A 72089-nucleotide genomic window follows, 5' to 3' on the forward strand; every position below is an offset into this window, starting at 1 on the left:
GTTCTCCAGTCCTCTGGTACATCCCCTGTGGCCAGAGAGGTTCTGAAAATTTGTGTCAGAGCCCCTGCAATCTCCTCCTTTGCCTCACACAACAGCCTGGGATACATCTCGTTCGGGCCTGGGGATTTATCCACTTTTTGGCCTGCTAAAACCACTAGTACCTCCTCCCTCTCGATGCTAATATGTTCAAGTACGTCACAGTCCCCTTGCCCGAATTCTATGTCTACATCGTCTTTCTCCATAATGAACACAGAGGCAAAAAATTCATTTGTCTGTGAGTGCTTTGAATGGCTGTGTAAACAGAAGCAGTTTCGAATCGATTGTCCTGCAGTTATTCTCAAGTGGGCTAATCTCTTAAGTAAATAAGCAACTTCAAGTGCTTCTGAAGGGAACCTCCCTTTGATTGGCAGGTCTAGGACTGCCACTGTATCCTCCCACTTTTTCACACAGACAACTCGAGCTGCTTTTTTTCAAGCCCCATTCTTCATGGCCAATGCTTTCTGTGACCATTTAAAAACCTTTTGTGATTGCCCAAACTCCAGGGAACAATTTTTATTGAGATGTACTGTCTCAATGTGTGCAAATATTTGCACGAATTCCTCAATTCCATTGTTGTCCACGCCATTTTCAGACCCCTCATAATTTGCACAGTTCAAAATCTTAAAGTCCTGATGTTGAGACAATTCAGGTCATGCAATTCTTTGTCCGCGATGTGGACCAATATTTTTGAATCTTCAGGGAAATAGGGGAAATTTTGCGACCCCTACACATAGGTACTGTTCCAGAGTCTATCGAATTTTGGAAGATGACCAGCAATGCATCTACTATTTCTAGGGCCACTTCCTTAAGTACCCTAGGATGTAGATTATCAGGCACTGGGGATTTATCGGCCTTCAATCCTGTCAATTTCCCTATCAGCATTTCCCTACAAATACTGATTTCTTTCAGTTCCTCCCTTTCATTAGACCCTATGTTCCCTGACTTCTCTGGGAGGTTTTTTGTGTCCTCTTTTCTTATGACAGAACCAAAGTTTGTATTTAATTGGTCTGCCATGTCTTTGTTCCCCATTATAAATTCCCCTGATTCTGACTGCAAGGGACCTACGCTTGACTTCACCAATCTTTTTCTCTTCACATATCTATAAAAGCTTTTACAGTCAGTTTTTATGTTCCCAGCAAGCTTACTCTCATAGTCTATTTTCCCCCTTTTAATTAATCCCTTGGTCCTCTTTTGTTGAATCCTAAACTTCTCCCAATCCTTAGGTTTACTGCTTTTTCTGGCCAATATATATGTCCTCTCCTTGGATCTTATGCTATCCCTAATTTCCCTTGTTAGCCATGGTTGAGTCACCTTTTTTGTTTTATTTTTATGCCAAACTGGGATGAACAAATTCTGTAGTTCATCCATGCGATCTTTGAATGTTTGCCATGCCTATCCACCGTCAACCCTTTGAGTGACATTCCCCAATCAATCCTACCCAACTCACGCCTCATACCATCATAGTTTCCTTTTTTTAAATTCAGGACCCTAGTCTCTGGTTGGTAGACAACAACGAGTATTAGTGCCTGGGCAGGTATCTGGTTGGCAGCCAGTTAGCAGTGGAGTGGTTCAGTGCCAGAGCCACTTTATTTATAATGTTTATAAATGATTTAGAGGAAGGAATTGTGTCCAAGCAATCCACATTTGCAGTTGATACTAAATTGGGAACAGTGGCAAACGATGAATATCAATGTGCACAAATTCAAAATTATCTTGACAAGCTCGAGCAGTGGGTAGAGAAATGGCAGGTGCAATTTAATGCAGGGAGATGTATGGTTATGAGATTTGACAGAGAGAAGGTTGATGTAGATTATTTGTTAAATGGGAATGTACTTGAGCTATTGGAGCAGGAAAGAGATTTAGATTTTTCTTGGGCTGGTCACTAAAACCTCCATTGGCCCAATGTTCCCAGGCTGTTAAAAAAACAAACAAAATGTTGTGATGTATAGCATGAGGTGTAGGATTCTCAAAAATTCCGACATTTCCAAAGTTATTAAATAAGGGACCCTGAAGGACAAGTTATTCAACAAGGGACCCTGAAGGACAAGTTATTAAATAAGGGAAGCCTGAAGGGCAATGGCTTTTGGACTTTATGGCAAAGACCTGCAAGGTTAGAAGCAGAGCCCTGCGCAGCATGTCAAGTTCAAAACTCAAAACTTGACATGCCCGGGTCTGTGGAAGACAGCTTTGATTTGTGATTTCAAACCAGACAGCTGAAGGAGACAGAACACGCATTCTTCCCTTTAAAACAAATCAACTCAGGAAGAGTCTTAAACTTGCACAAACTTAAACCCATCAAGAATATGCATATATAATCGCCTACAGTTCAAACTAGCTACCAAGCCAGGAAGACACCGATTTACATTATGCATAAACAAACATCAAGACATTAAAAACCATTTAACAACGGGACAACCGCCCAAAAACCAGTTAAGGTGAATGACTATAATCACCTTAACGAGCCCGCCAAAAATCAGACAAAGAACTAGCCCTGATTTGGCGCGCAGATAACGAACACAAAAACAGTATAATTGTAGGCCCACCGGTAACCAAGAACAAGCTTACGGACACACACAGAAACAGACGGAGAAACAGACGGACACTCGCAGAAGCCTTCAGGCCACAGGGGCATCCAACCGGAAGGCTCACGGAACATCACGGTGAGGAGGCACGGTGGGGCAGGCTCGACCGAAGACGACTAAACCACAACCGCAGCCTTACACAGAGACCGACCATAAGCACCGCAGTAACAAATGGCTGGGTAAGCCATACCTTCAGATCATTACCACTGCACAGGTAATGATCTAGGGCACCGCGACTGAGTCGACACCGAAGAATGCCAACCGAACCCCAACCGCAACAAAACTCGACGACCAGATCACCACCGGAGGAACAGAATCCGAAGTTTTCCACTCTACAAGCTAAAGTACCCAATAAAGACTTTACCCCCTATTTCTAACAAAGTAAAGAAGGTACTTACCCAGACAAATCCACAACCGCGCCCTTACCGCATCTGCGGACTCCATCCAACTGAAGAATCTTCACAGATCCCAAGACTGGGACCACGTGGTGACGGCAGGCCCCAAAGACACAAAGAGCGATCCCCAAAATGCAACTGGCTTAATTGACAGGATTCGAACTGTCAAGAAACCCCTATTGGTGAGCATAATCCCTGGCTCTTGTAGTGCAATTTAGTTAGATATTGGGGGTGGGACAAGGGTTGGGGGATTATTCATGTGATTTTCCCTCATTGTGCCGTGTGTTCCCCATTTGTAATTAAGTGTACTTTTGTATGCCTGTAATCACTCCAGTATTTAAGTGTGTAATTTTAAGTGTGTCTAAATAAAATACAGTTTTCTTGCACCAAACCAGTTGTCTACTCCAATTCTGTATCGCTGCCTCTACCTAAGTCCAGTGTCTAGAACCCAGGGGTGTGGGAGCGATTCGAACCACTCAAAAACAGTCAGGGGCAAAGCTGTCTGCACACACCACCCCCTACAGAGGTATAACATCACACCACCCCCTACAGAGGTATAACATATAAATTCAAAGAGGTCATTTTAAACCTGTATTTGGCCCTAGTGAAACCACATCTGGAGTGCTGCATCTAGTTTTTGATCTCCCAAAGCTGTGCATGCTCAGTCGTTGAGTATATTCAAGACAGAGATTGATTGGTTTTTGGATACTAAGGGTATCAAGGGATATGGGGATAGCGCGGGAAGGTGGAGTTGAGGTAGAAGATCAGCCATAGTCTTAATGAATGCTGGAGCAGGCTCAAAGGGCCGAATGGCCTACTCCTGCTCCTATTTGTTCTGTTCTTATGTTCTCCCTATTTCAAAAAGGATATTCAGTTATTGGAAAGGGTACAGAGAAGGACTACATGGTTGATACCAAAAATTAAGAAAATGATATATGAGGAACGATTGACTACCCTGAACCTTTTCTCTCTTGAAAAGGGAAGACCGAGAGGGAATATCACAGAAGTGTTTAAAGTTATGAAAGGTTTAGAAAATTGCATCCAAGTAACTTTTTTCTGCCGTGTGCAAAATTTAAGCACAAGGGGGTCAAGGTTTACAAATTCAGGATGACAAAAGAAAATTGGAAATGCAGGAGGATCTTTTAATAAAAGGGTGGTAAGTGTGCAGCACAGATTGCCAGCACAAGTGGTAGAATAAAAAACCTTAATGGGTTTCAAGAAGGAACTAGACAGAATCTTGTCAACAAATGAGATTCAGGGTTATTAGAAATACCCCAAGGGAATACAATGGATAGGTGGGCTAGGTGGACAATGCCTGAAACTGTTATTAAAGCACTATGTCGATAAGCTTCCCTGATTTATTTTTAAATATGAATGATTCCTCCCACAGGGCCACTCACCTTTTAATTTAAGATTGAAATTAATTTCAATTTAAGATTTAAGTTAATTGGCAAAAGAACCAGAGGTGAGATGAGGATTTTTTTTTTTCATGCAGTGATTTGTAATGATCTGAAATGGACTGCCTGAAGGGGTGGTGGAAGCAGATTCAAGCACGGTGGCATAGTGGTTAGCACTGTTGCCTCACAGCGCCAGGGACCCGGGTTCGAATCCGGCCTCGGGTGACTGTGTGGAGTTTGCACATTCTCCCCGTGTTTGCGTGGGTTTCCTCCGGGTGCTCCGGTTTCCTCCCACAGTCCAAAGATGTGCGGGTTAGGTTGATTGGCTATGATAAATTGACCCTTAGTGTTAGGGGGATTAAATACGTGGGGTTATGGGGATAGGGTGGGATATGTGTTGGTGTAGGGGTTACGGGGATCAGGTGGGATATGTGTCGGTGCAGGCTCGATGGGCCAAAATGGCCTCTATCTGCACTGTGGGGTTTCTGTGATTTCTGTGAATAACTTTCAGAAGGGAATTGGATAAATTCTTGAAAGGAAATGAATTGCAGGGCTTTGGGGAATGGGCAGGGGAGTGGGACTAATTCGAAAGCACTTTCAGAGAGCCAGCACAGGCACAATGGGCCGAATGGCCTCCTTCTGTGCTGTATCTGTTGTGTCTGTGTATAATAAGGCACAGACTGCGGAGAACGGTACAACAGGTGTTTAGTCAACGTGGCTCACACTGCAACTGCCTGTACAGATTACTACTCAGTGTTATATAGAGGTGTGGTCACTTCCGGTACTACAGTATGCATGAGCTGTAAAAAGTAGTTCCTCCCTTAAAGGTATATACATTACAATTCCTCCCCTTTTAGATTAACAGTACCATAACACTTAATAGTTAACGATTAAATATCAAACTAATTACAATTAACACTTTTAACATGCAACATTAGCTGAAAATAGTCTATTTATATATTCAGTCTTTGGGGAGGCTTCCTGATCCTTTCTGGTTAGCGCCTTTCCCGAGTGTCTTGCTCTTGGTGCGGAGGCAATTCTGGCCCCCTGTCGTTGGTTGGTTCATCAGCTTCCGATGCTACTGTTTCTGGTGTAGATGCGACCTGTACGTCGGGTTCATCACCAGGTACGTATGGGCGAGGCATGGGGTTGACTTGTTCCTGTGACTCTAGGATCTGGTCAGCATGGCGTCTCACGATGCTCTCCCCAACGTCCACTGTGTACATTAGTGGGCCCTGCCATGTGCATATCGTTCCTGGCTGCCATTTTTCTGTTCGGTAGTCGCGGGCCAAGACTGGTTGCCCTACATTGAAGCTCCTTGTTGGCTTCTCATGGATGTGCTGGAATTGCTTACTCTCAACATCTCTTCGTACGTTTGGTCTGAGCAAATCCAGGCTAGATCTTAACCTTCGCTTAAAGAACATTATGGCTGGGGCCTGGTTGGTGACTGCATGTGTCGCATTCCGGTAGGCGAACAGGAAATTGTCCATCTTGTGCTGCAGCGGAATGTTGTCATTGTACATAGCCTTTATTGCCTTCTTAAAGGTTTGTACGAACCTCTCAGCCAATCCACTTGTGGCTGGATGATACGGGGTGGATGTGTAATGCCTTACCCGACTCTTTTTCAAGAACCTCCGGAACTCTTCGGACACAAACTGTGGTCCGTTGTCGGAGCAAATCTGTTCTGGCAAGCCATTCCTGGTAAAAATGGTCCGCAGGACTGCAATCGTTTTCTCCGTGGCGGTGGAGGACATTTTGATGACCTCAGGCCATTTCGAGTGCACATCCACGGCTATTAAAAACATTAAGTCCATGAATGGACCAGCAAAATCAATATGCACCCGTTGCCATGGAGATGAGGGCCACTCCCATGAGTGTAGAGGGGCATGTGGTGGTGCATTTTGGACTCTCTGGCATCCTGAGCAGCTCTTGGTCAGGTCCTCGATTTGTTTATCGATTCCCGGCCACCACACATAAGCCCTGGCTAGGCTTTTCATTTTTACCCCTCCCAGATGACCTTCATGAAGCTCAATGAGCACTTTATCCCTTAACTTGGGTGGAATTACCACTTGGGATACACACATCAAGGTCCCCCGGCACACTGACAGCTGTTCTCTCCTTGTCGAGAATGCTGGTAACAGTGAGTCGCCATATGCTGGCCATCCCTTCACCGTCAAATCATATACCCGAGACAGTGTCGGGTCATTTCGGGTTTCCTTTTCGATATAAGCGTTAGTTACCGGTAGGTATTCAACTATAGTCGAATGGAATATTTCGACAGGATCCACTGCTGGTGCTTCCTCCGCAGCAGGCAGTGGCAGGCGTGATAGCCCATCAGCATTTCCATGCTGTTTCGTGCCCTTATATTCAATCTCATAGTGGTGCGCCCCTGGAAAAAGTGACCATCTTTGTGGTTGTTGCGCAGTCATCACCGGAACGCCCTTCTTTGGATTAAAAATGGAGACAAGAGGCTGGTGATCAGTCAGCAAGGTGAATTTCTGCCCGTGCAGATAGTGATTGAACTTTTTCACTCCCCACACTAGGCTGAGGGCCTCCCTGTCAATCTGGGCATAGTTACGCTCGGCTGAGGTTAGTGATCGTGACGCAAAGGCTATTGGCCTCTCTGAGCCGTCCGAGAATTTGTGCGACAGCACCGCTCCAATGCCGTAGGGTGACACATCACATGCCAACCGAATTGGTAATGCCGGGTTGTAATGGGCCAATACCTCTTTTGATGTGATTAATGTTTTGCTCTTCTGGAAAGCTCGTCTACATTCATCACTCCACTTCCATGGCACCCCAGTTTGCAGTAGGGTGTTCAGTGGGTGTAGTATTGTAGACAAATTTGGCAAGAACTTATGGTAGTAGTTTACCAGCCCGAGGAACGACCTCAGTTGTGTCACATTTCCCGGTGCTGGAGCCTTGACTACTGCCTCAATCTTCTCTGGGGACTTATGTAGCCCCTCTTTATCGATAACATAGCCACAATACATGATCTGTTTTCTAAAAAACTCGCATTTGGGGCGGTTAGCTCGGAGCCCATATTCCTGCAATCAAGTGAGCACCTGCTCCAGGTTGGCAAGGTGATCACTGTCATTTTCGCCCGTGACCAGGATGTCGTCCAAGTAACACTGGGTTCCTGGGATCCCTTGCAGGACTTGTTCCATTGCCCTCTGCCAAATAGCCAGAGCTGATGCTACCCCGAATACCAGCCGGTTGTATTGGTAGAGACCTTTATGGGTGTTGATTATGAGGTATTTTTTGATGCTTCTTCTACCTCCATTTGCAGATACGCCTGGGCCAGATCCATCTTAGTGAAGCGTTTCCCTCCAGATAGCGAGGCGAAAATATCTTCAATCCGCGGAAGTGGATATTGTACGGTGTGAAGGATCGGGTTCACTGTTACCTTAAAGTCCCCACAGATGCGAACCTTCCTTGGTTCCCCAGGCATGCTGCTCAATGACTTTTTCATCACAGGGACGATGGGTGTAGCCCACTCGCTCCAGTCTACCTTGGACAGTACACCTGAACGTTCCAGACTCTCCAGCTCTGCTTCGATGGCTGGGCGGATCGCATAAGGTACCGGTCTGGCCTTAAAAAATTTTGGGCTTGCATTTTCTTCAATTTTAATCGTCGCTGTCATGCCTTTTAGTGTTCTGAGTCCTTGCTGGAACACTTCTTTCGCGTCAGTTAGGATCTTTGACAGTCGCCCAGGCGTGACCTCGTCATCCTTTTTGTCAGCCACAGTCAGTGCCTGTATGGAATGCCAATCCAGTTGTATTTTCCGGATCCATTCACGTCCCAGTAATGGTGGTCCTCCATCTTGCAATACATACAGGTCTAGTTTTGGTGTTTCCTTACCATTATATATAACGGTCACCCTTATTTTTCCTTTGGGGTAGACTTTTTGCCCCGTGTACATCTTCAAAATAATTTTTGTGTCTCTCAAGGGTATGTGTGAGAATAGCCGCTCATAGTCCCGTCGGCTTATGACTGTTAGGGCTGATCCTGTGTCCACAGAATCACAGAAACCCCACAGTGCAGATATAGGCCATTTCGGCCCATCGAGCCTGCACCGACACATATCCCACCCAATCCCCGTAACCCCAACACATATCCCACCCTATCCCCGTAACCCCACGTATTTAATCCCCCTACCACTAAGGGTCAATTTATCATAGCCAATCAACCTAACCCGCACACCTTTGGACTGTGGGAGGAAACCAGAGCACCCGGAGAAAACCCACGCAAACACGGGGAGAATGTGCAAACTCCACACAGACAGTCACCCGAGGCCGGATTCAAACCCTGGTCCCTGGCGCTGTGAGGCAACAGTGCTAACCACTATGCCACCGTGCTGCCTAGCAATTCCATCTTTACCTGGATTCCTGCTATCTTGAGAGTGACCCAAATGGTTTGGTGACCCCCGTTGTGATCACATTATGTAGTTTCAGACAACTCAGTTCCCTGCTTTCGGAGTCGTTATCACTCTTTTGTTCATCTGAACTATTCTCCGTCATCTTATGTACCCTCTTGTACTTTCCTTTGGTAGGTTTCTTATTGCTGGTTTTCTTTCCCGACCTGCAGACTCATGCTATGTGTCGTACTTTTTGACACTGCCTGCACACTTTGTCTTTGAACCAGCAATCATTCTGGTCATGTGTTGTTCTGCCACATCAATAGCACTTCTCTGTTCCATATGACATTTCGTTTGTGCCATATTCTTGCGGTCTCTGTTGTATCTCTGCAGCACCCTGTGCTGCTGCTTCATATGATACCGCAATGCTGAAAGCCTTTTCCAGCGTAAGGTCCTTTTCAGATAAACACCGTTTCTGGGTTCCTTCACTTTGAAGCCCACACACAAACTTGTCCCTTAATGGATCTGCCAGTCCCGCTCCAAACTGGCAGTGTTTCGATAGTTTGCGCAATTCTGTTAAATAATCAGCATTGCTTTCATCATTATGCTGGTTCCGTTTGTGAAACTTGAATCTTTCTGCTATCAGCAGCGGTGTGGGGTTTAAATGTTCCTTTAGTATTGTTACTATGTCTTCAAAACTCTTTTCCATTGGCTTCGTTGGGGATACTAGATTTCGTAATAAACCATACGTCTTTGCACCCATTAAATTTAACAATACTGACGCTTTCTTGTCATCTGACACCTCATTTGCCTTGCAGTACACCTCTATTCGTTCGACATATGTAGTCCAATCTTCGACTTCATTGTCAAATGCGGTGATACTGCCACTCTTCGGCATTTTGGGTGTGGTTTAAAATGGCGTCTCCCAATGTCTTAAAATGGCGTCTCCCGTGCTTTCCTTCCTCCCCCGCTGCTGCCAACGCCTCTCCCGGCGGTTCTCGTGGTAATGGCGGCGCCTCGCGGGTTTCTGCGCGTCTCTCTCTCCCTCTCTCCAACGCTGCTCAGCCCCTGAACACCGGCTGCGCCCTGTGCGCTCTGCCCTCTCTCTCTCTCCCCCGTCGACACTGCTCGACCCTTTGCTGTGCCGCTCGGTCAGGCTCTAACCTGCCGCTCTCCGGAAATGGTCTGCGTACTACCTGTTGCCAGCCCGTTTTGCTGGACCACCTCGACTGGAAAGCCAAGCCTGGCTCTCGACAGCCTCCCCCACAATTCTCGAGTCTGTGGCCTTGACCTCCAATCCACTGATCTCCAGGAATGAATCCCCGGGAGGTTGCAGGTAGGTTCAAACTTGCCTCGTCGTCAATGTTGTGTCTGTGTATAATAAGTCACAGACTGCGGAGAACGGTACAACAGGTGTTTACTCAACGTGGCTCACACTGCAACTGCCTGTACAGATTACTACTCAGTGTTATATACAGGTGTGGTCACTGCCGGTACTACAGTATACATGAGCTGTAAAAAGTATTTCCTCCCTTAAAGGTATATACATTACAGTATCCTTCTATGATTCTATGTGATGGTCACATTAACTTAACATCGCAGGTAACTTAGCCTAAGTGTTACTATTCTGCGCAAAACTTCTTCCCACACCAGCAATTCTTGAGGCAGCCCTTTGATGAGATTGCTCAGTGAGCATTAGGTTAATAGAAAACTCCCAGCTCTATCCAGTTTATAGTTATTACAGAGGACCTATCCAGCAGCTGTTTCCAAGCACTCATTCGTTTTCATTGTTGCATTTCCTCCAGATTAAATTGGGAGGCTAACTGCTGAAACAGAAAATGATGAAATCCCCTTTAGCATTCATCACTTGAAACCTCCCCCTCTTTGGTCTGTGGGGCGGCCATAAAATTTTTTCCTAAATTGGCCTAAGGTTTCTGTCTCTGTTGTTTTGCCTATCCCAGCAGATGCATCCCTCCTGTGTAAAGGTCTGTGCCTGTCTCATGCTAGAGGTTATGACCTTGGATTGGGATCCATTTTGCTAGTCTAAAAATCAAGCGGATGATACATAGAATTGAAAGCACTGTCTACTGCTCAGCTTACCAATGCTGAAAGTCTAGGTTAAATGGAGAATGTCCTACAGCATTGACCAACCAGTGGTGTTTTGTAAATGCGATAAATCCGATATCTAAAAAGACAGAGACCCATGGCTCAGTGGGTATCACTATTGCCTTTGAAGGCTGTGGGATCAAATCTCACTCCAGGGACTTGAGCACAAAATCTAGGTTGACAGTCCAGTGCAGTACTGAGGGAGTGCTGCACTGTCAGAGGTGCCACTTTTCAGATGAGCCGTTAAACCGAAGCCCCGTCAGCTCTCTCAGGTGGACATAAAGAAGAGCTATGGTATTATTTTGAAGAAGAGTCAGAGAGTTCTCCCTGGTTTCCTAGCCAATATTTATCTCTCAACCAACATCACTAAAAAACAAATTATCGAACCATTATCTCATTGCTGTTTGTGTGAGCTTGCTGTATGCAAATTGACAGCCGCATTGCCTACATTACAACAATGACTGCACTTCAAAAGTACTTCAGTGGCCGTAAAACACTTTGGGACATCTTGAGGTTGTGAAAAGCGCTATATAAATGCAAGTCTTTATTTTCTTTCCATGCCAAGCCCCTGTATGAAAAGGCCATGTTGGAAGCTATCCAAAAATATAAATCCCAAATTAACTCCAAACCATATGGTTCTCAGACAGGCTTGAAGGAGTGGTGAAAGGTCCCATCTGTTTTGAGCAGGTGGGCACAATCATTCTCTCACTGCTCTTGAGAAGACACTTAGGGCACACGTCTGTTAAAGAGGCAAGCCTTCCTGTTGCCTTTCCGCTATATTTCAGATAGAATTGGCGTGTGTACTATTCCAATGCACCCCTGGCCGGCCTCACATATTCTACCCTCCATAAACTTGAGGTCATCCAAAACTCTGCTGCCCATGTCCTATCTCACACCAAGTCCCATTCACACATCTCCCCTGTGATCCTTGACACACATTTGCTCCCAGTTAAGCAATACCTCGATTTTAAAATTCTCCTCCTTATTTTCAAATCCCTCCATGGCCTCGCCCCTCCTTATCTCTGTAATCTCCTCCAGCCACACAACCCCCCAAGATCCCTGCACTCCTTTAACTTTGGCCTCTTGAGCATCCCCGATTTTAATCGTTCAACCATTGGCAGCTGTGCCTTCAGCTGCCAAGGTCCTCAGCTCTGAAATTCCCTCCCTAAAGCTCTCTGCCTCTCCACTTCTCTTTTCTCCTTTAAGACGCTCCTTAAAACCTACCTCTTTGACCGAGCTTTTGGTCATCTGCCCTAACATCTCCTTGTATGTCTCGATGTCAATTTTTTGTTTTTGATGATGCTCCTGTGAAGCACCTTGGGACATTTTGCTGCATTAAAGGCACCATATAAATGTAAGTTGTTGTTTTTGTTGTGTAGGGATGGCAGATTTGGCTGGACCTAATCTGCTAGCAACACACCAATACCTGTCCCTTCCGAGATTCCTTTGCCTGAGGTGCTGAAGGACATTGAATAAGTCCGCCCAAATATGGGCAGGCACATTCAAAATTTTCCATCATTACTGCCATTGCAACATTGGATGCAAGGAACACCAGCACGTTTCTTGTATCCAGTATTGCTAAGCCGAGCAGAGAGGAGTTTAAAATTGAGAAAGTTTCCAAAAGGAGTACAGTGACTCATAGGACAATCGATTATGTTCCCCAACCATGCAATCTTAACATTTTTTAACTAATCTGGTCCTCCTCTTCAGCTGCCTCAGAGGAAGCTGACTGCACTCAGCTAATGCAGGGGCACAAGGCTTCAGCCATGTTTCTCCCCCACTGATGTGGGCATCATTGGCGCAACAACAACAACTTGCATTTATATAGCGCCTTTAAAATAGTAAAATGTTCTCCTGTGCTTCGCGGGAGAGTTATCAGACAAAATTTGACACCGAGATACATAAAGAGATACTAGGACAGGTAAAAGCTTAGTCAAAGAGGTAGGTTTTAAGGAGCATCTTAAAGGAGGAGAGAGAGATAGAGAGGCAGAAAGGTTTCGGAAGAGAATTTTCAGAGCTTAGGGCATGGGCAGCTGAAAGCACACCTGCCAATGGTGGCGCAATTAAAACCAGGGATGCGCAAGAGGCCAGAATTGGAGGAGCGCAGAGATTTCGGCGGGTTGTATGGCTGGAGGAGATTAGAGATAGGGAGGGGCGAGGCCATGGAGGGATTTGAAAACAAGGATGAGAGTTTTAAAATTGAGATGTTGCCACGCCAGGAGCAGGTGGGAATTGTGTTGGAGTCTGCTAAAATTCTGCTAATTGGGCTGACTCCAGACATTCCTGGGGGTCAGTAGTGGAGAAGTCGGGTGAGGGGATTGGTCACCATGCTGACCTCCCACAGGCATTCCACCATGAGCAGAAAATCTAACCCACGCTGTTGGCGAATGATATATTTGGGAATGAACAGATGGCATTGTTGAATAATATCTTTGCTGAAAAATCATCTCTTCACTCACAATCAACTGAAATAACATTGGATTACCAGTTGACTGACGCATTCCTTTGAAAAGATTGATCCCAGAGATGCTAATGTTACAGATGGCACTTGTCCTATAGTTTGTAGCACAGCAGATTTGTTGGGCTGAAAGACCTCTTTCTCATTCCAGGCTTTCTTTATGTGTTGCATTTGTTTGCCAGTCTGGTTCCTCGTGACACTGTCTCCTGATGGAGTAATGGGAGGGGGTATGATGGAATAAGCCATATTTCAGAAAAATACACCATCATATGAACAGAATTCTGGTTTTATTAATACATGATATACTGGGTTTAAAAGTCTGGAAAGCCTCGGCGACACAAATTGTGTCAATACAGGCTTCTGAGATGGGATGGTTTGATAACACAAAAGTTGTAAAACACCATACAAGCTTTGAAATGGGAATTGGTTAAAAATATTAAAACACTGGCCCTATTGAAGTAGCAGTTTGTTGCTTCTAGAAGGTCTGGAGTTTGGGAGAAACACAATGGAATGACCCAAGTAAAGTGTTATAAACTAACATGTTGAACAGAAACACAGAAACATTAAAAGAGGCATGAGCCTTTGAAAAGATGACATCAAGTAAAAGAAACACCTGCTGGTCAAATAGTTTTTATGTTAAACTTGGAAGACAGGAGTCATAATTCTTAATATAACCATTGAGATAGCTAGAAAACAATTAAACACCCCAGTTGAAGTGTCTTTAATTTACATGTTGTAAATATGATACCAACAGAACACTTTGAAGATATGACCTCAATAGATACACCAAGCAATTACATGGTTTTTATATTGAACTTGGAACACCATGGAGACACAACGTCTGCTCATAACCAGTTAAGCCAATATTAAGAATTGAATGGAAGACCTTTGATTAGAGATAAATCTGTTGTAGCCATTTTTTGATAATTTTTGAAACACCTAAAGGTAGAGACATAATTATGCATGCAGCAGCTAAATTGACAGTAAGAATAGAAAAAAGTCAACAGAGAGATGACTAGAGATAATTAGCTTACATCAGCAAAAAACTTCAAAGGATAAACCACGAAAAAAAGGTATAAAAATATGAGCTTTTCAGATAGGCAGAAGTCACTGGGAAGGGGCAAGCAATTCTCGGCTTCAGAACCACTCTGTAAGCCTACAACCTTGAGTCTTGGGTAATCAAGGTATTTGATTTTGGTGGATATCCTGGATTAGAATAATAAGAAATGTAAAAATGTACTAAGCTAAGATTTGAGAATAAGGATCTCTGAGGATAAGAAATGTAAGCTATTTGTTTTTGAACTGTTAATGTTGCGATTGACTCAAAAGCTGTTAACTGTATGTCGGCTCTTAAATAAATCTATATATTTTTTTAAAAAGTCTCAAGTAGTATTTCTATATCAATCTCGTGAACTCAATTTCTGTACATGCTTTTGTGAGGAGTTTCAGAATTCTGGGGGGTATTCCGGACCCTCATAATATCCGGAAGGTTACAGTCTAGTAAAACTTATGAAAAGTGCTATCCAGAGGACGGTAACATCTTTACGTTATTCATTTCCTTCAGGGAGAGATAGTCTGAACCTTTAGACTCAATTAAGCATCTTATAGAATTCGGCTATCTTTAACTTTAGTTGAGGGTGAACATCTGGGGAATATGCCTGATCTGGGGTAGCCCAAAAAGGGCTAGGACTCGTAATTATCACTTCAGGGGAAGGAGTAGTTTTGCCAACTCTGATTGGACATATTCCAGGAGGTGCCATCATATGACCTGCCTCCTCTAACCACTCCACCCCCCAATCTCCCGGCATTGGTCTTGTGGCATGTCCACCCTTGCGGCGCCCCGCCTTCCCCAGCTAATTGACTCTTCATTACCCGATTGGGCGATTCTTAGCTGTCAATCATAGATCCTTCATTCCCCATCCCCAATATTTTTATAACTAATAAACAAAAGTGTTCAAAGGAAATGAAAAAAAAACACACTTTATTTTTAATGTCCCTGTGATGTTTCCCCTGAGTAATCCCAGCAGTGTCCTGGAGATTGGCCTTTAATTCCTGGAGACTCCAGGATAATGCTGAAGGTTTGGCAACCTGAAGAAGGAGGAGATTATTTACAATTGCATTGCTGTTGGTACCAAGTCCATCTCTGGGGATTGGGCTTTGATGTACAGAAATTAGGATTTCACTTCCAGATTTTATGTACCCAAATCATCTCCTCTTCACCCCATCCCCTCCACTGGAAAACCCTTGGGCTGATTTTACAAGGCTGTACTGGCCAGGGGTACATATCATGAAATTAGCCATACAGGCTAATGTACGTGGTCGACAATGGTGTCGCACTTCACAGCAAATAAAAGTGCTAGCATTTTGCAAGCTGTGCTGATGGCCAGCACAAGCCTCATTAACACTCTACAAATTATTTAAATTGGTCCCTCATTTGATGTTGTGGCTTTCTCTACAGCTCCTTCCTGGAAGCACTGATTGAAGCAATGTGTTCATTGCCTGGCCTGAAGCAGCAGGTTTCTTAATGGTGACTTGTCACATCTTAAGGAAGCCTTGGGCCTCCTCTGCCCCAGCTTCCCCCCATCCCCCGACTCCCCTACCCAGCCTGCCTCTGATCAATTCACCTTCTGCTCGAGACTGTTCATGCCTTAGCTTGGACATCTCCTGAATTCCATCTTTGTAGAGTGTCCCAGCACAGCCCTGTAAAGCCGTAAATTAGGTAAATGAGAGAGCTGCAGTTCTGATCTGGTGGAGGACTTTGACACCACTTTGATCACCAAAAGCCTACTTACATACTGTTTGCTACAGCTACAGCTTTGCACGGTTGAACGCAAATAAAAATTGACTTTAACAGGAGCAACCTTTGAGCTAATCGGAAAATTACAATTGAGGTGGAGCTGACTTTTAATAGCCCAAAAATGAGCAGGCTGCATGTTTGAATGAGTAATTATCGAGTGTATGTTCATCTTTGCATGGCTAATGTCTGGGGTAAAACAAGAACCATTAAAGCATAATAATTCTTGGTCCCAGTTAGGCAAGCACACAGGGCATTCATTATGAATGCAGAGATGTCAATTAACAATTCAAAATGCTCACAGTCATCTTGCGATTGTAGCAGTCCAATGTGAACCTTACCACAATTGCAGAGTTTGTTTAATATACTGGCCTGATACAATGCGTCGCATGTGGGTCTGCTGAAGAACTCATAGGTCTGAAAGAATTAACAATTTTTTTTCAAGATTCGAGAAGAAATATTCTGTTTTTCTATTCTAGCATTTATTTCTTTTAAAACATCTCAGGGGGGTAGAGTTTCTGTTAAATCTCAAGAGTTTAATAACCTTGCTTGTATAACAATTAAATGAGTATGCAGGAGACAGAGTTCAGTTAACAGCCATGACTTTCCAGAATCTGCTTCACTTCATGCACTCCATTTCCCATAGTACATTGCACATCACAACTACGGTAAGCTATGTGGGACAATTCAAATACAACATTCAAAATAAACAACATCTCCTCCCCTCTTACATCAGATGTCCCAATAGAACCACAAAATTTTAAAACACAATAATAATTCAAAAATTTTTAAAACACAGATAAAGGATAAGCCTCTGAACTATAAGTTCAAACATATAGGGGGACGCCGCTCTCTGGTAGGATACCGGCGGTCAACCTGGCTCTCCAGTTCATTGTCTCTCACAGGTGACGTCAACACAGGTGTAGGCGGCTGAGGTGCCTGTATACAGGTCTCCCTTGCTGATGAGATAGGGGCTGAAGCGGCTGCTTCCTCAGAAAGTGAGCCTCTCGGGGTAGAAGGCAGATGACCCACAGCGTCACCCAATGGCAGATAAACTGCTGTTGGTGGTTCAGTGGGTGTTGCTGCACTTCATAGAAGCTGATCGGTGTGTCTCTTCCAGACAATGTCCTTGGGTGTCTGTACAGTGTAGGATACTGGACCAGTCTGTGCAATGACAGTAGCAGGAACCCACTTAGTTCCACCACTGTAGTTCCGTGCCAACACATGTTCACCTGGACTGAAGACTCTGTCTTTGGAGCGTTGTTCACATCACTTGATCTGCTTGTCCTGTTGATACTGTACCACGTCTTTCACCTTTGGCGGTTTCAGCAGGTCAAAGTTGGTTCATAGCTCTCTTTTGAGCAGTAGAGTGGCAGGTGATGCTTTTGTGGTCACATGTGCTGTGTTCCTGTAACTCAACAGGAAACTATTCAGGCGCTGATGAAGCATCCCCTGGCCTTGCAATGCCTTTAGAGAGTGTTTCATGGTCTGAACAAACCTCTCAGCGAGACCATTGGTTGCAGGGTGGTATGGTGCAGCCCTGATATGTTGTACGCCATTCACCTGCAGGAATGTAGCCATTTCTTGTGACACCCACTGTGGACCATTGTCTGAGACAAGTTGCATCGGAGATCCAAATCGGCTGAATACCTCATCTAACTTCTCAATGGTCTTCTCAGCGGTGGTGGACCTCATTATAACAATGTCTGGCCACTTACTGTGCACGTCAACATCCACGAGGAACATTCTCTCCTCGAATGGACCTGCAAATTCTACATGAATGCGGTGCCATGCTTCCTCCGGAAAGTCCCAATGGTGAAGAGGTGCAAGCTGTGGCACATTGCGAACTCTCTGACATGAGGAACAGGTTTTAGCGTTGTCCTCAATCTGTCCATCCATACCCGGCCACCAGAAGTAGCTCCTTGCTATTTCTTTCATACGAACCATTCTGCAGTGTCCAGAGTGCAGTTGCTGTAACACTGGTTTTCGTAGCGATGGTGGAATAACCACTCTCCTCCCCCACAGCAAACATCCAGACTGCACCGACAGTTCATTTCTCCTTAAGAGAAATGGTTTCAGGTTTGGGTCATCGCTGTCAAGCTTGCCCCTGATGATAATGTCCAGCACTGCAGACAACATTGGATCATTTCTGGTGTTTCGTCAGACCTGTGTCGAAGTAACAGGCGCGTTCTCCACCTGCCTAAAATAGCAGATGTCATAGAGTCATAGGCCTAGAAATTCAGTATAGCCACTTTTGGGGCGGAAAAGTCGGGCGGCCGCTAAAGTTTGCGCCCGGCGCAAAGTCGAGGCCACTTCACCAATATTCAGTAGCTTCGCCCTAAGAGTTTGCTCGAGCGCTAAAACTGGCGTTACACAACTATCTTTAGGCGCAAAGCCGGCGGTGCTGAGCTAAACCGCCGAGGCCGGGCGCAGCGCAGGTGCGGTCATTTCTTGATTGACAGCAGACACCCTGGCCCCGGCCAGCTCTTAAAGGGGGAAGGGTCGAGTTCGTCTGCTGCCACGCCCTGGACACTGCAGCCCTCCAGCTAGGCCTAAACACTGCTGCTGAACAGAAATAGCGCCGGGAAAGATGCAGAAGGCCCGTGAACGAGCGCAGCGCTTCACTGGCCATGATTTGAGGGTGCTGGTTAGGGCTTTGGAGAGGAGACGCAAACTCTTGTTCCCGGACAGTGGCAAGAAGCCTGCCACCAGCATCTACAGGAAAGCCTGGAGGGAGGTCGCCCACAGGGTCACATCCAACAGCGAGGTCCCCAGGACCGCTGTCCAATGCCGGAAAAAGTTCAATGACCTCACAAGGATTGTCAGGGTGAGTCCCCTTTCCAGTGTCCTCCTCATCCTTGCATGTGCACCTCACATTATGAGCAAAGGGACCTAAAAGCCCTAATGGCCAGCCCTCATCCAGCAGCTATGGGACTGGCATGAACATCAATTGCACATTCTGCACTTTACACACTGGCCAAGCTATTTGACCATGGGAGGCAGTGCACACAAGATCAGGGCACCACACTGGCCAAGCTATTTGACCATGGGAGGCAGTGCACACAAGATCAGGGCACCACACTGTACTTAGAGGCTGTCCTTTCTCTTGCAGGCCAAGCTGGCACACAATCAGAAGAGCCGGACTGTGACCGGGGGAGGCCGTCCCCAGATCCAGCAGCTCAGTGACTTTGAAGAGCGCATGGGTAGCCTCATGGGTGCCCGGGTGATTGGCCCCGTTGCATCTGGAGATGCCGACCCTGTTCTGGGCACCAATGGTAAGGACATCACCTTTTGGACCTCTCTCGTCCCACTTGCGCGTCAGATCTACATCCTTTGTCACTGTCCGACCAATGCGCTGAATGCCACCACTCATGCCTCCCTCGCTGATGCCCTCTCCTCACTCTAAAGCTACTCTTGTGCCTTCCTGCTTTCAGATGGTGAGGAGGAGGTCCCTGAAGCTGCCAGTGACAGCCCCTCGGAAGAGGAGGAGGAGGAGGAGGAAGAGGAAGAGGAAGGCGGCCCATCAGGGGAACCCTCAGCCGCGCCAGGGGATGCCAATGGAGGGGACACGTCTTCCCTGGAGGAGAGCCAGGGGGAAGTGTCGGAGGGGAGTGTAGCTCCTGTGCCCAGTGGTGTGCAGCAACGCGGGAAGGGTCGGGCAGCTCGGCGGCCTTCTTCCCAGAGGGGGGAAGGGTCGCAGGGGAGTGTAGTTGCTGGGCCCAGTGGCATCCAGCAACGCGGGAAGGGTTGGGCAGCTCGGCGGCCTTCTCCCCAGAGGGAGAGTCCGGCCTCCAATCCGGAGACGATCCTCGCCAAGGAGGTGCGCCTCCTCGATCAAATGTCTGTGGACTCAGATCGCCGGCACACCGAGTTCATGGGGGTTGTGGCATGGTTGCCTGAGGCCATCGAGTCCCTGGCTCATAGTGTGGCCGATTTCGGCACCTCACAGGCCAGGAGTTTCGAGCAATTCGAAGCAGCACACGCAGCGAGTCGGTCCGAATTCGGGGCAGCACAGGCCGCGAGTCGGGCCGAATTCGGGGCAGCACAGGCAGCGAGTTGGGCGGAATTCGGGGCAGCTCACGCAGCGAGTGGCCAGGTGATCAGTGGTGCCGTGCAGTCACTGGCTGGTCTGATGCGGGCACAGACCAGGGCAGTACGGGCACTCACTGCTGCCACACTCGCTGTGTCAGCCAGGCATCGCCAGGGCACCCGCCGCGCTGCAGCAGCACAACGGTCTGTCCTTCAGCAGATTGCTGCGCATGCTGCAGTGCTGGCCCGGGCGAGTGCCAGTGTCTCAGGCGAGCAGCGAGCGCCTGCCATCAGCCAGCTTGCCCCCATTCCTGCAGCCGCCACTGCCACTCCCCCAGTGGAGCTGCGACGAGCTGCTGGAGAGACTGCTGCTGCCCAGCCACAGCTGCAGCAGTCACCAGCCGGCCCCTCGAGGTCCAGAGCTCGTCTAGGCCGACCCCCAAGGGCATCTGCCGTCACGCCATGTGCCCCTCAGGAGCCTTCCCCCAGCCTTGCAGCAGCTCTGGGCACACTTTGAGGAGGAGCAGCAGGGCGGCCAGGGGCCGCAAAAGGCTGGACAAGGAATCGCCCTCGCGGGCCACAAAGTAGAGGGTGTGGGCAAATGTGTTTTTATATGGGGATGGTTGTTTTTATATGGGGATGGTTGTTTTGTTTATGGGGTTGGTTGTTTTTGTAAGGCCGAGGATGAAGGCCATTTTTGTGGAAATGTTTTGTTATTCCTCCCCAGTTTGTGGGAGTGAGTCATGTGTGTGACTGTTTTTTGGGGGTGTTGTCTGTTTTTGGGTTTCATGTGGGAAGGGCCCTGAGTTTGTTCAATAAAGCATTTTATTTATTCAGCTTGCCCATGTTTGATGTTTGAAGTGGTTGTTGCCTTAACCGGCTGAGGGCTTGCGGAGCGGCTGCATTCAGGTCCCTTCATTGCCACAAGCCATTCCCTGACAGGGGGCCTAGAAGTGACGTTCAATAAGCCGCCGACGGGCGGCCCTTGGACCTTGTGCCTCCCTCCTGGGCTGGTACTCCTCCTCCTCCTCCTCCTGCTCCTCCTCCTGAGGTGGTGATCCAGCGTGAGGTGGCAGTGCCTGAGTCCTGTGGATAGCCAGGTTGTGCAGCATGCAGCAAACGACCACGACCTGGGAGACTCTCTCCGGCGAATACTGCAGAGATCCGCCGGAACGATCCAGGCAGCGGAACCGTTGCTTGAGGATGCCAATCGTTTGTTCTATGATGTTCCTAGTGGCTTGATGGCTTTCGTTGTATGCCTCCTCAGCAGGGGTCCTGGGCGCGCGGAGCGGGGTCATGAGCCAGGTACACAAAGGATAGCCTTTGTCCCCGATAAGCCATCCTCTTGGAGGAGGCTGTGCCTGGAACATGTCAGCCACAGTAGTCTGTCGCAGGATAAATGCATCGTGGCTGCTGCCTGGAAAGCGGGCATTGACAGCTAGGATGCGCTGCCTGTGGTCACACACCAGCTGTACATTGAGGGAATGGTAGCCCTTCCGGTTGCAGTAATCCTCGGCATTGTCGATAGGTGCCCGCAAAGCCACATGCGTGCAGTCAATGGCGCCCTGCACCATGGGGAAGCCCGCTATTCTTGCAAATCTGACTGCACGCTGCTGCTGCTTCTCCAGGGTCATGGGGAAGGAGATGAATTGGTGTCTCCTTCTGAAAAGGGCATTGGTCACCTGGCAGATGCAGCAATGCACGGCGAACTGGGATATGTTAGCAATGTCCCCAGCAGCGGCTTGGAAGGAGCCGCTTGCATAGAAGTTCAGAGCCACCGTGACCTTCACTTCCACCGACAGAGACGTCCTGCACCTCAGCTGTGGACGCAGATCTCTGTGAAGCAGCTGGCAGATCTCTGCAACCACCTCCCTTCTGAAGCGCAGCCTCCGAACACACTGCGCGGCAGGCATGGTGAGATAGGACACCTGCTGGCGGTATTTCCTGAGTGGGTAAGGCCTACGTTGCCGACCCCTGTTGCCCCCTCTGCGTCTAGCCAGGGCTGCCCCTCTCACACAGCGTCTGCGAGCCCTTCGCACATAATGCTGAAACTGAGGGTTGGCGCCCCATCCAGCCCCCATAATATACTGGCAAACAATGACCTCACAATGAAGGCGAATTGCCAAGCTCTGGCCTGAAGCCAAAAATACCTCTCCTATGTTGGGCCAAAGCAGTAAGCTCTCTTCCTTGGTCTCTGTCCATAAATCCGTTGCACAAGAGTGATTGCTGCAAAATGGCTGGCCTTTATAGTTCAGGGTAAGTGCCCTTTAATTTGCGCTCCCCACGGCCCGCATGGCCTCTGCTGCGTTCCAGTTCACAATTCTTAGGACCGCCACGCCCACATTGGGCGGGCGCGACTGAAGTTCCGGATTGGGGCGCACAAAGGGTGTTGCACGAGGAAATGACGTCATAATCTGCGCGCGCAGCTGAGCCCGCGCAAACACTTTGCGCCGCTGCTAAATGTCTACTGAAGTTGGGCGTAGGCGCAGATCGCACTGCGCCCGGCCGCTAAGTGCCTAGCGCTCGAGATCTACTCCTCCTAAGGCGCTAACGGCTGGCGCACGCAACTGAATTTCTAGACCACAGAGTCATAGAGTTATACAGCACAGATAGAGGCCCTTCGGCCCATCATGTCTGCGCCGGCCATCAAGCCCTGTCTAATCTAATCCCATATTCCAGCATTTGGCCCGTAGCCTTGTATGCTATGGCATTTCAAGTGCTCATCCAAATGCTTCTTGAATGTTGTGAGGGTTCCAGCCTCCACAACCCTTTCAGGCAGTGAGTTCCAGACTCCAACCACCCTCTGGGTGAAAAAGTTCTTTCTCAAATCCCCTCTAAACCTCCCGCCCTTTACCTTGAATCTATGCCCCCTAGTTATTGACCCTTCTACTAAGGGAAAAAGCTCCTTAGTATCCATCCTATCTATGCCCCTCATAATTTTGTACACCTCAATCATGTCCCCCCTCAGCCTCCTCTGCTCTAAGGAAAACAAACCCAATCTGCCCAGCCTCTCTTCATAGCTGAAGCGCTCCAGCCCTGGTAACATCCTGGTGAATCTCCTCTGCACCCTCTCCAAAGCTATCACATCCTTCCTGTAGTGTGGCGACCAGAACTGCACACAGTATTCCAGCTGTGGCCTAACCAGTGTTTTATACAGCTCCATCATAACCTCCTTGCTCTTATATTCTATGCCTCGGCTAATGAAGGCAAGTATCCCATATGCCATTTTACCATCTTATCCACCTGTTCCGCCGCCTTCAGGGATCTGTGTACTTGCACACCCAGATCCCTCTGACCCTCCGTCTTGCCTAGGGTCTTACCATTCATTATGTATTCCCTTGCCTTGTTAGTCCCCCCAAAGTGCATCACCTTGCACTTTTCCAGTTTAAATTCCATTTGCCACTGTTCCGCCCATCTGACCAACCCATCTATATCGTCCTGCAGACTGAGACTACCCTCCTCGCTATTTACCACCCTACCAATTTTTGTATCATCCGCGAACTTACTGATCATACCTTTTACATTCATATCCAAGTCATTAATGTAGACCACAAACAGCAAGGGACCCAGCACCGATCCCTGTGGTACCCCACTGGCCACAGGCTTCCAGTCACAAAAACAACCATCGACCATCACCCTCTGCCTTCTGCCACTAAGCCAGTTTTGTATCCAATGTGCCAAGGCACCCTGGATTCCATGGGCTCTTACCTTCTTGACCAGTCTCCTGTGCGGGACTTTATCGAAGGCCTTACTGAAATCCATGTATACCACATCCACTGCGTTACCCTCATCCACACACCTAGTCACCCCTCAAAAAATTCAATCAAATTAGTCAGACATGATCTTCCCTTGACAAAGCCATGTTGACTATCCCTGGTTAATCCTTGCCTCGCCAAGTGGAGACTAATTTTGTCCCTCAGAATTTTTTCCAATTATTTTCCTACCACTGATGTTAGGCTCACTGGCCTGTAGTTCCCCGGTTTATCCCTACTCCCCTTCTTGAATAATGGTACTACATTAGCGGTTCTCCAGTCCTCTGGCACATCCCCTGTGGCCAGAGACGTTCTGAATATATGTGTTAGAGCCCCCGCAATCTCTTCCTTTGCCTCACACAGCAGCCTGGGATACATTTCGTCCGGGCCTGGGGATTTATCCATTTTTAGGCCTGCTAAAACCGCCAATACCTCCTCCCTCTCGATGTTAATATGTTCGAGCATATCACAGTCCCCCCGCCCTATTTCTATGTCTACATCGTCCCTCTCCATAGTGAAAACAGATGCAAAAAATTCATTTAGAACCCCTCCTACATCTTCCGGCTCCACACACAGATTGCCACTTTTGTCCCTAATGGGCCCTATTTTTTCCCTAGTTATCCTCTTACCCTTAATATACTTATAAAACATCTTAGGATTTTCCTTTATTTTGCTCGCCAGTGTTATTTCATGGCCCCTCCTTGATCTCCTAATTTCTTTTTTAAGTATCCCCCTGCACTTTTTGTACTCCTCTAGGGCTTCCTCCGTCTTTAGCCTTTTGTATCTGCCAAAAGCCCTCCTTTTTTTTCTAATCCATTCTCGTATATCCCCTGACATCCAAGGTTCCCTGTGGTTTTTGGAATCACCATTGACCTTTACGGGAACATGTTGCCATTGTATGATCTCAATCTCCCTTCTGAAAGCCTCCCATTGCTCCGATGCGGATTTTCCTACAAGCAGCTGATCCCAGTCCATTTTGGCCAGATCCTGCCTTATCCTATTAAAATCGGCCTTCCCCCAATTTTGAACCTTTATTTCCGGCCCATCCCTGTCCTTTTCCATGACCACCTTAAATCTCACCATATTATGGGTCCAGTACCGCCCCCTCTCTTGTAGGACCTTCTACATGCTGGCTCAAAAAGCTCTCCTGGATGCACTTTAAGAATTCTACACCCTCTGTGCCTTTCACACTCTGACTATCCCAGTTAATATTGGGGAAGTTGAAATCCCCCATTATTATTACCCTATTATTTGCACATTTCTCTGAGATTTGCCTACATATCTGTTCCTCTATCTCCCCCTGACTATTTGGAGGCCTATAGTACACTCCCAGCAAAGTGCTTGCCCCCTTTTTGTTTTTAAGCTCCACCCATATGGCCTCATTAGAGGAACCTGCTAATATGTCATCCCTCCTTACTGCAATAATTGACTCCTTAATTAATATTGCGACACCCCCTCCTCTTATACCTCCCCCTCTGTCTCGGAATATTGAGCTGCCAGTCTTGCCCCTCCCTCAACCATGTCTCCGTGATAGCAACAATATCATACTCCCATGTGTTTATCAACACCTTCAGTTCATCCACCTTATTTGCAAGACTCCTTGCATTAAAATAGATGCCATCCAGCCTTGCCCTTGTATATTTGCCCTGTCTACCAAGCTGACTTGTTTTTTTCTCTATAATTGGCAGCACATCACCCCCTATTTCAGCTCCCCTCTGTATCCCATCGCCCTGCCAAGTTAGTTTAAACCCCCCCCCCAACAGTGCTAGCAAACCTCCCCGCAAGGATATTTGTCCCTCTCTGGTTCAGGTGCAACCCGTCCGACTTGTACAAGTCCCACATTTCCCAGACGCAGGCCCAGTGATCCAGGAAACTAAAACCCTCCCTCCTGCACCAACTCTTTAGCCACGCATTCATCTGTTCTATCCTCCTATTCCTATACTCACTAGCACGTGGCACTGGGAGTAATCCAGGGATTACAACCTTTGAGGTCCTGTTTTTTAATCTGCTACCTAGCTCCCTAAATTCTTGATGCAGGACCTCATCCCCCTTCCTACCTATATCATTGGTCCCAATGTGGACCACGACCTCTGCCTGCTCACCCTCCCCCTTAAGAATGCCCTGTAGCCGCTCAGTGACATCCATGACCCTGGCCCCAGGGAGGCAACAAACCATCCTGGAGCCACGTTTGCGGCCACAGAAATGCCTATCTGTTCCCCTTACGATAGAATCCCCTGCCACTATTGCTCTCCCACTCTTTTTCCTCCCTTTCTGAGCAGCAGAAGCGTCCCCGGTGCCAGGAAGCTGGCTGCTGCTGCCTTCCCCTGGTGAGTCATCCCCCTCAACAGTATCCAACTTGGTATACCTGTTTGAAAGGGGGATGTCTGCAGGGGGCCCCTGCACTTCCTGCCTGCCTCTGTTGCTCCGCCTGATGGTCACCCAAGTTCTTTCTGCCTGTGCAGCCCTACCCTGCGGCGTGAACAACTCGTTAAACGTGCTATCCACATTGCGCATGCTCCAAAACTCATCCACCTGCAGCTCGAGCGCCGCAATGCGGTCTACAAGTAGCTGCAGTTGAATGCATTTCCCACACACATGGTCGCCAGGGACACTGGCAGCGTCCCTGACTTCCCACATGGAGCAAGAGGAGCAGAACACGGGGCTGAGCTCTCCTGCCATGACTTACTCCTTTAATTAATTTAAACATTTATTCAATACCCCAGTTACAGGTATACTCTAGGGCACTTTATTTACCAACTGGCCCCACTACAACACAGAGACCCTAGAAATTTAACACCACAGAATTCAAGCTTGTATTGAAAAGAGAGAAATACTCAATCACTTACCTGCTCCCTGGTGACGTCACACCCCGAATACTTTTTACCTCTCTGCTACCCTCTGAGCTCACAGACTGGAGTTTGGTATGCCTCTCCTGGCCCCGCTGCCGCTTTTATTACCTCGCCGCCACTGCCGAGTCTCCCACAGGTCCGCCGCTCTCGCTACCTGCCGCCGCTGCTCTGAGGCCTCTCCTGGCCCCACTGTCGCTTTCATTACCTCGCTGCCGCCGCCGAGTCTCCCACAGGTCCGCCGCTCTCGCTACCTGCCGCCGCTATGCTATGCGTCATAGGCTTGGTGACAGGCAGCGGCAACCTGGAAAGACTGTCGGCGTTGCCGTGCAGGTCAGACTTACGATATCTAATGTCAAATGTGTGTGCAGACAACAGCAGCACCCACCTTTGCATTCTGCTCGCAGCAAGTGACGGAATCCCTGTATGTGGCCCGAAGATGGTCGTGAGAGGGCTGTGATCTGTTAGTAGAGTGAACTGTCACCTGTACAAATATTGGTGAAACTTGCGAACGCCAAAAACGATGCTCAGTGCTTCTCGTTCTATTTGGGCGTAGTTAGTTTCAGCTCTGTTCAAAGTCCTAGATGCGAATGCTATCGGCTTCTCTTCTCTGTTTGGCATGATATGAGAAACGACCACTCCCACACCATATGACGATGCATCGCAAGCTAACTGTATTGGTAATGAAGGGTTAAAATGCGTCAAAGCCTCTGACTTCAGGAGCGTGTCCTTTGCTGCCATGAATGCTTCCTGGCACTTGTTAGTCCATTCCCACTTTTTGTCTTTACATAGCAACCAATGCAGCGGCCTCAGCATCGAGGCTAGGTTCAGCATGAACCGTCCATAGTAGTTCAGTAACCCTAAAAAGAACGCAGCTGGCTGATATTTTCAGGTGCTGGGGCATCCACGATTGCCTTGGTCTTGGATGGTGCCTTGTGAAGGCCTGTGGCATCAATCACATGACCGAGGTAACTGGTGCCTGAAAAAAATTGCATTTAGCCCTGCGAACTCTGAGTCCGTAATCCCTCAGTCTCTGTAGATTTGCGTCCAAGCTACACAGATGGTCTTGGTCATCACACCGAGTAACTAAGTTATCATCTAAGTAGCACTGGACTCCAGGCAATCCACTAAGGATCTGGTCCATAGCACGTTGGAAAAGCGCTGGAGCTGATGTAATTCCGAAAGGAAGTTGATGATACCTAAATAGGCCCTTGTGCGTCACAATAGTCAGCATTTCTCATGACTGTTCATCCACATGCATTTGCAGGTAGGCTTGACAGAGGTCAATTGTGCTTTAATGTCTTTTTGTAGACTGTCTCTGACATAAGAGATACTGCTGCCCCGGTATCAATCTGCATTTGCACAGGCTGCCCCTCTAGCAATGGTGAAACCCAGTAGCCATGCAAATCCCCAGCTACAGTCAGCACGTTCAGTAATAGTTCCTCCTCTGAAGTGTCACTTGCCTCTGTTTTGTCCTGTTCTACAGAGCGGACATGCTTCTTTGTCTTTTGTCTGAATGTATTTTTTCTTCCTTCCGTCTTTGACGTTTTCTCTGTATCCTTTTTATTTCTGCATGCGCGCTGAATATGTCCCTTTTTACCACAGCTGTGGCAATCCATGTCCACACACCAGCATGCAGACGCAAGATGCCTCGTTTTGCCACAACGGAAGCATGGCCCTTGGCTCTCTGTTCTTACTTTGTGCACTTTTTCTGTTGCACCCAACTGTTGAGCTTCCTTAGCTGCCAATTCCATGGAAATACTGATTTCAATGGCCTTTTGTGGAGTCAGATTACTCTCCGTTAATAGTGTCTTCTGTATGGCTTCAGTTCTCATACCACACACTAGCCTGTCTCTTATAGTATCATTTAGCATGTCATTAAACTCACAGTGCTCTGATAGTCTTCTTAGTGCAGCTACAAACATGGTCATTGTTTCTCCTTCTTCCTGGTTACGCCTGTGGAACCTAAACCTCTCAGCTATGACTAGGGGTTTGGGTGAAAAATGCCCTTTTATTATCTCCACAATTTCGCTATATTGTTTAGTCCCTGGTTTATCTGGATGCACTAAAGTACGCAAAAGATTGTAAGCCTTTGGTCCCATCACACTTAACAATGTAGGTACTACTTTGTTTCCTCCAGTGTCATTTGCTTATGTGAAGTATTCAAATCGTTCTGTGTATGAGCTCCACTGTTCAACATTCTCATCAAACGGTCCAATGTTACCGATAATTCCAGCCATTTTCCTTCTCTCAGGCTCCTAATTATCATTCACTAAGGATCCTTCCAATGTTGAACTCAACTAAAATCGCTATCAGTTATTTAGTGCTTCAATTCACAGATCGTTTCACAGTTGAATAAATGTCCTTCCCAATTTACTCACTTTAATCAACTGTCCACGGCAAAAATAACAGTTTTAAACACGTAAAACCCGACTATCTTCCACACAGCAGAGCCACGTATGTTCAGACATCCTCGTTGCCACTTTTGTTAAATCTCAAGAGTTTAATAACCTTGCTTGTATAACAATTAAATGAGTACCCCGGAGACAGAGTTCAGTTAACAGCCATGACTTTCCAGAATCTTCTTCACTTCATGCACTCTATTTCCCATAGTGCATTGCACATCACAACTACGGTAAGCTATGTGGGACAATTCAAATGCAACATTCAAAATACACAACAGTTTACACTTTCCCAATTGTTCCCAAAATGCACTTGGAATTGCGTTGGTTAGTTTACGCTTTAAGTTTCCGCTAAAATTATTTTGCATAAAATCACAAACATAAAATCTTCTATGAACTAGTGTAATTGGGCAGGGTAAGACAGTGTAATCATTTCTATTTCTTTTTCTTTCCATTAAAAAATATTCCTTGATGTATTGAAGAGTGGTAAACTGGTGCAGTTTTATTAATGCAGCTGAAAATGGGGTTATCACAAGAAATAAGTATTTTTAATAAGTGTGTCCAGTCACCCATGTGTGAGCAATTTAAAATAACTGAAAATGATTTAAAAAAACTAAACTGAACCATTTAATAGTTTCATTGGTGTACACTAGTCAGTTTCTTACTAAATTAAATACTTTTTGGTATGAAAACACGCTTAAAACGTGTCGACTAATGCCAGTGCATCTAAGAAAATGAGTGCAGTTTGAAGAGCCTTCGCGACCCAGCGCTATCTCACAATTTCAACCTGGGGGCCAGCTTCGTGGGCGGGGCCTGATTCAGGCGAATTGAAACTTGAACTAGCTTGAAAGATCGTGGAAAACACGAGCGTATTTGGTGTTGGGTGAAAATCACCTATGTTTTAAATTCCCGGATTGGGCTGGAATCTGGGCGCAAATCTAATGGAAACTTCCCCCCCTCCCCCCGCCAGTTGTTTAATCGCAGCAATTTTAGATCTGCCTTGATCATGCTGAATTCGAAAAGTGGGGTCAATCTAGGTTTTGCTGAGAGTCCATGAAATTGGGTTCACTACTACTTGTGACAATCGTACTCTTGTCCTGCACTGGAGTGCATATTTAAAGCAACATTTGTTGTAAACATTTAATTATGACTGCACACGATTACATCATCACAATACAGTAAGTTAAAGGAGATCAGATTTTGGCCTTACTTCTCTCTTGTGTAAGGCTATTTGATACGTTTCAGTTTTTTGTTCGGTCTAAAGTTTCATTCATTACATGTGAACTGCACTAAACTAGGTTAATTTACAATTAACTACAGATGCATTCGCACCCGTACGACTAGATTTAGGAACAGCTTCTTTCCCAGGGCTGTCATCCTACTGAACTCCACAAATAAACTCTAAAGCCTGCACATCTGCCAATACACTTTATTATGGTTATGTTTATGTTAATGTATTACAAGCCAAATGTATGTTGAATGTTTAAATGTCTTAATCTAAATGTGCACTCTCGGGAGCCACAAGCCTACATTTTGTTGTACTGCACTTGTGCATTAACAATGACAATAAAAGTTGATTTGATTTGATTTGAGTTGAATTCAGATTGAAAGTTGGAAGAAATCAATCCCTTAAGTTTATATTCATTCTTGGTTCATTCCCATTATCTCTGGAGTCCCCCAAGGATCTATCCTTGGCACCCTCCTTTTTCTCATCTATATGCTGCCCCTCGGCAGGTTCCTAGAGAGCAAATAATAAAAATGACAACAGAGAAGGTCATAGACTTAGGTAGCAGTGGGGAAATTAAAAACCAGAGCATGTCAGGAAGGGGCAGAAGGTATGGAGTAAAAGGTAAAGTAATAAAAAGGGCAAAAGCAGGAACTAAGTGTCACAAAACATATTTGAAAGTTCTCTATCTGAATGCACGTAGCATTCGTAACAAAATAGATGAGTTAATGGCAGAAATAATTACATATGGGTATGATCTTGTGGCCATTACAGAAACATGGCTGCAGGGTGACAATGCCTGGGAATTAAACATACCAGGTTATTTAACGATCAGGAAGGACAGGCAGGAAGGAAGGGGAGGTGGGGTGGCTATATAAAGGAAGGAATCACTGTAATACAGAGAAATGATATTAGGTCAAAAGATAAGGATAATGAAATAGTTTGGGTGGAGATAAGGAATAATAAGGGGAAAAAAACACTAGTGGGCGTAGTCTATAGGCCTCCGAACAGTTGCAACTCTGTTGGATGGAGTATCAATCAGGAAATAGTTGAGGCTTGTAATAAGGGAACATCTATAATTTTGGGGGATTTTAACTATCATATTAATTGGACAAATCAAATTGGGCAGGGCTACCTTGAGGATGAGTTCATTGAGTGTATTAGGGATGGGTTTCTTGAGCAGTATGTAACTGAACCGACCAGGGGACAAGCAACCTTAGATCTGGTCCTGTGTAACGAGACAGGATTAATTAAAAATGTCCTAGTAAAGGATCCCCTTGGAATGAGTGACCATAACATGGTTGAATTCCATATTCAATTAGAGGGTGAGAAGGTTGGATCTCAACCAAGCGTGCTAAGCTTGAATAAAGGAGACTATGAAGGTATGAGAGCGGAATTGAGTAGAGTGGATTGGGAAAATAGATTAAAGGGTAAGACAATACATGATCAGTGGTGTACATTTAAGGAGTTACTTTACAAATTCGAAAAAAAATATATTCCACTGAGAAGAAAAGGGTGTAAAAGAAAAGACAGCCATCCGTGGCTAAGTAAAGAAATTAAGGATAATATTCGACTAAAAACAAGGGCATATAAGGTAGCCAAATCTAGTGGGAGGATAGAGGATTGGGAAAACTTTAAAAGACAGCAAAAAATAACAAAAAGATTGATTAAGAAAGGGAAGATAGATTATGAAAGTAAATTAGCAAAAAATATAAAAACAGATAGTAAGAGTTTTTATAGTTATATAAAAAGAAAAAGGGTGGCTAAAGTAAATGTTGGTCCCTTAGAGGATGAGACCGGGAAATTAATGGTGGGAAATATGGAGATGGCAAAAACACTGAATGAATATTTTGTATCAGTCTTTACAGTAGAGGACACTAAAAATATCCCAACACTGGACAAACAGGGGGCTATAGGGGGGGAGGAGCTAAACACAATCAAAATCACTAAGGGAGTGGTACTCGGTAAAACAATGGGACTCAAGGCGGATAAATCACCTGCACCTGATGGCTTACATCCTAGGGTCTTGAGGGAAGTGGCGGTAGGGATTGTGGATGCATTGCTAATAATTTTTCAAAACTCCCTGGACTCAGCAAAGGTCCCGGCAGACTGGAAAACTGCTAATGTAACTCCCTTATTTAAAAAGGGCAGTAGACAGAAGGCTGGAAACTATAGACCGGTTAGCCTAACATCTGTGGTAGGTAAAATTTTGGAGTCCATTATTAAGGAGACAATAACAGGACATTTGGATAAACATAATTTAATAGGACAAAGTCAGCATGGTTTTATGAAGGGGAAGTCATGTTTGACAAATTTGCTGGAGTTCTTTGAGGAAGTAACATAGAGGGTGGATAAAGGGGAACCAGTGCATATAGTGTATTTAGACTTCCAAAAGGCATTTGACAAGGTGCCACACAAAAGATTATTGCTTAAGATAAAAAATCACTGGATTGGGGGTAATATTCTGGTATGGATAGATGATTGGCTATCTAACAGAAGGCAGAGAGTTGGGATAAATGGTTCATTCTCAGAATGGCAATCAGTAACTAGTGGTGTTCCGCAGGGGTCAGTGCTGGGTCCCCAACTCTTTACAATCTATATTAACGATTTGGAGGAGGGGACCGAGTGTAACATATCAAAGTTTGCAGATGATACTAAGATGGGAGGGAAAGTAGTAAGTGAGGAGGACATAATAAACCTGCAAGGGGACATAGACAGGCTAAGTAAGTGGGCAGAGATTTGGCAGATGGAATACAATACTGGAAAGTGTGAGGTTATGCACTTTGGCAGGAAAAATCGTAGAGCAAGTTATTATCTTAATGGCAAGAAAATGAAAGTACTGAAGTACAAAGGGATCTGGGGGTCCTGGTGCACATAACTCAAAAAGTTAGTATGCAGGTGCAGCAAGTGATTAAGAAGGCCAATGGAATGTTGGCTTTCATTGCTAGGGGGATAGAATATAAAAACAGGGAGGTATTGCTTCAGTTGTACAAGGTATTGGTGAGACCGCACCTGGAATACTGCATACAGTTTTGGTGTCCAAACTTAAGAAAAGACATACTTGCTCTCGAGTCAGTACAAAGAAGGTTCACTCGGTTAATCCCGGGGATGAGGGGATGGACATATGAGGAGAGGTTGAGTAGATTGGGACTCTACTCATTGGAGTTCAGAAGAATGAGAGGCGATCTTATTGAAACATATAAGATTTTGAAGGGGTTGGATCGGGTGGATGCGGGGAGTATGTTCCCGATGATGGGTGAAACTAAAGCTAGGGGGCATAGTCTTAGAATAAGGGGCTGCTCTTTCAAAACTGAGATGAGGAGGAACTACTTCACTCAGAGGGTGGTAGGTCCATGGAATATGCTGCCCCAAAATGCTGTAGAAGCTACATCATTATATAAATTTAAAACAGAAATAGACAGTTTCCTCGAAGTAAAGGGAATTAAGGGTTACGGGGAGCGGGCAGGAATTTGGACATGAGTCTAGGTTCGGATCGGTCATGGCCCTGTGGGTAGCGGAGCAGGCCCAGGGGCCGTGTAGTCTGATGCTGCTCCTATTTCGTGTGTCTAATTCTGTTAGATTCAGGAGATGGTTCTGTGATAGTAGATTGGCGGTTAGGATCAGATCAGCCATGATCTTATTGAATGGCGGAGCAGGCTCGAGGGGCCGATTGGCCTACTGTAGGGGGTTTCTCTTGCTCGTTCTGGTCTCCTACCAGGCTTCGTGCAATAATTACCCGTGAGTGGTTCGACCCACTCTCCCCTACGGTTCTAGACCTTGGACTTAGGTGCAGGGAACTGTAGTGCAGAGAAAAACTCAATAGACCAGGTTGAATAGCATGAAATGGATGCTTTTATTATTAAGCAGTTTGCAGCATTAAGAAATACATGTCATAAGCACAGATTAATGTAACTACAAGCATACACATATCTATAAACTTAACTCTATGGAAATGGGGAGCACACGGCACATCGTAAAAGGGGAAACACATTACGATTACCCTTACCCCCTCCCCTAGACCTAGAATAAGTTTCGACTTGAGGAACTCGGAATCATGCTCACCACTTTCAGATTCGCAAAAGAGGGGGTTCGCAGACCTTTTGGCACAGCTTTCCGTCGTCACGTGGATTTGGAAACGTCTGGCGCAGTTTGTTTTTCACTCTCAGGCGATGAGGCAGCGGACACAGCCTCGATGAGCGCTCGTCATGACTGAATCCGTTAAAAGTTGTTGAAGAACCGGATACACATGGGAAAGTCCATTCCTGGAAAGCTGAGAATGGGATGTTGAGGCACGGGAGTGCTAGGCCCGGAGTGTCCTTTTTCTCCGGCCTGGATCGTCGGTTTTCCTGAGGGTGTCTTCTTCTTCGGCCTGGGTCGTCGATGATCTCCCGACAAAAGTACCCGGGCCACCCTCGTCGTCTTCTCGTCGTGGCCGAGCCTTGCCTGGCCGAACATCGACCACGTCCCGAAACCGAAGTGCTGTCTTAACCGGAAAGTCTGTCCCGGTGCGTTTGAAGAAATGAAAACCCGAGGTGAAGCTTGAATTCCAGAAGAAGCGTACCGTAGAAGAACCGTTTGAGTTCCGAAGCTCCTGACGAAGTTCTGAAACGTTAAACTACTGATGGACTTTTCAATCCATAGTTATACCTTTTTGGGACAGTCTTATCTCCCGCCAAATCATAGTCCAGTCTTTGTAATATTTTTGGCGGGCAGAAATCTCTGCAGGGGCGCTTTGTCTTGTAACGGGAGCCGGTGATAGCTTAACTGGCCTTCCTGGCCGATAATGTCTTTTACTTTGTCACCGTAACTCGGTTCGCATATTGATCGGTCTGGCGATTGCCCTTGATGGCTGTTAAACGGTCTTTCCTTTGTACAGTAAATGGGTTTAAGTGTTCATTCAATTGTCCGCCCATTTCTTGATGGGCCCCATCCTGTTACCTGAAACTGTCTTGTACTTAGAATCCAAGTAATATGTATGCTCAGTTCCCTGAGTTTCGGTTTCCCGATACTGGCTTTCGCGGGCTTACTGTCCTCAATCCACAAGCCTGTCTGGCTTGCAGTAACAGAAATCAAATGGTCCCAGAAACTGATCACGAGGTCCGGCGGCCATTTTGTATGCCCTTTTTATCAAAGGTTTTTCTGTACAAGCTTCTTTTTGGTCAATAAAACTGTCTTATTAACCCTGTTTTCTTGTGTCATTAAATTACTGAAAATTTAGAATCTTACACTACTCCTGCTTCGATTTCTTATGTTCTTATGTTCTTATCATCCAAAAGCACGTCAGGTTCCACATGTACGCTGACGACACCCAGCTCTACCTCATCACCACCTCTCTTGGACCCTGGTGAGCCATTGTCTTCTGTCCCCTCCATAAGCTACGTTCTCTTGCTACCAACTTCATCCCCCTCCTTGGCCACAGGCTGAACCAAACTGTTCGCAACCTCGTTGTCCTATTTGATTCTGAGCTGAAATTTCAGTCCCATATGCTCTCCATCACCAAGACCACCTCCTTCTACCTCCATAACAACACCCGTTTCTGGCCCTATCTCAGCCCATCAGCTGCTGAAACCGTCACCCATGTCCCTGTTAACTTTAGACTCAACTATTCCGACGCATTCCTGGCCAGCCTCCCATCCTCCACCTCAATTTATTGGAGCTGATCCCAAAGCCTTCTGCCCTTATCCTAACCTGTCACACTCACCCATCAAAATTCTTATCCTCTTCTTCATATCGCTTCATGGCCTCGATCCTCCCTATCTCTGGAACCTCCTGCAGTCCAAAAACCCTTCAACTCTATGCTCCTCCAACTCTGGACTTAGACACATCCCCCACTCCTTTTGCCACACCATTGGCCGGCATGCCTTCAGCCACCTAGGCCCGAAGGTCTAGAATTCCCTCTATAAACATTTTCATCTCTCCCCTTCACTCTCCTCCCAACCATGGCTCAGTTGATAGCACTCTCACCTCTGAGTCAGGAGATTGTGGGTTCAAGTCCCACTCCAGAGACTTGAACACAAAATCCAGGCTGACACTTAAGTCTAGTATGGCCTTTTGCCTTTGGGATGAGAGATTAAGCCGAGATCCCATCTGCCCTCTCAAGTGGACGTAAAATATCCCATGACACTATTCGAAGAAGAGCAGGGGAGCTCCCCCTGGTTACCTGGCCAATATTTATCCCTTAACCAACATCATTAAAATAGATTGGGGGCAATTTTCACCAAACCCCTTAGGCGCTAAAGAGGTGAAGAGGTGGCCAAGATGGAGTCTTAAGCTGAAATGCCGGTTTAACCCACATTTAGCACAAGATGCTATCTTGGCAAAGGGGTTTGCACTAGGAACAGCAACCTAGAAGCTAGTTTTTTTTATTTGTTCCTGGGATGTGGGCGTTGCTGGCATGACCAGCAGTTTTTTCCCATCACTAATTGCCCTTGAGAAGGTGGTGGTGAGTCTCCTTCTTGAACCGCTGCAGTCCGTGTAATGAAGGTACTCCCACAGTGCTGTTAGGGAAGGAGTTCCAGGATTTTGACCCAGCGGCAATAAAGGAACGGTAATATGCTTCTAAGTCAGGATGGTGTGTACTTGAAGTGAACTTGGAGGTGGTGGTGTTCCCACGCACTGTAGGGTTCTTAAAATTCCCACATTCCCCAAAAGTTATGGAAAAGGGACCCTGTATGGACAAGTTATTAAAAAGGGTACCCAAAATGGCTTCTGAAACCTCGTGACCAAAACGTACAGGATTTTAAAAGCAAGGCCCTGCAAGAGGCAGGCCCTTTCAAAACCTGAAACGAAACCTCTGTGAAAGACTTTGTAAAGCCAGACAGCTAGGTAAGCACAGAATATGCATTCTTCATCTTGGAGCAGATCAAGTCAGGATGGGCCTAATCTTGAGGCCATTAACTTTCTGCATACATAATTGGTAACAGCTTACAGTAGCTACCAAGCCAGGAAAAGGCAATTAAATTTCATAAATAACAAACAGCCAGGATATCGAAGCCATTAAACCAGGAGACAACCGCCCCAAAAGCCGTTAAAGTGGATGACCCTAATCACTTTGGACGAACCCGCCAAAAGTTAGAAAAAGGACTGACCTGATTTGGTGCGCAGATAAGGGATGAAGAACCGGGTATAATTGTAGGCCGACCGGTAGCCAAGGTCTCTTGCCTCTTGGACTCTCCGCTCTCTCTTGCCTCTCGCCTCATTGCAGGCTCTTTTCTCGCTCACTGCGCTGCTCGACACCAAGGACGCCCATTACTACACCGGGGGCCAAACGCGGGAGGAGAACGGAACCCGAATCTAAAGCGCACAGGACACACGGGGCCACGAACGGGCAGACGAGACAAGACGAGACGAGACAAATGGTAAAAACCGATAAAAGCAGAGAAGGGCAGCGGAAAAGATGCATTGGGGATGAGCGGGTACACACCCCGGCCTAGTTATAAGCTGGCGTTCGAAGCATGGGTAGGAAGATCAATTGACAATATAAACCGGCAACCAAGCCCCAACCGCAACAAAACCGTCGACGACCAAACCGCCAACAGAAGAAGAAAACCCATCTCTGCAAAGTACCCAACAAAGACTTTAACGGAGGAAAAGGAGGGTACTTCGCACAAACGACTCCATCGCCGCGCCCTGTGACCATGTGAAGACAAAGGACCCCAAAGGACAACAAGAGCGAACCCCAAAAACCACAACTGGTTTTAATCAACAGATTTCGAATTGGTGAGCATAAATCCCTGACCCCTCGTAGCTTATTCTAGTTAGGTATTGGGGTGGGACAAGGGTAGGGGGATTTTAATGTGTTTGTTCCCTCGATGTGCCATGTGTCCCCCATTCCCAATTAAGTGTATTTTTATATGCCTGTAATTATCCTAGTAATTCTCAGTGTTGGGACTTTATTTTGCCTTTAATAAAAATTACAGTTTTCTTGCACCAAACCAGTTGTCTACTCTATTTTCTGTATCGCCGCCTGTACCTACGTCTGGTGTCTAGAACCCAGGGGTGTGGGAGCGATTCGAACCACTCAGGGACAGTCAGGGGCAGAGCTGACTGGGCACCCGCCACCCCCTACAGAAATGGTGACCGCGGCAGGACATCGGCAACAGTGGTGCGATACAGTAGACAATGGTTCGGAAGAGCAAACCATGATGGAGTAAAGGATTTCTGATTATGTGTTTAGTAAGGTGAATATCACAAAGAAGTGGATCACCAATCTGTTAAAGGCTGGGCATCCGGTAGTTGCCGCAGCTAAGTGGACAGTAGGGAAGGAGCAAAAGAAATCCCTAGAGAAGGCAATCTGGCTGATGTGCTTCAAAAAGCAGGTCCAGCTATTGGACAGGCTCATTGCAGCACAGGCAGCCGAGATAAGGGAGTCAGCCCTGGAGATCCAGGACAAGGCTCTAGCAGGGGAAAAGTTACTGGTAGCATTGCAGGCCCTGAATCAGGAAAGGGTACAATTTTTGGGAGAACATAAGGCCAGGTTGGAATACCTACAGTGCCAAGTCATCGAAGCCAAGGGTAACGAGTTGAGGTTGCGGGAAAAGAACGCCCGCCTAGCGAGACAAGTAAGAGAGCAGGAGGAGAAGGTAAAAGAAGTAAAGGCAGCCTATAAGTTGGCAAGCGATCAGGGATTTGAAGATGCAGATCATGGCCCCTGCAAGGAACAGAGAGAAAATCTGAGCATGGCCCTAAGGAAGGCAAAGGGCATGGTGTGCCTCATAAGCCCAAAGGCCGGCCAGGCAGATTTCACAGGGGACGAGGGGAGAACGGTTCAGACACCACAGGTAGTACCAAGAGGCGACACGGTTGAGGAACAGGAGGTCCCGCGACCACCACCCGTAGCGCCAGGTTTTAGCGAGGTCTGGCAGCAAGGGGGGGTGAAGTCAGGTGTAGCAGTGGAGGTGGAAGAACCCCTGCAAGGGAGGCTGGAAGCAGGACCGATGTGCCCAGCCCGGCATCAGAGGTTCGGCCCACCCGTTAATGGCGAGGAAGAGGGACCCCTCCAAAACCAGTTCGTATTACCCTACAGCACCCAACAGCTTAGGGCTATGGTGAACCATATCCCAAGGCTCACCGAGAAAGGAGACCCCTCGGTCCACTTCAGGGAAGTGGAACAGGCAGCTAGCATCAACGAATGCGATGATGCTGAGCAGGCTAAAATACTGCTGTTCTCGTTGTAGAGTAAGCTCCTCCAATCCCTCTCTGACGAGTGTAAAAATGGGCAAGGCGGGTATAAGGCGCTCAGGGATGAAGTTCTGGAGGCCATGGGGATGAATGAGAGAAGTCCTTTCTCCCGTGTGGAGAAGACAGTGCAGCTCGCAGGGGAAACCCCGCAAGCTTTGGCGGACAGGTTATGGCCGGTGTCCTGGGGCACCTAACCGGGCGTTCCTGAACTGGGAGCAGCTGACCCACTGGCTCCGTTGCCTAGTGGCAAACAGCTTGCCACAGGTCCGGGCCAAGGCGAAAGTCTGGTTCAACCCCAGAAATCTCCTGACCACCGAACCTACGGTGATCAGACAGTTAACCCTAGCCTATAAGAACGGTAGGGGAACCGATGCACACCCACCTAAGGGGAAGGTGCATTAGGTAAAATCCAGATAAGGTAGGAAGGAGCGGCATCCGGAAGGGAATAACCCTCCTAGCACTAAGCTCAATTGCTACGGGTGTGGGAAGGATGGACACTGGAGGAAGGAGTGCAAAAACCCTTGGAAAGACAACAAGGGAAAGAATTCCACAGCCCCAGCCCAAAAGATAGAGGCAGGGATCCCTCCTGCCACGATCGAGTCATTTTTGGACACCATGAGGTCCTTATTGACTGGCCAGGGGAGAGTAGCCGCCGCTACCGGTGCTCTGACCCCGTCAGCCCCATCTAACCCACAGCCATGACTAGAGCCAGCGCAGCCTGTTTACCTGTGTTCCCTGCGGTACGATGTATGGAAGAGACTCCTCGTTGATATGGAGGTAGAAAAGGTGAAGGGGACCTATCTGTTGGACATGGGGGCATCATGCGCAATGGCCCATTCAGCTAACCCCACCACCTCAGCTCTATCTAGCGGGGTCCCCTACAGTCTGGCAGGATTCACAGGCAGAGAACAGGCCGGCTCATTTTCCATCCCGCTCTCCAGTCGTTTGGGTACCTTCCGCTCTAAGTGGACCTCTATCCTAATGAAGTGGGAACAGGAGGGTGGAAAGGGGATCCTGGGATCCGTCTTTATTGTAGGCCATGGGATGCTGGTGGATTTAAGAAACCATTGCCTATGGGGGGCAAGTACAGGAAAGGACGGTGAGATAGTAGTCATCCCAGGGAAAGAAGGGAAGGGGAACCTGTGCACCATGAAGCCTAAGGAGGGTTATAACCTCGAGCTCATGGTCAGCAATACCCCAAAAGATTTCCAGGCATTTGTGCAAGCCCACCTAGCCACATTTGCCACACACAAACTTGACTGCGGGAAGGTCAACGGGTTTGAGGTCAGCGTAGACGGGGACCCCATGGCCCGACCACAGAAACAGTATAACTTCCCCAGGGAAGCAGAGCCAGACATGGAAGCAGCCATGTCCTCCTTAGTGCAGCAGGGAGTCCTGAGACCGATAACCACCCACGTAAACTCTCCACTGTGGCCGGTTCGGAAGCCAGGCAATTCCTGGAGAGCCACGGCGGACTATCGAGCGCTCAACAGCAACATCACAGCTTGGGCACCCACGGTAGCAGCAGTTGCTGATCTGATAGGAAGTATCCCAGCATCCGCGACCACTTTCACGGTGCTGGATATTTCCAACGGGTTTTGGACCATCCCTTTAAGGAGGGAGGATCAGTACAAGTTTGCCTTTACGTTTAAAGGGCAACAGTACACCTGGAACTGTTTGCCTCAGGGCTTCCACAACAGCCCCAGCATTTTCCACCAGTGCATGGCAAACAATTTAAAGGGTTTCAGCCAGCCCAGACAGTTGGTACAGTATATGGATGACCTGCTCCTCTTCACCGATTCGAGAGAGATGCATGGCCCACTACTGGCCGAACTACTGGAGCTGCTCAGGCAGGAGGGTTTTAAAGTAAACCCGAAAAAAGCGCAGATCGGCCAGCAGGAAGTGAAATTCCTGGGCCTGACCGTAGGCGCTGGGGAAAGGGCCATAGATAAGGCTAGGAGGGAAGTGGTACAGGAGTTACCAGTCCCCAACACAGTCACGGGTGTGAGGTCATTTTTAGGGGTACTGCAGAGACTTCATAGAGGACTATGCAGCCCCAGCAGCCCCTCTGCTCCGACTCCTACACAAGGGAGTGGAGTGGGCGTGGGATGAGGGTTGCCAGGCAGCATTTGTCAGGCTCAAGGAGGATCTGCAGACCGCACCAGCGCGAGGGGCCATAGATGGGGGGAAAGAGTTCTTCCTGGAGGTAGCAGCCAGCAGGGACAGCCTGAGTGCTGTGCTGCTCCAAGAGCGGCATGGCCGGCTGAGGCCAGTGGTCTACTCCTCCAGGATACTCAGGGATGTGGAGAAGAGCTACTGTAAGAGGTTGTCCTCGAGAGATGTCCCTGAGGTTTCTCTCTCTAGAGGCCTCTCTCTCTTGCACAGTAAAACCTTGAGTGGTTCGACCCACTCGCCCCTTAGATTCTATACTCTGGAAGCTGGGGCAGGAACTACAATGTAGAGAAAACTCTTGTAGATCAAGTTTGATGAAACAAAATGAAATTTTATTGCAAATGGAAAAATATCAATTTAAATGCAAGCAGATAAGAGAGTACATGGGAGGGAAAAACACAAACAGATCATAACGACACAGTACTAACTAAGGCAAATACAGGCATCTTATACTCTACAAAGACCATCATGAAATAAGGAAACACACGGAACATCGAGGGACAACAACTCATGTTAATTGTACCCTTAAATCCACCCCCTTATTAAACCTATCTAGATCTGATTGTGAAGGACCAGAAACATGCTCACCAATCTCACTAGGAAGTGCAAGGTTTTGAACCAGTCTGCGTTTGATCCTTTCAGGCGTTCCGTCTCCACGTGGATCGTGATGCCCCTGCGAGCTGCGCCACACCTCTCTCCTGAGGTGGGGGTCGGGGGCGGCTGGACACCGGCGGGCCTGGATGTCAGCGGGGTCGAGGATCGTCGGCTCGACACTGGTCAGAGGAGCCTTGGGCTGGTCCCATCGCTTCTTCAGTTTGTTTTTATCTCTTCTCCCCAGCCGGGGTGGCTGGAAGGTTTCTTCTCTTGGGGCTTTATTTTTTTGTTTCTTCTCCCAAGTTGGGTCGATGGCCTCTCGTTCTGGCAGCGGCCCTGGGATGGTCGATGATCTCCCGATGTGTTTCCCCAGGGCGGGACGCCGGCTTCGAACGGCCTTCTTGGTGTTGGCTCAATTCTTCTTCCTCCTCCGGTGGTGGAGAGGAGTTTGCTGATCTTCTCCCAAAGCGACTCCTCTTCACCCACCAGTTCTCTCTCCGAAGCTGTGTCTGTGTTTAAGCTCTTTTTCCGACTGCCGAAAAGTCTTCCAGATATACCTTTCTTCCAGAAGCTTCCGTCTCCCACCCAAAATCAGGTTAGTCTTTGTTTAACTTTTGGCGGGCTGGGAGCAGAGCGGGGTAGTTATTATATTTTAAAATGTTTTCGATGGCCGGTAAAGGCCCATCTCTGGTCTGGAATGACCTTCATTGCTTTTAATGTCCTGCTGATCTTGTTATCTAGTCCTTGATGTTGTTCTCATGAATATGAAATTGTCCCCTTTTGTCTGGGTCAACATTTAGATGGCCTCTGTCTCCAGGCCGATCCTGACTGGATCTGCATCTAATCCATATGTATATGTGTGGGTCTGGTTTCGTTCTCTCAGAAACAGCTTCCAGAACTTACTGTGGGTTGAATCCACAAAGCTGTCTGAGGATTCGCAGGTATCATTTTAAAGTGTCCCAATAAGCCGGTCACATGGTATGGCAGCCATTTTGAATGCCCCTTTTTCTGGGCTTCTTTTAAAACAGTCTTTAAAATCATGGCCGCTTCTGCCATTTGACCCTTATTAATGCAAAGTCCAATTTTGCGAATCCTACACTACTCCAATTGTGAGAGGCACCTCTTGGCCACACATTGGGCTATGAAAAGATCGCTGATCTTCACAGGCACCTCTCCCATCACCCTCCTCAGCCATCACACACCCACCCAGATGCTCCTGCTGGACCCTGCTCCTCTCACAGATGGACCTAAAGGTGAAGGATCTCTGCGAGCCAAAGCTCCCAGCCAACCTGGTATATTCTGGATCAGCCCACCGGTGGTCCATGGAAGGGGTTTGGGAAGTGGACATAGGTTTATGGGCCGGGATACACCCCACGGGCCGCGATATCTATGTGGACGGCTCCAGCACGGTATCTGCTGGCGAGCGACTCATGGGGTATGGATTTTATGACCCAGCGGCGAACATTGCCATGGCAATTAAGCTCCCCAGCACCATTTGCTCGGACAGCATGTTTACGTATAATTCATGTATGGCGTACCTGGCCATCTGGTCCCACCGCGGATACACCTCCGCCGACGGGAGACCCCTCACAGTAAAACCCCTGCTGCACAAAATCTTAGCTGCAGTGGGGGAGGAAGGGGAGGTTTTCATCCATAGGTGAAAGCCCATTCCTCCACGGAACCCCGTAGTCAGGGCAACCAGCAGGCTGACACGCTAGCTAAGGAGGGTGCCCGCACCGGCACCTTCTGGGACCCATATGGATCCAGACCCATAGCAGCAGTCAGGGGTAGGGATGGCACACAAGGGAGTGCAGGGGTAGCTTTAGCCCCAGACCTCAAGATGGTCCAAACCCAAGACCCCGTTCTTAAGGCAGTCCTCAGCGCAGTGACTGAGGGAAAAAGGGTAGAGGGCCCTTATGGTACAGCAGCCCTCTCTGTGAAAGAAGGCATGCTGTTTAGGGGAGAACAATGGGTGGTACCACAGCAGCACTGGAGGGAATTCCTTCAACTGGCCCATGAGGGTCCAGGAGCAGAGCATCCCGGGCCTGAGACCAACTGGCAGCGGGTAGAACAGGCGGGATGGTGGCCAGGACTCAGGGAAGATGTCCGCGAGTTCTGCGCCGGCTCTCTAGTGTGCGCTGTTAATAACCCTGACCCCCATAAAAGGAAGATACCTATGGGACACATCAGGAGGGTAGAGGGACCATGGCAGTCGATACAGGTCGACTACATCGGACCCCTACCCATCGCCCAGGGAGGCTATAAGTGCTGCCTAGTCCTGGTAGATGTGTTCAAAAAATGGGTAGAAGCCTTCCCCTGCGGAACAGCCACAGCTCTGGGTACGGCCAGGATCCTGGTCCGGGAAGTGTTCTCGCGATGGGGGCTACCACAGTATGTGGAGTCTGACCAAGGGTGTCACTTTACCGGGCAGATAATGCAGAATACCCTTATGCTGCTCGGCATTGAGGGGAAGTGGCACGTTGCACACAACCCACAGTCATCAAGGATTATGGAGAGGATGAACAGGACCTTAAAGGAAAGGTTGAGGAAAGAGACGGTGGACTCACCTCGAAAATGGGCAGAGGTCCTGCCGTTGGGCCTGATGGGGACCCAGGCCAGCCAGTCAGAAAGCACGGGGTACTCCCCCCACGAGCTGATGACTGGCAGGGCTATTCGGACCCCCACCCATGCACTAGCCCCGGTGCTCACAGAAGGTCAGCTCAGGGAGGTAAACTGGGACAGGTTCGCCCGAAACCTCTTCGAGCACCTTAAGCAGGTCCATGGGCAGGCAGCTGGGAACATGGGAAAGCAGCATCGGAGTAACCGATTGCTGGTAGAACCCCGAAAACACCACGAGTGGGAGGTAGAGGATCAGGTTAGGGTGAGGAATTTTGCTCGGGTAGGAAGTCTAGAACTGCTATACATGGGGCCCTACAGCATTGTAGACATGGCCAGCCCCATGGTATATGCCATTAAGATGCCTCAGCGCACCAAATGGTTCCATATTAATCAGTGTAACTGTTTAAGCCCAAGAAGAGAGAACAGTCAGTTGGGGGAAGGTCTGAGGATAGAAATCCTCAGCCTGCAGCGGGAACAAGTTCACAGACTGCACAGGCAGGTGCTGTGGCTTGTTTAAGGGGAGGGGCCATCCTGCCCACCGATTGGGACACTCCCCCACTCTTCTGGGATACAGATGAGGAGGGACCTGAGGGTGAAGATCCCGCCCCTGACCCAGGTTTAGATGAGGAGGGACCCGAGGGCGAAGACCCCTACCCCTGACCCAGATTTGGGACCTGAGGGTGAGGACCCTCAGCCTGCAGCACCAGGCTGTGAAGAATTACCTGCCCCTAGCCCAGGTTCAGGAGAGGTAAAGCCCGAGGAGGAAGATCTCCAGTCAGCGTTAGTGGTAAGCCCACAGACCGCACAGGAGGGGACAGTGGCTCGGGTTAAAGGCCCACCAGCCAGAAAAACCCCACCCGCCAAAGTCTCTAGAAGGTCCCCACGGACGCCCCAGCCAAGGAAACCATGGTCACCGGCTCCCCATTTAAAGAGGACAGCCTCTCGAGTGAGGGAGCGGTCTGAGGGCAGAGGTCCCCAGCCAGCAGCCACAGGCTGTGAGGGACAGAAAGTACAGGACAGTGCGGCCACACCGAAGGGAGCGGTGTGCCGCAGCCCGAACAGGAATTAGGCAGGCCGCCTGGAGATGGGCAGAGTATCTACATAGTTTAGGTAATTTTAAGTTTGGTATTGTTAAGTTTGGGTGTTTAGTGTAAGTGTAAACGAGGTGATGGGTAGTTTAAACAGTAGTAATTTGTTAAGAGTGTTTACATTGAGTCGATGTTGCAAGACCCGACTATGCTTCACCCAAGCCAGAGAATCTCCTCGGGACCTGGCTATATGCTCTTGTGTCTCTTTGCAGAGAGGATTTCAGGATGAAGGGGGGCGTACTCCTACTCACCCTGATAGGAATGAGCATTGGAAAGCGAGGTGACGTGGAAGAATCCCACATCTATGGGTGCTCTGGAGAGAGAGCACCGATAGTGATCGACGGAAGTGGCGAACGGGATGTGGAGGAGCTCGCCATCTACTTCCATGAGGGAAGGTGGCCAGGGTGGCTGGGGTCCAATTTGACTCAGTACTACAGCCAGACCGGGTTCACATATGGGGAGGCCTCCTTCCTGTGCCCCAGGGTACAGGTCGTTGCCACGAGGGTCAGCGTCACCGTAGGGAAACGTGTATGCTTAACATGGAAGGGACAGATTCCTTTGGATAGGTGGTGGTGGCTCAGAAAACTGAGCAAGGATATGGGAAGCCCCACAGTCAGGTGGGAACGGTTGGGGAAAAATACCCATCTGACGATTACAGGGACTCACGAGGGATTGAGTGTGTGCTGGGACAAGAGGTGGGAACTGGATCAGTGGACTTATATCTGTGTGTGGGTGTCAGAGAAGGTCTGCCCCACAGGCATATCCATCATTTTCCACCGGCAGTGGCAAAACGCCGGGGAGGGGGTGAAGTGGGATTCCAGCCTGAAGGCGTGCGTGGTCCCATACTCCCCGATCCCAGTGAATGCCACTGAACTTGTAACCCGCCTCCGAAAGCCTCTGCCCACAACCCAGGCAGCAAGGACACACAGAGAGGGGCGCCCCGTCACCACCAAGGGACCAGGGAATGGGCTGGTACTAGTGCCTTCGGATCAGGTGCTATACCAGAGGGTACATTACGCGGTAGCCTCCGTGTTTTTAAACCTCACCGAGGTACACTTATCAGAGTGGTGCCCCAAAAAGACAGAACAGATATACCAGGCCCTGTTAAAGGAGGTGTTTAGTAAATTTTACGAGTTCGATTTTCCCAATGTAGACAAGACGGAACTGTACACTACACACAATGAGGTTTTCGGTAATAGGGGGAGGCAAAGAAGGGGAGCCTGTGTTACATAGTTATGTTGGGACCACATTGTACAAGTGTACTAACACTCAAATCAAGTGTAGCAGTGTGGTAAACCACTGTCGTTCACTGTGTTCACTATTGTTGTTGTTGTTGTTGTCGTTCACTCTTGTTTCACTGTTATACCTGACTATGCCTCAGCTGACTCCGCCCTTGGCTACCTGGTATAAGGACGGCTGCACGGCAGCTCTCTGCCATTCGGTCGTCCACTAGAGGCATAGTCCTGATCTGTTTGTAGTTGCATTCAGTAGTTAATAAAAGCCTGTTGTTCTGAACTCTACTCGGCCTTTTATTAGAATTGATAGCGCATCAAGCAGCACTACAATGCTGGGAAAGTAGTGCGCAGGCACTGCACAGCAAACTTGAAATATCACCCCGCACCATGCGGCAGGCAGCCATTACAACTCAAATAAAACAGTAGTTTATAATTACAAACTACCGAGTCCAGAGGCATCTTTACAAAGCACTACAAGACATAACATGGTGGCAGCGGTATAAGTGAGTAAAACTTACGCAAATAAAAACGATACCAGATTGAAGAAAGAAAATTAAAAGTAAACTCTGCAGCGTTTTAACTGCAAATCGTACAGGCAGCTAAAATGGCGGCGTCCAATGCACTGACCGCGAATATGCTCCCCATCATGAACTGGGAAGCCGACAATATTGTGGAAGCTTTCCGGAAATTTAAGCAAAAATGCGAGGCTACATTTAAAAGTTTCCTGAAAGGCTCCTCCGATGAGGAAAAAGTCAGCTACATTCTACTGTGGGCGGGAGAAAAAGGCTTAGATCTCTATAACAGATGGAGTTTATCCGAAGAGGATAAAGCGAACCTTACGGGGATTTATGAAAAGTTCAGATACCATCTCGAGCCTAAATCAAACCACCGCATACACAGGTATAAATTCCAAAGCTTAAGACAGGGACCTGGTGAAATGGCTGACAATTTCCTGACGAGATTAAAAAATGAAGCCAGCAAATGCAAGTTTACGGAACTAGAAGAAAGGCTGGTAGACCAACTAATATGGGGATCAGCACAAACAGAAGTGCAAAAAGAACTAATAGGAAAAGAAAAGCTCGGCATATCAGATGCCATAGATACAGCGAGGGCTCACAAAGCCACAAAACAACAGATGAAAACGCTGAATACTCATACGGCTGACATGCGGACAACTCCAGAACCGGATCACAGAGTAGATGCAGTGCGCAAACAGCACAGCACACAAAAACAAGTATATGACAGCGGGAAGAATATGTGTAGAAAATGCGGAAGACAACACGACTACACAGACAGAAGAAAATGCCCAGCGCATGGAACAAGCTGCAACACGTGTGGTAAAGCAAACTACTGGCAAAAGATGTGCAGAGCTAAAAGAGAGGGGCTACACACCAAAAGCAGAGGTGGACAGCAGAACCAACAAAAGAAAAACAAAATCCATACCATGGGTGAGCAAGATGACAAAGACTGTGGGTACGACAAAGCTCTGAACATTGAAACCATAAAGGTTCTCTTACACGAAACGTCCAGAGCGGAAAGCACCCCAAAGAAAGAATGGCACATTATCATCCAGATTAAAAAGAGGATCGAAGGACAGCCCACAACCATCAAGCTAAAAGTAAAGTTGGACACAGGAGCTCAGAGCAACATCCTTCCACTGAGGCTATACCGGAGGATCTTCCCCAAAAACTTGGGCGAAGATAGATACCCGAAAAGAGGATGTTTAAAAGCAAACAACGTCATGCTGACAGCATATGGGGGGAGCGAGATTAGACAACTCGGAACAACCTATATAAAAGGAACACACAAAAGCAGAAAAATCAACTGCATATTCTATGTGACCGACTCCGAGGGACCGGTGATCCTGGGATTAAACAGCTGCGAGAAGCTGGGGTTAACCTCAGTAAACCACGAACTAACAAAAACATCACTGAAAGTCGACAGCAACACCCCACTGGAAAATTGTCCACAAATCATGAACACAAAACATTTGATGGATATGTATCCAGAGTGTTTTGATGGCACTGTAGGATGCTTCGGGGAGTTCAAGTACCATGTAACAATAGATCCAGAGGTAAAACCCGTCATCCACGCTCCAAGAAAAATACCCATCGAGTTAAAAGAAAAATTATACACTGAATTAAAAGAAATGGAAGAGAAAGAAATAATCGCAAAGGTCACTGAACCCACAGACTGGGTAAACTCGATTGTGGTACGGGAAAAGCCGAACGAGCGGCTCAGAATCTGTCTGGACACCAAAGACTTAAACCAGGCAATAAAGCAGGACCACTACCCCACACAAACATTAGAAGAAATCACACCAGCACTGGCAGGAGCCAAAGTCTTCTCCAAACTGGATGCCAGAAACGGCTACTGGAACGTAAAACTGGACGAAGAATCAACTAACCTGATGACTTTTAATACACCATTGGGGTGTTATAAATTCCTGCGGCTGCCACTCGGGTTGAAAGTCAGCCAAGACATCTTCCAACAAAAGATCGATGAAACATACAAAGGCTGTGAAGAAGCCATTGGAATCGCTGATGACATCCAAGTTAACGGAACAAATGAAAGACACCATGACGAGAAGTGCATCGTTAAAAGTACGAAATGAAAATTTTTTGGCATGATCTACACACCGGAGGGCGTCAAGCCTAATCCCGAAAAGGTCGAGGCGATAGCAGAGATGAAACCTCCAAACGACAAGAAGGAGCTGAGAAGCTACCTCGGCTTGGTTCAGTATATGAGCTCTTTCATCCCAAACATGTCAGACTACACAGCGAACCTAAGAGAATTACTGAAAGAAGACACCGAATACCAATGGTCAGAATCCCATGAGAGGAACTTCAAACACCTAAAGGAATTATTATGTAAAGAAACCAGCCTGTCTTATTACGATAGAAAAAAACCTCTCACCCTACAGGTAGATGCCTCTACCAGGGGGCTAGGGGCAGCCCTCGTGCAGGAAGGAAAACCAATAGCTTTCACATCGAAAGCATTGACATCAACAGAGACAAGATACGCAAAGATCGAAAGAGAGCTATTGGCAGTAGTATGCGGATGCGAAAAGTTCCACACCTACTTATACGGAAGAAAATTCAAGGTAGAGAGTGACCATCATCCACTCGAACAAATTTACAAGAAAAACCTAAGCAAGGCCCCAGCAAGACTGCAAAGGTTACTGTTAAGACTCCAAAGTTACGACTTCGAATTAAAATACCGGCCAGGAAAAGAAATGGCACTGGCAGATGTATTATCTTGATTGTCACCACATGAAAAACACGAGATGAAGGGCCTGACAGTAAAAATACATCACCTCGTAAATGTTACTCCCACAAAGCTCAGCCAAATTCAAGAGGAGACTGGTAAAGAAGAGGAGTTGCTACTACTCATGCAACAGGTAATACGGGGTGGCCGGAGAAGATCCAGCAGGTCCAAAACCAAATCCGACAGTACTGGACAATCAGAGATGACATCTCGGTGGAGGACGGTGTTCTCCTTGCTGGCTCAAGAATCATAATACCAAAAACGGTGCAAACGGACCTTCTCCGCTTAATACACCAAGGCCATATGGGGATGGAGAAATGTAAACTAAGAGCCAGATCAGCTGTGTACTGGATAGGCATGTACAAAAGCATAGCACAAATGGTCTCCGCATGCTGCATATGCCAGAAATATTGAAACACACAGCAGAAGGAGAAGAGATGATTCAAATGGAAGTACCCCCGAGACCATGGCACATGGTCAGAACAGATCTGTTCCTGTGCAGCCAGGAGTGGTACATCATAGCAGCAGACTACGACTCAAAATTTCCTTTTGTCAGAAGGATAAACGACATGAGAGCCACAACAATCACAAAAATTGCGAAAAACTTATTCGCAGAACAGGGCATCCCAGAGAAGGTCATCTGCGACAATGGGACACAATTCACCTCCAGCGAATTCAGAGCACTGGCTGGAAAATACGGATTTAAAATAATTACCTCATCCCCACATTACCCAAGGGGACACGGATTTATTGAAAGACAGATCCAAACAGTCAAAAGAGCTCTCATTAAAAGCAAGGAGCTGGGAGAAGACCAAGACCTCGCCCTTTTGTCAATCAGATCGACACCTTTGAGAGCAGACTCAAAATCACCAGCAGAACTACTAAACGGTAGAAAATACAAAACAAATCTACCAGCAAAGATATATCCTCCCCAGGACCAAGAGGACGTTCGGCAGAAGCTGATGGAAACACAAGCTACGGGGAGCACACACTATAACAAGTATGCAAAACCACTACCGGAGCTGCTAAATGGCCAATCAGTGCATATACAAGATCCGTTTTTGAGAACATGGAGTCCAACCAAGGTTATTGGAAAAGCTGATACTCCAAGATCTTACTTGGTAGAGACAGAACCTGGAAACCAATACAGGCAAAACAGGATCCATATCAGACCCTCACCTGAAGCTGTCAAACAGCGGACAACATTAACAGCAGTTACGGTACCAGACACGGAAAAAAATATAACGCCAGAAACAAACACCTCAAATACAACAACTGCAAACATGCACTCTCCAGAGCCAAACATGACAGCACCGGCAACAAGAAATGAACACACCAAAACACCGCAGAAAGGAATAGTTACAGCCAAGTCCACAAGATGGAGGAGTAACATACAAGCACCTGAGCGGTATCGCGAATAATTATAAAGACAATTAAAATTCGCACAGAACAGTAAAACAACATGGACAAATATCTGTATATAAATTGAGCAAAGAAAGCTCACGTTCTGTATTTTGTTAACGTTATTCAACTGGAAACATTGTAAAATAGAAAAATTGATGTAATTAGTTCTGTTGGGAAAGAGAGATGTTATATAGTTATGTTGGGACTACATTGCACAAGTGTACTAACACTCAAATCAAGTGTAGCAGCACTATGATACTGGGAAAGTAGTGCGCAGGCGCTGCACAGTGAACTTGAAATATCACCCTGCACCATGTGGTAGGCAGCCATTACAACTCAAATAAAACAGTAGTTTATAATTACAAACTACTGAGTCCAGAGGCGTCTTTACAAAGCACTACGAGCGCTAGAAGACATAACAGCCTGGAATGAAGTTTTTACTGCACTTAACACAGGGTCCTCTGTCATCAACAGTTTGGATGACATAGAATTGCAGACACAGATAAACGGTTTAAAAACACAATTAAAGAAAATCCTAATGGATGAAAACAAGGTAGTTGGATCAGAATTACAGGAGGACCAGGCTATGATGGCCCATTTAAAGCTGAGCTGAAGAAGCACGCAAAGACCATAAATGCCCTTATAAGAGAGGACAGAAATGCTTCAGATCAGGCTGCACAGAACGAGGTGTGCGTGCTGTACGGGGCGTGGTTGCTGGGCGAGGGCTGCAGTAATCTGGAGGATTTAAAACAGGGTTTAGTCCCCTCCTGGATCAGCAACAAGCACCTCGCAGCCCTCCATCCATTTGAGAAGGCATTAAGCCCATGCCAACTCTGGCTAGCTTCTGAGGCCTACAAAGTTCCAGTACATTGTGGATGTTCAAACCATACTATCATGCGTATAGTAGTAAGGATGCCAGTCATGGGTGGGACAGCCCGACCCACACTGGTATACAGGGTAGAGAACATTGGAGTCATTCAAGTGGGTGCACACATCCGTTTTATAGTGGTCCCACCTTATGTCATAAAGTGGAAGCACGCTACGACAGGTACTGACCTCTCGGGGTGCCGGAGCCGGGGAGCACACATAATACTGTGTCCCCAGCACTTGAAAACCACAGTGCGGGTTTAGAGCTGCTGGCGCAAAACCTATAAACTGTACCATGGAGGTAATGGCACAAGACCATGTTCCCCCACAGGTAGCATATATAGGAGGTGGGACATATTGTGTCACCACAGGAGCGCCCCACTACCAGCATGGACAGCATAGCTGGTGTCCAGTAAGTGACAGCAGTTTCTGCTTTGAACCCGAGGCAGAAGTTCAAGTGGCCCAAGAATTATTGTCCCCATTCCTGAACCCTCTACTGTTCACCTCACTGTAAAAGAGAATTTCACCAACCTGCAAAAGTATGTAGCGCATTTTGGCTACGAAATCCCCCCTCTCCCAACACTTCTTACCAAAATACTCAAAGCAGTAATAGTCTCACAGAAACATTTCTGCACTCTGGAGCAGAAGACAGTAGAGATAGGGACCAAGATACTGGACATTGTAGTTCCACCCTGGTGGGACATTTTTGAAAATATAGAGGTCCCTTCGTGGATTAGTCTGGCTTCCCACATCCTCGTGGTTTGCCGCCGGGAATAGTATTGTAACTAGTGTGCACTCAGTGCAAGGGAAAAGGCCAAATACTAGAATTCCAAAACCAAAGGACCTGGAAGGAACATTATGTTAAGGTGGAGGGGGATACACCTGTTTGAATTTTCATTTTTTTGTGAATGTTTCTGAATAAAGATTGTTTTTTCTTTTGCTTTTGTTATTTTTAATAAAGATTTTTTTTCGATTTGTTATTTTTAATAAAGATGTATGTGTACCAAGTGGTGCAGGGGTGTTGGACCCCTTCCATGCTTGGATGTGTGTAAACGCCTGTAATCTGTCTATGTATGCTTATGTACACTACATTTTTACAGAATGGGAAATGCATGTGTCGTGGAGTCATAGATAGGTAATTACAGGGGAAGATTGACTATGGAGTGTCGGGAATTTTGCTCATCTTGTCACGATGATAATTAAAGCAAGTTTAGTAACAACAGGGGGGAGTGTAGGGTTCTCAAAATTCCCATATTCCCCAAAAGTTATGGATAAAGGGACCCTGTATGGACAAGTTATTAAAAAGGGTACCCAAAATGGCATCTGAAACCTCGTGACCAAAACGTACAGGATTTTAAAAGCAAGGCCCTGCAAGAGGCAGGCCCTTTCAAAACCTGAAACGAGACCTCTGTGAAAGACTTTGCAAAGCCAGACAGCTAGGTAAACACAGAATATGCATTCTTCATCTTGGAACAGATCATATCAGGATGGGCCTAATCTTGAGGCCATTAACTTTCTGCATACATAATCTGTAACATCTCACAGTAGCTACCAAGCCAGTAAAAGGACAATTAAATTTCATCAATAACAAACAGCCAGAATATCGAAGCCATTAAACCAGGAGACAACCGCCCCAAAAGCCATTAAAGAGGGTGACCGTAATCACTTTGGACGAGCCTGCCAAAAGTTAGACACCGGACTGACCTGATTTGGTGCACAGATAAGGGATGAAGAACCGGGAATAATTGTAGGCCCACCAGTAGCCAAGGTCTCTTGCCTCTTGGTATCTCCACTCTCTCTTGCCTTTCGCCTCATTGCGGGCTCTCTTCTCCCTCCCCGCACCGCTCGACACCAAGGACGCCCATTACTACACTGGGGGCCAAACGCGGGAGGAGAACGGGACCCGAATCTAAAGCGCACAGGACACACGGGGCCACAAACGGGCAGACGAGACGAGATGAAACAAATGGTAAAAAACGATAAAAGCAGAGAAGGGCAGCGGAAAAGACGCGTTGGGGATGAACGGGAACACACCCCGGCCTAGTTATAAGCTGGCGTTCGAAGCATGGGTAGGAAGATCAATTGACAATATAAACCGCCAACCGAGCCCCAACCGCAACAAAACCGTCAGTGACCAAACCGCCACCAGAAGAAGAAAACCCATCTCTGCAAAGTACCCAACAAAGACTTTAACGGAGGAAAAGGAGGGTACTTCACACAAATGACTCCATCGCCGCGCCCTGTGACCACGTGACGACAAAGGACCCCAAAGGACAACAAGAGCGAACCCCAAAACCACAACCGGTTTTAATCAACAGGTTTCGAATTGGTGAGCATAAATCCTGACCCCTCGTAGCTTAATCGAGTTAGGTATTGGGGGTGGGACAAGGGTAGGGGGATTTTAATGTGTTTGTTCCCTCGATGTGCCATGTGTTCCCCATTCCCAAATAAGTGTATGTTTATATGCCTGTAATTATCCTAGTAATTCTCAGTGTTGGGACTTTATTTTGCCTTTAATAAAGATTACAGTTTTCTTGCACCAAACCAGTTGTCTACTCTATTTACTGTATCGCCGCCTGTACCTAATTCCGGTGTCTAGAACCCAGGGGTGTGGGAGTGATTTGAACCGCTCAGGGACAGTCAGTGGCAGAGCTGACTGGGCACACGCCACCCCCTACAGCACCTGCTGCCCTTGTCCTTCTTGATGGTAGAGGTCGCGGGTTTCGGAGGTGCTGCCAAAGCTGCCTTGGTGAGTTGCTGAAGTGCATCTTGTAGATGGTACACACTGCAGCCACAGTACGCTGGTGGTGGAGGGATTGAATGTTTAATGTGGTAAATGGGATGCCAATCAAGCAGGCTGCTTTGTCCTGGATGGTGTCGAGCTTCTTGAGTGATGTTGGATCTGCACTCATTCAGGTAAGTGGAGAATAATCCATCATACTCCTTACTTGTGCCTTGTAGATGGTAAAAAGATTTAGGGAGTCAGAAGGTGAGACACTCGCTGCAGAATACCCAGCCTCTGACCTGCTCTTGTTGCCACAGTATTTATGTGGCTGGTCCAGTTAAGGTTCTGGTCAATGGTGACCCCCAGGAGGTTGATGTTGGGGGATTCGTCAATGGTAATGCCGTTGAATGTCAAGGAACGGTAGTTAGACTCGCGCTTGTTGGAGATAGTCATTGCCTGTCACTTGTGTAGCGCTAATGTTAGTTGCCACTTATCAGCACAACCCTGAATGTCGTCCAGGTCTTGCTGCATGTGGGCATGGACTTCTTCATCATCTGAAGAGTTGCAAATGAAACTGAACACTGTGCAGTCATCAGCGAACATCCCCATTTCTGAACGTATGATGGAGGGATGTCATTGATGAAGCAACTGAAGATGGTTGGGCCTAGGACACTGCCCTGAGGAACTCCTGCACCCCCAATCACCACAACCATCTTCCTTTGTGCTAGGCATGACTCCAGCCAGTGGAGAGTTTTCCCCTGATTCCCCTTGACTTCAGTTTTACTAGGGCTCCTTGATGCCACACTCGGTCAAATGCACCTTGATGTCAAGTGTAAGGGGGTTTTGGTTTGGGGTTTGTGTCTGGTCAGTCAGCCGTGTGTCTGACCTGTTCCAGCCCCGTGCGGTTCGAATCGCTTCCCCTTTGGTTCTGACCACCGGACTTATTTCAGTAGCGATATAGACAAAACGAGACTAGTGGTTTGGTACAAAGAAAACCAATGTCTTATTGAAATAAAGAATGAATTGCTATTCAGTGAAAATAATTATGAATACAGCACACTTTTACTTAACGGGGAGGAGAAAAGACGGACACATCGAGGGAAAATTGACTAAAACGACAATTTAACAAAATTCCCTTTTGGTTCCCACCCCTTATACCTATCTAGGTTGGCTTGTAATGGGCCAGAAAGTTTATGCTCACCAGTCTACGATGTTGAAATGCCTGCTCCGTGCCCTGCGGCCTGTCTTGGATTTTTCACCGCCTGAAGTAGAGATACCACAGTAATTCAAAAGTAACTGTGGGTATTCCACTTCTTTGGGCGGGCTGTGATGATCCCCTTGAAGGCAGGGCACCGGAGGCGAGGTGGTAGTGAGAGAATGGTTTCCTGAGGGGCTACCTTTATAACCCATTGGGAGCCCTTATCTTCGTGCCCAAATTTGGATGTATCTGGGTTACACAAAAGGGACCGACCTGGCCCCATTGACCATAATGGGTTTGAATGCGGCTATAATGTGTTTCCCATCCATTTAGCTGGATTTTGAATGGAGCTGTCCCAGTTTGAAATGTCCCGCTGGTTTCCTGAGTGCTGGGTAAACAATCCTTTGTCCTGTGGTTACAGCCCAACTGCAACTTGATTGACAGCAACCACTTAAGCCCTTGAGTCAACACTGCTGAGGGCTTGTGTAAACAGAGTCCTTTGTTCCATGTTGAAACTTCCTAACCGCAGTTGACTGACAGCTTCAAGTACTTAAGTACTCAGAAGCTGTTTTTTTTATCCAATCCTTTCGTCAGCCAGTGCTGGGAGATCCTCCTTTCATATTCATACAGGCTGTCTTTCTCTTTTGCCACGGGGCCGGCTACAGTCATCTTTGATGTCCTGGGTTTTTAAAGTACATTCCAACCAGGTTTTCTTTAATCACATAATCTTCGGGGGCTGCCGAAATTTTGTGAACCTGACAGTCGTCCCTTGGATACTAAAACTTGCTTGCAGTATCCTATTAAAGGTGAGCAAAAATTTCTGACCCCCCCAACCAACCTTCCCTTATACTTATCTATATCTATCTCTGATCCCTCGACACCTCCATCCCCCTTACTCAGAGAGAATCGCAGTGCACGGTAGGCATCTATTGATAGAAAAACATGATTATTTACAATAATTCAAGCACGCAGGGGGTCCAGTACCCCTGCACCACTTGTTACATCATAGAGCTTTATCACGATACAACATCTTTAATGAGATTAACACCAAGCCAAAACATATTTGTTAAAAATACAAACGGAAGAAAACGAGCTTCCTTTTTTAAAAAAAACAAACGAATCTGCCATCACTCATGATTAGTTACGATTCGGTCTTATTGACCTCCGAAAAGTCAAATTTACAGAATTTCCGAAACATCTTTTCCTTGGGGTGATGATTCATATCCTCGGGCACTGGAGGAATGCCTCCCCATACGTGAAGCCGGTCTCACTAGAATACTGGGTTGAATTGGATCTCAATCATCCTGGCCAGCTCCCCTCATGGGCATCTGCCTCCCGCAGACCCCTCCCATCGTGGGCTAGGGGTGCTCCCCTCCCCGAGCATCCGAAGACACGATGGTCCTCCGCACCTTTCGAAACTCTGAAAAAGACTTTAAAAAACATCTAGCCAGGTTCCCTGGCTCGGGGGAATGTGATTGGGTCCCGCGACCTCGGCTCACATAGAGAACACTCTGGAATGGTTCCATATTATACTTTAATACTTAAAACTACCGATTGCAATATAAAATTAAAATTAACACACTCTAACTTACTTGTACACATTATTAAACTTAAACAAAGCTATATACAAGTGCCGCCCTTCTCCGGGCGGCTAGCCTAATCTCTGTTAGGACTGTTGCAGGCTACTGCCTGCAGCGAAGATGGACTGATCCCAACTTATGGTCCCTCTCAGCTTATGGCTGCTGGTTGGGGACCTCTGTCTTTTGGCTTCTCCCTGACTCGGGAGCCCGCCCTTTTTAACTGGAAAGCTGGTGACTATACTTTCCTGGGCTGGGGTACCCGAAGAGACCTCCTAGGGAGTGTCGCTGGTGGGGCTACACAGGCGAGCGGACCCTTATCTCGGGTCACAGTCCTTGCTGGCTGGGGACCTTCTCCCTCAGGTCCCTCTCTTCCCAAGCCTGAGCTGGGGATGGGCAATCCCTCACCACCGACTGCCGGTGGCTGAGAGTCTTCCCCTTCAGGATTAAAACCTGGTTCAGGCTCCTCCCCGGAGTCCCATAAGAGAGGGGGAATCGCTCGGGCCGAGTGCTGGGGAACTTCTCCTTTCACGCACGTGACTGCGCCTGCGTGTGCAGTCTGTGTGAGTGTACCCGCTGCAGGCTGAGAATTTCTAACCTCAGGTTCAATCCCAGCTGCCCGTTTCCCTGCCTCCGGCTTAAACAACTTACATTGTTTAGTATAACTAGCAGCCTGCCAGTAACCCTGTTCAAAATTCTTTCTCCTTACCAGGGCGGCCTTAAAGGCGGAATCTTGGGCTTGGACCTGCTTTTGGTCCCGGGCCAAAGCTATCCTCCCTTGTCCCGGATTGCTGCTACCGGGCCTGCTCTACAGGGGTCCCAGAACTTTCCTTCCCTGTCCCCCTGCTTGGCCACCTCATCAGTCCTTTGGTTACCCTCCCATGTGGTATGGAGGGATCCTAAACCTATGGCCAAAGGTTTTGACCTTTCCCCAGCCTGCTCGTTCCCTGTGGGTCCCATTAAGCTAAATGTGACCTTGTTATACCGGGGTGAATTGGTCAGGTCTTCCGAATGGACCACCATGCTAGAAGTTCCAGTGTCCACCGAATATCTCCCCTGAACCGTTTTCACCCCCATCCTAACATAGGGCCTGCTCCCCTCAGTGTTTTCACGGGGACACAGGTCGACAGGCTGCGCTGGCTCTTGCCATTGCTGGGAGTGGGATGGGGCAGATGGGGTCAAAGCACTGGTGGTGGCTGCTATCGACTCTAAGAGTGGCTCAATCACAGCGGGAGGGATACCTGGCTCTGCCTTTTGGGCTGGGGCTGATGAATTCTTTCCCTTATTTTCCTTCCAGGGATTCTTACAATCCTTGTGCCAGTGGCTGTCCATCCCGCACCTGTAACAGTTTAACTTAGTCTGGAAGGGACGGTTCCCCTCCTGGTGCCACTCTTTCTTATTCGGGCCCCCAGGTTTAACCTCATGGACTTTTCCGTTGGGTTGGTGCATCTCGGTAACCCTCATGTTTCTAAATGCTACTGTGAGCCGACAGATCACCGCTTCTTCGGTGGTCTGGGGGTTTCGGGGGACAAACCAAGCCGCGGCCTGGGCTTGGATCTGTGGTAGGCTGTTTGTCATAAGACAACGGAGCCAGTGAGTCAATTGGGCTGGGTTCAGTGCTGCCCGCCCTGGCATTCCTGGGCATGTGCTTCGGTAGACTGGCCACAGCCTGTCTGCGAACGCCTGCGGGGACTCCGCTGGGAGCTGTACCGTTCTTTCTACCCGGGCGAACGGACTACCATCATTGAGTCCCATGGCCTCCAATATCTCGTTCCTCAAATCCTCGTATTCTTTCTGCACCCTTTTGCATTCGCCAGATAGTGTCTGGAGGAGATCACCTGCCAGGGAAAACAGCAGTATTATAGCTTGCTTTGCGTCTTCGCAGTCATTAACACAAGCTGCTTGTTCTATCTCCCTGAAATGCAGAGAGGGGTCTCCCTTTTTAGTGAGCTTGGGGATGTGGCTAACCATGGCCATGAGCTGTTGGGTGCCATATGGCACCACAAACTGATTCTGGATGGCCCCTGGGTCATCGTCATCAACGGGCGGACCGTACCTCCGTTGTCGGAGGGGTTACACTGGTCCTGGTCCCAGCCTATCTAGCGGGGCCTGCTGTGCTTCCTCTACCACCTCATCCTCCACCCCCCTTTGCTGCCAGAGCTCTTGAAAGCTCGGAGCTATGGGTGGCGGTCGTGGGACCTCTGATTCCCTAACTAACTTTGTTCTGGATGTTGCCTGTGGGACGGTTCTATTTGGGTTGCCGGTAAAATCCGACTGGCCTATCTTCAGGCTGATAAGACATATCATCCCCTTTGCCCTCTTTAAAGCCATATTCAAGCTTTCTATCTCTTCCCTACAGGGGCCATGATCTGCTTCCTCGAACCCTTGGTCGCAGGCCAGCTAATACATTGCCTTTACCTCCCTAACCTTTTCCTCCTGCTCTCTTACTTCTTGTATGAGGTGGGCGTTCTCCTCCCACACCTCATCTCATTACTCTTGGCCTCTGTAACTAGGCACTTCAGGTACTCTAACTCGTGCCTCGTGTGGCTTTTGCCCTCACTAAACTGGTCCACCAGGCGCTCTATCTTGGCCTGGTATTCTTCAATCTCCATTTCCTTATCCCAACTCTCTGCTTTAAATTCCCTAAGCTTGCGGGTACCTAACCACAAACAGATCAGTGGTGTGATAAAAAGAAAACCAATAACTGCTGCTCTCTCCAGACTCAGACCACCGTCTGCTACATCGCATACTGTCGGCGACAGTCCTGCTGCGGTCGTACAAAAGGGACCGATCTGGCCCCATTGACCGTAATGGGTTTGAATGCGGCTATAATGCAGCAGCAGCCACGACGACCCGCTGCAGCACGTCGGCCGGCAGCTCCATGGTGGGAAACTCGCAGTCCGACTGGGAGGAGGGGAGCCGGGCATGGCGGCCAGAGGTCGGATCGTGAGCGGGAGAAGCAGGCCACCACACGTGGAGCTGGCAACAGTGAGGAGGAGGCCACGGTGATGAGGAGGACGGAGCGGCTGAGGGGCATCGTGCTCCCACTGCCACGGGAAGCCATTGTATTGACTCTCTGAACGTGGCGCTGTATGTATAGCTGACGCATCCCTACGGGGAGTAAGCATTCCAATTTAATTGTACTTGTACTGGTTATATATGGCAAATTAAAAAAAAATTGAACTGAGCTGTCCCAGTTTGAAATGTCCCGCTGCTTTCTTGAGTGCTGTGTAAACAATCCTTTGTCCTGTGGTTACAGCCCAACCGCAACTTGATTGACAGCAACCACTTAAGCCCTTGAGTCAACACTGCTGAGGGCTTCTGTAAACAGAATCCTTTGTTCAGTGTTGAAACTTCCTAACCGCAGTTGATTGACAGCTTCAAGTACTTAAGTACTCAGAAGCTGGTTTTTTTTTCAATTCTTTTGTCTGCCAGTGCTGGGAGATCCTCCTTTCATATTCATACACGCTATCTTTCTCTTTTGCCACTGGGCTGGCTACAGCCATCTTTGATGTCCTGGGTTTATGAAGTACATTCCAACCAGGTTTTCTTTAATCAAATAATCTTCGGGGGCTGCCGAAATTTTGTGAACCTTACACAAGTGCATTCCACTCTCACTTCAACTTTGGAATTCAGCTCTTTTCTCCATGTTTGGACCAAGGCTGTAATGAGGTCGGGAGGCAAGTGGTCCTGACTGAACCCAAACTGGGCATCACTGAGCAGGTTATTGGTGAGTAAGTGCCACTTGATAGCACTGTCAATGACACCTTCCATCACTTTGCTGATGATTGAGAGTAGACTGATGGGGCAATAATTGGCCGAATTGGATTTGTCCTGCTTTTTGTGGACAGGACATACCTAGGTGGTTTTCCACATTGTCGGATAGATGCCAGTGTTGTAGCTGTACTGGAACAGCTTGGCTGGAGACGCAGCTAGTTCTTTAGCATGACAGCCGAGATGGTGTCTGGGCCCATAGCCTTTGCTGTATCCAGTGCGCTCAGCCATTTCTTAACATGCCTGCTAGTGCTCATTAAACAGGCTGCACAGCATTTTGGTGGTGAGTGCTTTAATTAACGCCCTCTCCTAACAGCGACCAGCTGTTTGGGAGTAAGCACGGTGTTGATGTCGATTTCAAGTGCTACTTAAAGGGATAATCACCACTTAAAGGGATAATCACTACTTAAAGGGATATTCACCATTTCATGGTCATTGCTGCTGGAGATGTGAAGAGTACTCTGAAACAATCACCTTCTGGGACATTGAGAGTGCTTGTTCATGAACATCTTGCTAGCGGTCATCCTTGGTCTGGACGAGGAATGGGAGAAGGACATGAGACCAGGAAAAGAAGCACCATCTGCTGCAGGAGAGAGGGACAGGAGGGTGAGGTGGAATCCTACCCCCATATGGGTAAAGGACATCCCTCTTCCTCTGGACCTCCTCCACCAGGACCTCCAGTGCTCTATCCGATAACCTGGGGGCCCCTCCCTCAGTCTCTGAGCCATCCTGAAACGTGCCGCTGTGTGCCAGCCAGCACACTCCACACCTTCAGTGAAAGTGGGTGTGAGGAGCCCACATATACTGCTTCACGAAAATTGCGTTTAATCAGAACTTGAGTGCTAAACTTGTAAGTTTCTGGTTAGCGCCTGCAGGCACGTTCAAATCATGATAATCATCAATTAGCCCAAAAATTGTGTGCCAAATCCAGACTTTTAAACAGATGTTTCTTATTAGCACAGCACCCATTTAGTGCCTGTTTTCACCCTTTAGCCAAAATAACCACCATTATCTGGTCAGTATCTCATTGCTGTTTGTGGGACTTTGCTGTGCACAAATTGGCTGCTGTGTTTCCTACATTACAACAGTAACTACACTTCAAAAAGTACTTCATTGACTGTAAAGTGCTTTGGGATGTCCTTTGGTCATGAAATGTGTTATAGAAATGCAAGTCTTTCTTTCTTTAAAACCTACCTCTTTGACCAAGCTTTTAAACACCTCCTAATATCACCTCCTTTGGCTTAATGTTAATTTTGATCTGATTTAACCTTGATTCCTTCGTCCTTGCAAACTACCGCCCCATCTCCAACCTCCCTTTACTCTCCAAAGTCCTTGAACATGTTGTTGCCTCCCAAATCCGTGCCCATCTTTCCCGCAATTCCATGTTTGAATCACTCCAATCAGGTTTCCACCCTTGCTGCAGTACCAAAATGGCTCTCATCTCAGTCACAAATGACATCCTTTGTGACTGTGACAAAGGTAAACTATCCCTCCTCGTCCTTCTTTACTTGTCTGCAGCCTTTCACACGGTTGACCACTCCGTCCTTCTCCAATGCTCTCCACCGTCGTCCAGCTGGGTGGGACTGCACTCGCCTGGTTCCATTCTTAACTATCTAATCATAACCAGAGAACCACCTGTAACGGCTTCTCTTCCCACTCCCATATTGTTACCTTTGGTGTTCCCCAAAGGATCTATCCTTGGCCCCCTCCTAGTTCTCATCTACATGCTGCCCCTTGGCGACATCATCTGAAAACACAGCGTCCGTTTCCACATGTATACTGACGACACCCAGCTCTACCTCATTACTTCCTATCTCGACCACTCCACGGTGTTTAAATTGTCAGACTGCTTGTCCGACATACAGTACTGGATGAGCAAAAATTTTCTCCAATTAAATATTGGGAAAACCAAAGCCATTGTTTTCGGTCGCCGCCACAAACTCCATTCCCTAGCCACTGACTCCTTCCCTCTCCCTAACACCTGTCTAAGGCTGAACCACACTGATTGCAGCCTTGGTGTCATATTTGACCCTGAAATGAGCTTCCGACCACATATCCGCAGCATAACAAAGACTGCCTACTTCCGTCTCCGCCCTTACCTCAGCTCATCCACTGCTGAAACCCTCATCCATGCCTTTGTTACCTCTAGACTTGACTATTCCAACACACCCCTGGCTGGCATCCCACATTCCACCCTTCGTAAACTTGAGGTCATCCAAAGCTCGGCTGCCCGTGTCCTAACTCGCACCAAGTCCTGTTCACCCATCACCCCTGTGCTCGCTGACCTACATTGGCTTCCGGTTAAGCAGCGCCTCGATTTCAAAATTCTCATCCATGTTTTCAAATCCCTCCATGGCCTCACCCCACCCTATGTCTGTAATCTCCTTCAGCCCCGCAAACCCCCGAGATATCTGTGCTCCTCCAATTCTGCCCTCTTGAGCATCCCTGATTATAATCGCTCAACATTTGGTGGCCGTGCCTTCTGTTGCCTAGGCCCTAAGCTCTGGAATTCCCTCCCTAAACCTCTCTGCCTCACTACCTCTCTTTCCTCCTTTAGGACGCTCCTTAATACCTACCTTTTTAACCAAGCTTTTGGTCACCTGCCCTAATTTATCCTTATGTGGATCAGTGCCAAATTTTTGTCTTAAAATACTTCTGTGCAGCACCTTGGGACGTTTTACTACGTTGAAGGTGCTATATAAATACAAGTTGTTGTTGTTGATTACACCTTTACGAAACGCCATAGGATGTTTTGCTATGGAAAGGCGCTACATATTTTTAAATAGGTAACTAATATTTCAGGGACATTGTTTTGCGAATGGTGTGGAGCTGAATTTGTGTTCATCACGGTGAAGGAAGTCATTACTGGGGAGGGAAACAGTTTCTTACTTTTGTCACCCAGTATCAGAATTGGATTTCAAATTGGCTTATAATAGAAAGCAAAAGATAATGGAAAAAGCACAGCCTTGGAACAGAGGCTTATGGAGTTCTGCAGGATTCTGTCCTGTTCCGCATGTTTTTTATATATAATATGAAGGCTGATACTTCTTGTTTGGTTATAAAATTTGATCAATGTCATCAAGCCATGATGAATATCACAGAAACTAATGGTATTCAGAGGGATTTGGCTAAAATAGGTGGATGGAATAAAGAACGGATATGGTCCATAATGTATAAAAATATAAGATTATGCACACTGATACAGGAAACATGTTCATCAGTATAAACAGAAAAGGTGGTGGCAGCATAGAGCAGCTTAAAACATTTCTTTATTCATTCACAGGATGTGGGCGTTGCTGGCAAGGCCAGCATTTATTGCCCATCCCTAGTTGCCCTGAGAAGGTGGTGGTGAGCCTTCTAGCAATTTGATACACTTCAGAGAACAGCTAAGAGTCCACCATCTTGGTGTGGGACTGGAGTGGGTAAAGTCAGCAGGTTTGCTTTAGTGAACCAGTTGGGTTTTTATGACAATCCAACAGCTTCATGGCCACTTTTACTGATGCCAGCTTTTTATTCCCAGATTTTTAAAAAATGAATTCAAATTCTGAGATTTGAACTTACATTCTTTGGATTACGAGTCCAGTCACATAACCACTACACTACTGTACCCTATAGAATTATTTCATAGTATAGATTATCAACTATTTATGAAAAGTATCCAGTCAATCTGAAGCTGCCTTGAACAGGTCAGTTGCAAAAGGTAGTTGATTAACCTTGTCAAACCTATTGGTGAGGCCACATCAGAATATTGGGAGTGAATTTTCTGGTGCTTTACCTTCCAAAGAACATTAATGTGTTGAAGAGGGATCAGCAAGGAGTGCAAAATATGATAGCTAATTTAGTCCTCAAAGTTATGAAGAGACTCCACAGCATTAAACTTGTTTTTTGTAAAATACGTGGGTAGAACTAAAGAAGGCAGAGACAGGATGAGTTGCTCGTCCATGTGCTTGCTTTACTAGGCCATACCAAACCTTGTGACAAACCATGTGATAATACATGGGCCAAATGGCCTCCTTCTGTGTCGTTATGACTCGATGATTAATCTATGACTCTATGATTACATTTTCTTTAAAATTGGAAATGTTACTGACTTTTTATAAAGCTAGTTTGCTGTACAATTCAAAGCTTATGGCCATAATGGAATGGTGTGCAATGTTAGACTGATATCTTGGAGTTTTGCTCGAGGACCATAGGAGGTTTCAGAGCAATTTTAGAGAGATATCTTCTTGAAAGCTTTATCAGTGGTTATTCAGTTACCTCAGACAATTAAGTAAGCTGGGTAGAGTCTACCGTGGGGCTAATTAAATGTGGTCTATGAAAAGAGCAAGCTTGATGACTAAAACATCTTGGGGGAGAAATTCAGCATGTTAGCACCTCCCGTTAGCGCCTCTGGCACGAACATTTACCACCTAGGCCTTTAGCAGATGCCAGATCGTGACGTCAATGTGTTTGGAATGCCCCGTTAACAGCCCAGATGCAATATTCACCGCCGCCCCCTGCTTTAGCGCCTGGCCTGAACAATAGCAGGAAGAGGAGGCGTGATGCATTCGAATGGCCGCTGTAGGAGCGGTATTTAAAGGGATCAACACCTGGTTTCCTTTTAGTGGCTAATCAATGCTGCCTTCTCAGTGTCACATTGCAAAACAGCCGTTTTCAGTGAGTTAAACGTTCCTAACTTCCAGGAGTGTTCTGCCTGCTAAAAGATTATCATTTTCATTCTGCTAAGATTTCAAAGTCCTACACTTGGTCACGTTGATGGGGGTTGTACTGGCACTCGACCTCACCCTCCAGCATCAATATCGGAGGCAGCGGAGGCAGAGACAAAGGTTGAAAAATGTTGCCATGGGGAGGAGGGCCAACAGGGCTCTCAACAGGAGACCTTACCCTCCCAGGGTATTCCGGGTGCACTTCTCCTACATAAATTTAACTGAGGTGCAGTGTGTTAGAAGGCTCCGCTTCACCAAGGACGTGGCCACAGAGCTCGGCCACCTCCTGCTGCCAGACCTCGAGCCTGAGATCAGGACCACCACAGCTTTCTCAGTGGCAGTCAAGGTCACCATCGCCCTCAACTTCTATGCCAGCAGATCTTCCAGTCTGCAGCAGGAGACATATCTAACACCTCACAGTTCGCCGTCCATTGCTGCATCTGGGAAGTCACAGATACTCTCTACAGAAGGAGAAGGGACGACATTTCCTTCCCCATCACCAGAGAGAAGCAGGACGAGCGTGCATGTGGCTTTGCCCGGTTTGCGGCTTCTCCATGGTGCAGGGCGCCATTGACTGCATCCATGTGGCTTTACGGGCACCCCGTAACAATCCTGAGGTCTTCCGTAACCGCAAAGGCTACCACTCATTTAATGTGCAGTTGGTGTGCGACCACAGACAGCGAATTCTCAATGTGAATGCCCACTATCCTGGCAGCATCCACGATGCCTTCATCCTGTGCCAGACCGGTGTGCCAGCACTCTTCCAGCCACCACATCAAGCTCGCGGCTGGCTGGTCAGAGAGAAGGGCTATCCACTCTCCACCTGGCTCATGACTCCCCTTCGCAACCCCAACACTCCTGCCCAGCACTCATATAATGAGAGCCATGCCGCCACCAGGAACATCATCGAGCTGACCATCGAGGTGCTCAAACAACGGTTCCGCTGCCTTGACCGCTCAAGAGGAGCCCTCCAGTACTCGGCTGAGCGGGTGTCCCTTTTCGTTGTAGTCTGCTGCATGCTCCACAACTTGGCTATCATGAGGGCCCAGCCCTTGCCACCAGGCATATCGGGACCACCTCAGGAGGAGGAAAAGGGAGAGGAGGAAGAGGAGGAGGAGGAGGAACAGCAGCGAGGGATGAGGCAGCCACTCAATCGGCCTTCTGGAAGGGCAGTCCATGACCGCCTCATCAGACTGTAGTTCCAATAAATTCTACCCCAGATCCCGGTTGCTGACCACATCCCCATCATTCCATCCATTTTGCATGCCATATCTCAGCACAAAGCTGAAATGAAAGAGGTCAAATTCTGCACAGTACCATTAATAAATTCATCAACATTCAGTAAACACATATACAAAACAATAATATTAACTAATCACTTTTGTGCAAACCCTTACTTCCCCCCTTTACAATCCCTTTTCCTAATCTGGTGCTCCTACATAGCCTGTACCCAGTGGCTGCAGCAGGGCTGGTGGAAGGCTGCTGAGTGTCGGTGCCAGAGGCTACAGATGGCCTTGCAAGATGCCCTTGAGCAGCTCTGGGCCTGGAAGGCCCAGCTGCAGACTGCACCACCTCAGGCTGGGCAGCGGCAGTGTGGGCTGGCTGGATGACAGGCAGCGACAAGTGCAATGGCGGAGTGGCAGTGGTGGGAGCAGGAATGCAGTCATCCGGAGAGAGGACAGCAGGTTCTTGCTCAACTGACATGCTGTTACTCCCCCGGGGCAGCACCTCAGCATCCCAACCAATCTGCTGGAGCACCGATTGCTGGCCTGCTGCGACACCGTGAGATACCCGGTGGATTGTGGTGGATCCAGCGACGATGGCAGCAGTCAGAGCTTGCGTGGCACCAAGCATAGACTGCATTACAGCACTAAGACATTGCGTTGCTTCCGCCTGTGCTGCAATGGAAGCTGCCACATTGCCCATGACACATGTCATGAGGTCAGAATCTCTGGGAGTCCACTACCCTCTGCACAGTGGAAATGATCAGCTCCATAGTGTGCGCAGAGCTCTGCGCAATGTTGGAGGTGGACTCCTCCATGCTCCTTACCATTGGCGAGAAACTCTCGGGCACCCTGGCCATTGCACCTATCATCTTGGTGTGCATGACCATCACCCATCTTGTGAACGCCTCCCCATCGAGGTCCTTGTCTGAGTCCTGCGCAACAGAACTCGCCCTCCTAGGAGCTGGCTCCCGAGCTACCCTTTCCACCTGGCCTTGCTGCAGCTTGCTCGTCCTCTGTGCATCACCCTGTGCTGATCACTCTACTAAACTTTCCTCTAAAGGTCGCGTAGTGCCAGTATCTGAGGTGGTGCCTGCGGGTGAGAGATGAAATGATGCAGTGCTTTCTTCCGCCTCCCCTTCTCCCGCCTCACTCTCACTGGGAGGCTCAGGGACAGGCTGGCCATCTGGTTGCTGATTACCTGAAAGCATAAAGGCACAAGACTCGCGTTAAGGTGAGGGCAGGGGGGCAGGAAGGGAGCAAAGAATACAGGCAGTATAATGAGTTGGAAAGTGGGAAAGGCTTGTGGTGTGAGGGGGAAGTGGGATGAGAGAAGAAGAGGGGATGAACATACCATTGTTGTCCCCAAAGGGGTCAATGTCGCCATCGGCCACGGCGCCCACCATCTGGCGCCCAATGTCTCTCAAAAGTCACTCCTCCAGGTCTGCAAGCTGTTGGATGTCCACTTCACCCCCGCCTGTTCATTGTTGCGCCTTCCGATTGTCGGCCAGCTTGGCCTGCAAGAGAAAGGAAAGTGTGTGAGTGAGTGTGCAACTATGTGTTTGGGAGATATGCCTGCCATAGTTGAATAGCTGTGATTGTAGCCAAGGCGTGAGATGTGGATGTGACATTGAGTAGGTGGAGATGCTTGCTGGGTGAGTGGCGGGGGTGTGGTGGTTTGTGCAATGTGTACAGACTGAGGTTCAGATGCTGGTATGTAGGACTTGTTGAAGCATGTGCTCACCCTGACCACACGAGTGAGGTCATTGAAATTTTTTCGGTACTGTGTGAGGGTCCTGAGGACCACACTGCTGGCCAAGATGTCCTGGGACACTTTCTTCCACATTGACCTGAAGACCTGGGGCAATGGCCCCCTGTCAGTGGTCGGGAACAGCACTGCCCTCCTTCTTTCGACTGCCGTGACCAATGCCTCCAATGCCTGGTCGCTGAAAGGGCGAGCTCTCTGCCTGGGACTGGGATCAGCCATGAGGAAAAGAGGTGTACCTGTTGAGTTGCTTGGAGGTCACCTTCAGAGCCAGCAATGTGGAGAATGAGGTTGTGCTGAATGACTGAACCTCCCCTTTAAGAACTGGAAGGAGCCAGTGTGAATGATGAGTCCCGATTGGAGTGCACCTGAGATTGGTTATCACTCTGTGGGTAATGCCCTGCTCTCTGTGTGTAGCGCCCCGCTCTCTGTGTGTGTAGCGCCCTGCTCTCGGTGTGTGTAGCGCCCCGCTTTCTCTGTGTGTGTTGTGCCCCGCTCCCTTTGTGTGTAGCACCCCGCTCTCTGTGTGTAGCGCCCCGCTCTCTGTGTGTAGCGCCCCGCTCTCTGTGTGTAGCGACCCGCTCGCTGTGTGTAGCGCCCCGCTCTCTGTGTGTAGTGCCCCGCTCTCTGTGTGTAGCGCCCCGCTTTCTCTGTGTGTGTTGTGCCCCGCTCCCTTTGTGTGTAGCACCCCGCTCTCTGTGTGTAGCGCCCCGCTCTCTGTGTGTAGCGACCCGCTCGCTGTGTGTAGCGCCCCGCTCTCTGTGTGTAGTGCCCCGCTCTCTGTGTGTAGTGCCCCGCTCTCTGTGTGTAGAGCCCCGTTCTCTGTGTGTAGCGCCCCACTCTCTGTGTGTAGCGCCCCGCTCTCTGCATGTGTGTTGTGCCCCGCTCTCTGTGTGTAGTGCCCCGCTCTCTGTGCATAGCGCCCCACTCTCTGTGTGTAGCGCCCCGCTCTCTGAGTGTAGCGCCCCGCTCTCTGTGTGTAGCGCCCCGCTCTTTGTGTGTAGCACCCCACTCTCTCTGTGTGTAGCACCCCGCTCTCTCTGTGTGTAGCACCCCGCTCTCTCTGTGGGTAGCGCCCCGCTCTCTGTGTGTAGCGCCCCGCTCTCTGTGTGTAGCGCCCCGCTCTCTGTGTGTAGCGCCCCGCTCTCTGTGTGTAGCGCCCCGCTCTCTGTGTGTAGCGCCCCGCTCTTTGTGTGTAGCACCCCACTCTCTCTGTGTGTAGCACCCCGCTCTCTCTGTGTGTAGCACCCCGCTCTCTCTGTGGGTAGCGCCCCGCTCTCTCTGTGTGTAACTCCCCGCTCTCTCTTTGTGTTGCGCCCCGCTGTATTTGTGTGTAGTGCCCCGCTCTATCTGTATGTGAAGCGCTCTGCTCTCTCTGTGTTTAGCACCCCGTGCTCTCTGTGTGTAACTCCCCGCTCTCTCTGTGGGTAGCACCCCGCTCTCTCTGTGTGTAACTCCCCGCACTCTCTCTGTGTGTTGCACTCCGCTTTCTCTGTGTGTTGTGCCCCGCTCAATCTTTGTGTGTAGCGCCCTGCTCTTTGTGTGTGTAGTGCCCCGCTCTCTCTGTGTGTAGCGCCCCGCTCTCTCTGTGTAGTGCCCCGCTCTCCCTATGTGTAGCGCCCCGCTCTCTCTGTGTGTAGCATCCCGCTCTCTCTCTGTGTTGCGCCCCGCTATATCTCTGTGTTGCGCCCCGCTCTCTCTGTGTGTAGCGCCCCGCTCTCTGCGTGTAGCACCCCGCTCTCTCTGTGTGTAGCGCCCCGCTCTCTCTGTGTGTAGCGCCCCGCTCTCTCTGAGTGTAGCGCCCCACTCTCTGTGTGTAGCGCCCTGCTCGGTCTGTGTGTGTTGTGCCCCGCTCTCTCTGTGTGTAGCACCCCACTCTCTCGGTGTGTAGTGCCCCGCTCTCTCTGTGTGTAGCACCCCGCTCTCTCGGTGTGTAGCGCCCCACTCTCTCTGTGTGTAGCGCCCTGCTCTGTGTGTGTGTAGCGCCCCCTCTCTCTCTCTGTGTTGTGCCGCGCTCTCTGTGTGCAGCGCCCCGCTCGCTCTGTGTGTAGCGCCCCGCTCTCTCTGTGTGTAGCACCCCGCTCTCTCTGTGTGTAGCACCCCGCTCTCTCTGTGTGTAGCACCCCACTCCCTCTGTGTGTAGCGCCCCACTCTCTCTGTGTGTAGCGCCCCACTCTCTCGGTGTGTTGTGCCCCGCTCTCTGTGCGTAGCATCCCGCTCTCACTGTGTGTAGCATCCCGCTCTCTCTGTGTGTAGCACCCCTCTCTCTCTATGTGCTGTGCCCCGCTCTCTCTGTGTGTAGCATCCCGCTCT

This window comes from Somniosus microcephalus, chromosome 1 (genome assembly GCF_052327205.1).
Source record: "Somniosus microcephalus isolate GS21.2 chromosome 1, FLI_Smic_1.0, whole genome shotgun sequence".
Classification (NCBI taxonomy): domain Eukaryota; kingdom Metazoa; phylum Chordata; class Chondrichthyes; order Squaliformes; family Somniosidae; genus Somniosus; species Somniosus microcephalus.